This window comes from Diplotaxodon limnothrissa, linkage group LG4 (assembly GCF_057381915.1).
Source record: "Diplotaxodon limnothrissa isolate DT_005_m linkage group LG4, D_limnothrissa_male_GT1.1, whole genome shotgun sequence".
Classification (NCBI taxonomy): domain Eukaryota; kingdom Metazoa; phylum Chordata; class Actinopteri; order Cichliformes; family Cichlidae; genus Diplotaxodon; species Diplotaxodon limnothrissa.
Window position 1 is genome coordinate 22,070,237 of NC_140599.1, and position 60,948 is coordinate 22,131,184.

At 41.0% G+C, this 60,948-nt stretch overlaps 2 protein-coding genes across 2 annotated transcripts; both read right to left on the reverse strand.

Annotated features, from left to right (window-relative positions):
- Positions 1-19,336: 19,336 nt before the first annotated feature.
- LOC146633768 (transmembrane protein 235) lies at positions 19,337-24,305 on the reverse strand. The gene is made up of 4 exons (XM_085352484.1): positions 24,122-24,305; positions 23,144-23,221; positions 22,546-22,683; positions 19,337-19,581 (listed from the first exon to the last, which is right to left on the reverse strand). Exons 1-4 carry the CDS (start codon positions 24,303-24,305, stop codon positions 19,337-19,339), a joined length of 645 nt encoding a protein of 214 aa, XP_085208610.1.
- A 13,604-nt stretch (positions 24,306-37,909) lies between these two features.
- Positions 37,910-43,722, reverse strand: fscn2a (fascin actin-bundling protein 2a, retinal). The gene is made up of 5 exons (XM_085352485.1): positions 42,900-43,722; positions 39,314-39,470; positions 38,468-38,589; positions 38,220-38,387; positions 37,910-38,115 (listed from the first exon to the last, which is right to left on the reverse strand). The coding sequence occupies exons 1-5, from the start codon at positions 43,720-43,722 to the stop codon at positions 37,910-37,912; spliced, it is 1,476 nt and encodes a 491-aa protein (XP_085208611.1).
- Between the last annotated feature and the right edge of the window lie 17,226 nt (positions 43,723-60,948).

The window sequence follows — 60,948 nt, forward strand, 5'->3', positions numbered from 1 at the left end:
GGATGCATCATGTAGGTGGGAATGGTGCTATCCAATGCTACGTAACGCACAGGGGTCAGCGAGTTCTCGCTTTTATCTGCATAAACACATTCCAGTCGTACATTTCTAAACGTCTAGAGAGCGCATCCATGCACATCTGCAAAAGCACAGCAGCAAGACATCTGCACCCCTGTGCGCAAATTTGTCTCTTTTGATTTATGAATGTGAGGGGAGGCCAGATTAAATTTATAGTGTGCACATGTCTGTAGCTTGTTTGGAAATTTACCTCTGAATGTTCTTGATTGAGAACAGATCCAAGTTGCCTGTTTTAGAGTAATGAATTATGGAGAAGCGCCAGAAAATTCCCTCACAAGATGACGACTGGACTCGTGTTGTAAGAAAACCTGCACAGCATGAGCATTCTTTAAAAAGAATTAAATTTGCTGAATGTCTTGAAAATTAGAGAACTGAAAAACTTAGGGAAGGAGAAGGATATATGATGAATGATGATAAAACAGCTGAAGCATCTTTGGCTGTTTGCATATCATAGCAAGTTTCCATTAGCCTGAAGTGTGACGTCACATGGTGATAACACGGAATATATAAAAGCAGCTGCCAGTGCATTACAAAGCTATCATGAGGATTTTATTTTGCATTAAGTGATGTGTTGACTATTTGCCTTTTAATTTATTACAAGCACTAGTATGCCATTCTCTGGCAGCACGGTTGGATTTAGATAAATACATATCTTTTTTTCAGAAGGATTTCATCTAATTAAGGACAGCTAGCCCAGCCCAGCTCAGAAGTTATTTGGCCAGTATTCGTGATATAAAAGCTCATGCACGCAAACATTACATGTGTGCACTGGCTTTCACTTCATTATCATAAATCTCATCTTCTGTGGAACATAGAGTGTAGTGGCCAGTACTGTTTACTTGAGATTGTCTGTTATGAGGAACCTCTTATTACTGAGAAGTCGTAGTTGTTATCAGTTCCTTTGAAGTTTATTTGCTCGAGCTCAAAGTATTACTTCATGGTAAATGATAAGGCAGCAAAACAGGGTGGCTATGAGTTTTCTGATAAGGAAGTAAATGATCAGTATGCTAGTGTCTAAAAGAGAGACAAAAAAGTACATTTCACTTATCGGCAGACGAGTGAAAGCTTTATAGCGCATCTCAAAGTTCCATAAAAGGTACACTTTCTTCTTTTTCCACGTAAGCCTCACAGAAGTGTGAGGTATACAGATCATCAGGAAACAGATGTCACATGTGTAGACCTACCAAAAAGATCAACTGGCAAACTGTCACTTCAGTCTGTTAGGACAGCTTGTAGTCAAATTACTGCATAGAAATAAAAGTAAAATAGATGAATAGATGTGGAGAATAGAAGCACAAGGTAGACAAACTGCGACTGCGAGAGAAAACAGACAAAGAAGACAAAGCACATCAAGAGATTATTCTCAGCCAAACCCTCTAGGGCTTTTTTTGTTTTTTCTAATGCAGGATATGGATCTGCTGTTTCGCTCTTTACAGGAAAGAATGGCCACACCGTTGCCATAGCAACCAGGTGACATGGCATGCGGATTATCTGCTGAGCAAATAGGCCCAAAGTGGTCAGGCAGCCTGACAGGGTATAGAGACTGCAGCTCCCTAAACATGACCAAAACAGATGAGCGATGACAATTCTTTACTTGGCTGGTTGAAAGTGTCTTTCACCCAGAAAGCGTTATCTGGTTTTTAAGTGATGGCATGACGAATCCTGCTTTCGGGTGCAAACTACCCTGCATTTATTAGAGATGTTTTAATGAATTGTATCTTGCTCTGTTTAATCTCAACAAGCCCCTAAAAACAGTCAGTGATCACTGTCGGCCTCTTTCAGTTTTTATTACCGCTATTCATTTTAAAGCTCAGCTTTTAAAACCTTATGATGTAACTACAACCCAGCCCGCGCAGCAGTATATTAATGAGTAACCTCGTATTGTGGATGGATTATCTCAGTTGTTCTCTTGATTGAAGTTTGGCCAGTTTACAGCATCCTACCATGCGACTGCATTTGCCCCTAACTATTGAGAATCCTCACGTTAACTTTTATCGAGTGGAAAAAAGTTAGCGTTCGCCCTCCAGCTTCACTGTTTATATTATGCTAACATAGCTGTGTCGCTAGCAATCACGTAGCACATCATTATATACCAGCTAGCCCAACTTCAGTAACCCTACAAGCGTCACTGCTGTTTACTTTCCTGTCTTCATTTATGTCGGAAGTGATAGCAGAGCTGTACGTCTTAATTAGTTTTAAAAACAGAACATGTTTCAGAACATGGTATATTATATTTAGATGGAAACTAGCGAGCTAACTCCCTGCTAACTTCTAACTCCGTTAAATTTAATAAATTCTGTTTTCATGGATGCGTGGATGTTAAACTTAATTGTTACACCTTGTAGAGCAGAACGCTGATCATTTTATTACAGATGAAAGAATTTAGACAGTTTTACAACTCTAATTAATGCTGCAGTTTGACTTTGGGACCTGCAGCGGAGTTTGGGCCTAGAGATGGCCTAGAGATGACTTAAAGACCAGATTGAGTAATTTAAGAATTTTCAGTGAAATAAGCAAAATTATAAATGTCTCTCTATATATTTTTATACTAACGCAAACTCTTGCACACCAGCCGTTACGCACACAGATACATTTGGAAGTGAAGAGTAGTTTTGCATCCGGCAGTGAAAGTAAAGATCTGTGCCAGAGTTAGCTTGCAGAGAGTAATATGTGGGTCAGCAGGCAGTATTATTCATTTGAGAAATTATTCAAGTTTTGTTTTTTGCACTCAAAAGACCAATATTGCAACAGGCTGTGAAAATTTAGTTTTACTTGTTTGAGATGACAGCTTCCTCTTCCCGCAAAATAAGTCAGGCTGGTTTTTTATCTTGTAAAAACAAACCTCTATTGACTTTCATGCAGACTAAGAATGTAGCTGCAGAAACTTGCTGGCTGAGGTCAGTGACAATAGGTAAATTCCACAGCGGATGATGAGAGGATTTTATTTTATTTATTCCTGCTCACCTTTTGGCAACAAAAGAGAAAGTGTGATACCAAAGTGTTGGATAGTTGCCTGAAAACTCATCCAGAATTTTCCACTACTTTTCAGTATGTACAGGGTGGGCCATTTATATGGATAACATGGGAATGGTTGGTGATATTAAAGTCCTGTTTGTGGCACATTAGTATATGTGAGGGGGCAAACTCCTCAAGATGGTGGTGGTGGTGACCATGGTGGCCATTTAGAAGTCGGCCATCTTGGATACAACTTTTGTGTTTTCAATAGGAAGAGGGTCATGTGACACATCAAACTTATTGGTAATGTCACAAGAAAAACAATGGTGTGCTTGGTTTCAACGTAACTTTGAGTTATTCACAAGTTTCTCTTTGTTCACAGCCATTGACATGTCGAAGAGGTTAACACGTGAGGAGCGGATCGAAATTGTGTTGATATCTGGTGAACGCAATAACCGGGTCATTGCAGCAGATTTCAATGCAAGACACCCTACGAGACCACCCATCTCCCATGCTACAGTTAGCAAACTGCTTGCTAAGTTTCGTGAAACTGATTCAGTGTTGGATTTGCCAAAATGTGGATGCAAGAAAACTGTCACTAATGAAGAAACATCAGTGGCTGTCCTAGCTTCATTCAGCAAGAGCCGCATGTCACTGGAGAGTGGCATTAGTCGAACATCCCTCCGGCGGATATTAGCTACTCACAAATGCCACCCTTACAAACTCCAGCTACTGCAGCATCTCAACGAGAATGACCCAGACAGAATTTGCAGAATGGGCAAAACAAAAATTGGAACAGGACCCTCAGTTCACGCAGAAGATTTTGTTCAGTGATGAGGCAAACTTTTATGTGAATGGTGAAGTTAACATACAAAACCACCGCCACTGGTCTGACGCTAACCCACATTGGATGGATCCCTCCAAGACTGTTGGAACAACAAAAGTGATGGTTTGGTGTGGTATATGTTTGATGTGTCACATGTCCCTCTTCCTATTGAAAACACAAAAGTTGTATCCAAGATGGCCGACTTCTAAATGGCCACCATGGTCACCACCCATCTTGAGGAGTTTGCCCTCTCACATATACTAATGTGCCACAAACAGGACTTTAATATCACCAACCATTACCATTTTATTACGGTGTATCCATATAAATGGCCCACCCTGTAGTTAAAAAAAACAAAACTGTCTCATTAGTGCCACATACTATTCTTTAGTACAAGGTTATTAAAATTACTGTGTGGGGATGCAGTTGATAGAAAGCTCTGCTGTTGCAAAGTGACTGGGCAAGAGTCCATTTGCTCTGCCTAGAGAAATCCAAGATCCTCTGGTCTGAGGTAATGCCATCGAGTGTGCAGCTACCAGGCTGCACGAGTGGATCAGGTAACAGCCAGACAAGCAAGCAGGAGACAGTTCCATTTTTAATCAACTCACAGGAGGGTGTTAAATACTTTTTCTACTCTAAATGCTATATATAGAATCATTCATACCATTCATACCACTCAGTTTTTATTTAAAAACTGTAGATTTGGTTATACAAAAGGAGAAAAAGGGACAATGCAGCAACATTTTACATCTTTAAGTGTAAGACCACAGTCTGCTGTGGTAGTCTTTAAGTGTTTTCAGTTCTGGTCATCCTCTGTAGTGTGTTAGCTTTTATATCATGCTAATTATTCAAAATAACTGTTATTTATTTGTTGTATTTAACAATTTCTTTTTTACATTAATCATTTTTTTTTTTATCAACTAGCTGTTGTAATAAAATAAAATACATCTGGGTTAAATTAAATGGAGGTAACCACTATACAAGCTGTTTAAATAGCTACTTTATAACAATTTTGCATAGCTAAAAGTACAGGAGCATCTTTACCACAATGTAAGCTTAACCCCCCGTCCTGCAAAATTCCTACGTGAATAATATTGGGTATATACATAATGTATGACACTGTTATTAAGTTAAACATTGGACACTGTTTGCGGTCAACAGGGGCTGATGTAGCAGAAATAAACAATGCTCTTTTCTGAAAACTTCCTCAGAAACTCCTTTGATCGGGAACTGATATTAAACGGACATTTTATCAACCACATTTCTGCTTATTTCAAGATCAACAAGCCTGCACAGTTTCAGCTGTACTTTACATATTTTATTCTGAATTTCTGCTTTACAAGACCAACTAACATGGAATTTTGTCTGTGACACAATATTAAAGATTAGCTCAACTGCTTCCTCTTTCCCAGTAACCAGACAAGAACAGGTCTGGTGTTTCAGTATAAGCGCATGACAAGTTACCACCGTGTCAAAAATGAATTTAACAGAAAGCCAGCTGATTAATCATTAACTTTAAACAAATATCTGTGGGATCACTGCGATCTGAGAGTGAGTGGAATTTCTCCGAACTCTGACCTTTACCTATTGGACTTTTAGAGAGTTGTTAGACAGACTGCACCACACTCTGAAATAATTGCCGATAGCTATATCATTCAAATGCTCAAAAGAACAGACAGAACAAAGCCCTCCAAAAAAAAACAAGCAAATTATACGGCTCAGGTCAGATTTATGTGAAGAGAGAGGGAGAGTGGAAAAGAGAATGTAATATCAGTAGAGAGAAATAAAGAGCACACATGAAGTAAGAGCTGGTGGAAAAATGATTGCTTTAACACCTGGCTACTGCCCTTGAACAAAAACTGTGATCACATCCAAATTCCAGGTTGTGGTGTTACATTTAAAGATGAATGGCAGAGACAGAGGAAACGAGGAGAGCGAAAGGTTTCCATAGAACTCTGGTGTGTATGGAGGGCTATAGGGTTGGCAGCACACTAGCAGTGAGCTCATGTTGGTCCATCCGATTTTGGCTAGCCTTTTGCTTCATCTTTGAAAACAGTACAGCAAGCTTGAGCGAGAGCTGTAATGGCTTTTTTGTGGAATTACAGTGGGACCGTCTGGTCAAAGGAACAGGCAGATTGAAAGGCATGTTTTTCAGAATGTTATTGCTGAAGCATTTCTATGGGAACAAACACACATCTCAGCTGAGCCACAGTGAACTCAGCAGACAGAGAAGTGGACAGATGTTATACATGAGTGGACAGAAATAAGTTCTTGGAAACATTGCACCATTGTTTGTTTATTTATCATAAAGTAAGTGACTCAGAGCAGTTTGCAGAGGGAGACGCTGTTCTCTCTGCACACAGCAAAGAGACCATAATGTGAGCCTTTGTTCAGCCACAACACGAAGAGATTAAAAATGGGTCAAAAAGACATTCCATGAAACACTAAACAAAGGATTTTATTTTCTCTTACAAGACACAGGAATTAACATCATCCAAATGAAAACCCCCAGTACAATTTTTTCCCCTCCAAAGAAGCCCGGGTAAAATAGACCAGGATTAACCCCAACCTTGAAGCCAACAGTTTCCAATTCAAAACAGACCCATTTCCCTGTAATTCTCCAAAAAAAGCAGGAAGAGAAAATTTATGTAGGGTCATTTGAGTGCACTAAACATTTATTGCACTTGTTACTGCCATTACACTGCTGGATCAGGTGAACCTGAACTCATCGGTCTAGTACGGTGATGTTTTTTTTCTGAATGTGCATGCAAAATGCAAGGAAGTTGTTCATGCAAAGGAGTCGGGTTAAAAATGACAAGAAGTGTTTGCATAGATTTCAGTGGAGGAAGCTTTTTCCAAAGTGCTGATACCAGACTCTGCACAGAAGTTTTACTGTAATGGAGTAGAATAGCAGGAAACACTGCCAGGGCACACACCCTGCTGGGCCTTACTGGAAGCATGGTGCTATTTGAATAACATGACAAGCGTGACAGCGTATGCCAGCATGGAGTAATTGTGTCATTGGTATGCATGCAAACAATAGTTCGTAACAGATTCCCTTTCAGCTTGTACAGCCCATGCTAGAACAGTACATTGTAGTACATTGCAACACGTGGAAAGTTTGACTTAAGGCTTTCAGTATGAAAAGAAGGCGGTCATGTGTGAATGTGGTACATCCACCCACCAAGTATGAAGGAGCTTATTGATATGTGACAAAATTACAAACTTCGCATAAAGCATCGCAAAGAAAGAAAAGTGCAAAAACACTTAATTTTTATAATGCAACTTCACAAAATTATAAGAAATGTAATAAAATCATTGACGTAAAGCAATAAATAAATAAAGTCTGTATTGCTGCTGAATTTGAGTATACTGAAGGTCTGTTTGACTCTGCTTTTGTGTGGGTAGTGTTTGTACACTGTAACAAGCACAGAGAATGGGGAAATGCTGACACCTAGTGTATAAAAGGATGCTCTTCTACGACCCGGCTCAGTGTGACTGCTGCAGACAGTTTATGGGACCATCTGGATGATTAACTACTCGCCTACAGGCTTAGTGCATGCATAATGAGTTTGTGATAAAGCTTGAGCAAACTTGTGCTCATCACATTGAAGCAACAAGAGCACATCTATTACTACTATTGGGCTTTTTTGCTTCTGTGTTTATGAGCAATCAGTTTTTTTAAACACATTTATTTTTTCATTATTGGTATTATTGTTATTGTCTAATGTGCCCCCTCCGTTCTGAAGGGGACACAGCTACACATTTGTTAATTATTAGTTTGTTGGCCAAGCATTATGATACTCCCATTCCTTAGTTATGGCGCAGTAGGCTCAGGCTGCTGTTTGGCTTCCCATGATGCACTGAGCACTTCTTCTCCACCCCCTCTGTGCTTATCCACCACTATGTCATGTTATTAAACTGCACCTCGTCTTTCCTATATTGTATGATTTGTCCTGGTTTCCTAGTGCTAAACTTTTTCATCTCCTCTTTTCTTTTAATCCATCAAATGGTCGGAGCAAATTGATGCCCCTCACAGAACTTGGTTCACCCAGCAGTTTCTTCCGGTTTAACAGGAGTTTTTCCTTCCCACTGTTGCTGAGTGCTTGCTTGGTGTTTCTTTTCATGTTGTATTTTCTTTACTTTACAATGTAAAATACCTCGAGGTAACTGCTGTTGGGAATTGCTGCTATAAAAGTAAAATAAAAAAGGCGACAAACCAGCAGAAAAGTATTTTCCATTCATCAGTTCAGCTCAGTTCTCTGAATTTAAACCTGTTTCCGCTCATTGTTTTGGTTCCGCAACCTTTGACTTTGCTGCTTTAATTCAGTTTCACCCTGGTTTAACTGTACTACAAATACAGCAGAGAGACGTGGAACAGCACAAACAAAGTGGAGACTTTAAGCAATGATGACCTTAACACTCCAAGGTGGACCTCATGGACAGGATGTGCAAGATGCGCTGTTTGTCAGTTTCACAGTATATATGCACCTGTTTTATTATTATTATTATTATTATCATTATTATTATTATTATTATTATTTATTTTTACCTTGCTGTATTTCCAGAGAGAATAACTGTTGTGTTTACAGAAATTAGAGCTGCTAAATTATTTCATTGATATTAATATTATTAACTCATTCACTGCCATTGACGTCTATAGCCGTCAATGGCAGTGAATGAGTCAATGGGTTTAACTCATTCACTGCCAATGGCTGGCAGTGAATGAGTTAATATGTGGTGATTAGTGCATTTGACAAAGGATAGATTTTCTTATGATTGACTTGTATTTTTGCTAAAACTCTTTTCTGTTTTTTCAGTCTGGCCAAAAGCTATAATCTTCTATTCAGATTTGCTTTTATCTCTAACCTTTTGATTGCCTTGCACAGTTTTCTCTGTCACACAGTGGGATTTAATTACAGCATCTACTGGAGTGATTGCTGCTTATTCCAGTGTATATGTGGGTGTGGGTGTGTGTGTCTGTTTGTGTGTTTGCTTATTTCATTTATTTATTTAGTTAGTTACTTGCACAGACCAAAGCATTGTACATTTATATAAGCAGTGAAAGAAAATGTGGTCAGGAATCAGGTGGTGTCTAGAATCAAATTAAAGACCGCATGCATCATAGTTGATTGGGTTACCATGTCTCTGGCAGGCATGGCGCCATTACAGTGGCTGCAGCTACCCTGCATGATTTTCTAGTCAGCCATGAACATGCTGCCTGGCTCTTGCTGACAATTTACTTTTTGCCCATTTTGCATTATATGTTGGCTTCATTTAACCCCTGGAGGGTCTTAGAAAAATGCATACACTATCGGTCTTAGAGCCACAAATCGACCCTAAGACTCTCCAGGGGTTAACCTTATTAGCCTCCATTGGACTGTTGTTGTTGGCAGTGTGGAACGGCAGCTCCATTGAAGGAAGCTGCACTCTGGAGATAAGACTGTACTCGGCTTTGACAGGAACGATTTGTCTTTGTCCACTGAAGTAAATACTGCACGTTGGGAAATGCTGGGGAGATAGTGGTAAAGGCTGAAGAAAAATAAAGTCATTTGTGCCATGTTCTCCTTATTCCCTCTAAACTCTATTTTTCTCGGGTTGAGGCTGATGGTACTGAGCCGCTTTTTAACCGGGCAGATGCCATCTTACAACTCACTGCAATCATTGTATTCATTATAGAAATCATACTTTTAGAGTCTTCATCAGACAACTGCCAGTCTTATTACATGAGATTCAGGTCTCTGATGGTGGACCGTGACTTGATGTACCGTTTAAGCCTGATTCCTTTAGAGCTTTTCAACCATCTTTTATACAGCCTTTGATGACTTGTCAACGCATTTGAAGAAAACAATGCTATTAAATCAATTATATACGCTGTCCACTGTTATCATGTCATTTAACATGATGTGAACTGAGGGCTGTACACTATATGACAAATATGGAATAGGTTCAGAGCTGTTATTTAAACGAATCACAGCATGATGCTTGCTTAAATATTTCAGTCATCTCTTATTAACTTTGTACATTAACACTGTAATTAAGGTTAATCTTTCACTATAATATTTTGTCTTACATTCGTCTTCTTCTAGATCCACTAAACATACGGTCATGTGAAAAAGATGATTTTCATCAAGTGTGAGCACCTTTATGAAAGCAGAGGTTTACTGGTGCATTAAGATGTGTGTTAATACACTGCCACAGTCTTCCCAGGAGTGGATGTCCCAGCAAATGTTTATACTCTACAGGCCTCAGTTAGCATGTCAAATGTTAGCATTCATGACAGTACAAATAGAGGAACAGGGATTATTTGGAAGAATTGTCAGGAGAAAGCCTCTACTTTAGAAAAACCATAGCAGCACATCTTAGATTTGCATCTACAAGTTGCATCTGAACAAACAACAAAAGGAGATGTTGCGAAATAAGGCAAAGCACCACATGTGGTGAAAGGCAAAAGTTAGGCCTACCCAAAAGCCAAGTCTGCTTTATTGCAATCAGGATCAGCATTTACAGAAATGCAGTGGTCCAGTCAAGGCCCTCAATCCAAGTGAAATGCTGGGGTGGGGCTTTAAGAGAGCTGTGCATAAACAAATCCTCATAAGCCTCTGAAGCAACATCATAAAGAAGAGTGGGCCAAATTCCTCCACCGTGATGTGAGACACTGATAAAGTTGTGCAGAAAGCAATAACTTTAATTTCTTGCTATTAAAAGTGGGTCTACAAGTGAAGCATGGGGTACGCTTAGTTTTGTTCGTGACTTAAATGTGTATGTTGCATGTAGTAAATACACAAAGATAAAGTACATTTGTTTGATTTTACTGTTGATAGTAATTACAGTTACAGAGATACACCCCCAGGTTTAATAGAATGGGTGTTACATGAAATAAAATAGATCCTCACATCACAGAGCTTGTATATAAGAATTTTATTTCAAGCGCAGTAAACTGATATACCCATACTGGCCATTATAATGCAGTGAGCAGTTTAAATGTAGTGACAAAATACTGGAACAAGGAATCTTTGGGGAAAGGCTACAATTTTAAAGTCTGCCTCGTGTTGTGTAATTTTTATTGCTGGAGTTTTTAGTGCATTAAATTGAAAAAAGTCTCAGTCTTTATGACTATAGTTTGCATCAACTTGAGTCCCCAAACCAGTTTTTCAGTAGTAGCAATTCATCTTTTTCTTCATTTTTACTCTCTTTGTGCCAATGTGCCTTTATCCTAATCCCTCAAGTTTTATCACTTACCTGAGTAGAAGACGTTTTCTTTTTTTCCTAGGGAACAAATGAAAATGAGATCCATGTTTTTTTCAGTTTCTAAAATTATCCTATTACTTTTGGCGCTGACTGAACAAGGGACAGGTCTAATTAACTTTTCAAGTGGTTCCCTGGTAAGAGAAAACATTCCTCCAGGGATTGAGTCCCTCCTCAGTTTATGAGTCCACTCAATCCTGTGACATCTGCTACATACACCCACCCTCAGTGGCAGCATTAGAATGAAGCAATGCAATGTGGTTAAGGTGTCCAAGGAAGTTACGGATTTAAATTGCGGCCGCAGCAGATGGAGAAGAAAGATGAGGTGAATCAAAATGTGAAGAAAGAAGTGTTGGAGAATTAATCAGCCAGACCCTTTGCTGACCTGCAAACAGAATGCATAAAAAATATGAGGAAATGAGCAGAATCTGCAGCATGATTGATTTCAGCCTGGTTTCCCGGCCACATTATCAGGTACACCTGTGCAGCTCAGTGCATTTAGAACGTAAACATCGGAAAGACGACCTGTGAAGTTCAAACTGAGCATCACAATGGAGAAAAAGGGGGATTTAAGTGGCTTTGGATGCGCATGGTTGTTGATGGCAACAGAGTTTTTCAAAAAAGGTTTGATTTACTCGGATTTTCCTCTAAGATTTACAGAGAATAGTCTGAGAAAGAGAAAACGAGCAGCAGCGTTCTCGGTGAAAATGTCTTGTTGATGTCAGAAGTCAGAAGAGAAAGGCCAGGCTTTTTTGAGCTGAGTGGAAGGCAAGAGGAACTCAAATAACCACTTGTTACAATCAAGGTATGCAAAGCATTACTGAATGCACAACATATCAAACTAGTAAGCAGCTATAGCAGCACCACCAGACCATATCAGCTTTCAACTAAGAACAGGAAACTGAGGGAAGTCATTAAAACTAGACAATAGCAAATTGGAAAAAACGCTGCCTGGTCAGATGAGTCTTGATTTGTGCTTTGTACCAATTTCTTTAATCAGAATTAGAATCAAAATACTTTATTAATCCCCAAGGAAATGATATTTAAACACCACAGCCTACCTGAGTATTGTTGCTCACCATGTCCATCCCTCTTTTTTGCCACACCGTACCCATCTTCTGATGTGCTCCCAGCAGGATAACAGATCAAAAATCATGTTTCACTCTTATAAAAGCACCTCCACAGTCATGAGATCTTAAAACAACAGAGCACCTGGGATGTGGTGAAATGGGAGCTTCATATCATATATATGCGAGCTGGTGTACCTAACAAAGTGGCTGGTTTGTGTTGTATTATATAGCATAGCATACAACTAGTGCATTCCTAAGATTTGAAGGCTGGGCAGTGCCTCTCACTTGTCTCCTCTTCAGGGGTCTGCTATTTTCCCTTAAAATGCACCAAATCAGACTCCACAGTTTGGTGTCTGTGCTGGGGGCCTTTCACTTAACAGCTTGAGGCTGTATATCAAAGAGAGGTCTTTGTTTGGGCACATAAAACATTTTTCTTCCCCTTGTAATTACAGGGGACCCCTGAATGTGATCGATTGTGGTGGCTCAATATCTTTACTCCATGTGAAATGAAAAATAAATAAATAAATAAACACGGTCGTAGCTGCATAATGCCCTTCTTTTCCATCGCAACGGTCGTTTTTAATAGTATGTTATTTTATATTCTTTTTTCTTTGTTTAATGTGTTGACACTTAACAACAGCTGGCAAACCATGGAGGAACATTTACTAATAAAAACACTCTCCTCCAGTCTTGCACGTGTCACAAAAATGGCTTGATACATTTTAAATCTTCCACAGCTGGTTAATTGGACCTTTTTTCACTGTGCGGTTCTCGAATTTGCTTCGTTTCAAGGGCACTCCAGCAGTATGACAATACCCAGTGAGTAAGACTGTTGCTGTGCTTGACTCGTGATGTATTCGCTTTTCTGTAACATTAGAGTGGGTGGAAGATTCATTATAATGATAGACTACAGAAAGAAAGCAATGACTAGAGGCACAACACACTAGTTTCATACAGCATGGGAAATCGATGGATGAAACAGTTTAATTTATGTCTCACAGCTCCTGTCCCCTGTGTGCAACATGGTCTCCTATCTTTCTTTGAATTACTCTTTCTTTAAAATACAGAACTGTTATGGTTGGATTACATTATGTCTGAGTTCCATCCATCCTTTTGCTTCCACTTATCCTTTTCAGGGTCACGGGGGGCGCTGGAGCCTATCCCAGCTCTCATAGGGTGAGAGGCGGGGTACACCCTGGACAGGTCGCCAGTCTGTTGCAGGGCTAACACACAGGGACAGACAACCATTTGTGTTCGCATTTACTCCCATGGGCAACTGCACTCCCCACTAACTGCATGTCCTCCGGTGGGAGGAAGCCGGAGTACCTGGAGGGAACCCAAGCAAACACTGGGAGAACATGCAAACTCCACACAGAAAGACCCTGACCTGATGGTGGAATTGAACTCAGGACCTTCTTGTCACAGGTTGCTCTGAGGATCCACTCGCAGGACTCCGGAGTTGTGTTTTACAGAGACGGTTTATTCACAAAATCTTCACCAAGTGTATTTACAGACAGTGCGAGGACAGTGCTATATACAAGATGTGAGAGGCTCCAGGGAAAACAAGGGAATCACACACGCGCTCACGCCAACCTCTCTCCGCTAGTGACCAGTCACCTCTTACACACTCCACACGGGGAAACACGGGGACGGGTCCGGGGAATCTAGAACAGAGAGACAAATGTTAACTTTCTGAGACGGAAGAGTGGGAAACTAGGGCTCGACGTGTACTGACTAGGGTCTCACAACAATCCAGCGTTGAACAGCTGATCTCCTCCTTCTGATATACCAGCTGGTCTGATGAGGCCCAGGTGTGCATGATCCGGGAGGGCGTGGACCGAGGGCGTGAACCCGCCATGAGTTCCGCCCCGGCAAAACAGGGAAGGGGGAGAGAGATGCTGATCAGTGCCTTGCCGATCCCGCAGGCCGTGACACTTCTTGCTCCTTGCTGTGCAGCAACAGTGCTAACCACCGTGCCTGAGTTATCGTGCTATATTTGGGAAATATGTACTATATTATGGAAACTTCACTGTTCACAGCAACAGTAAATAAGGTGTCTTAGTAAGGTGCTGGGCTATCACCTGCTCCCCGATCTGTCTGTGTTTTGTTGACTAACACCTCAGTAGAAAACCTTCCATAGGTGTCAATTTAGGCTGAGATTTGGTGACTGTTTGTGAGGGTTGTAGCACATGATTCACATAATTTCATAAACCTCAAATCATTCAGTGATCTCTCGTGCCCTATAGACAGGTATTGTTAGACAAACCACTCGTATCTGTATAGAAGAGCCTCATTGTGAAATAAAGCTGATTATTCAGAACAATTTTGTGCAGATAGGTAGTGACCCTTACTTCTAATTGGATATGTGGACTGAAACCATCCCAGTAAAATACTTCCTGCATAAATAAGCCCCTGGATCCCCTGAGTAGTGGGTTCAGATGTTTATAATTTCTAAATAGTTGGAACTACGTCATATTAGCCAGAAACGTTTGCCAAACTGTGCAGGCATAAACAAAAACACAAGCCTGATTAAACTTGGAAACATGGCCAGAACAGAACTTCAATGACAAGACAAATGTTTACAAAGACACGGCAAATCAATCTCACACTAGGACTTCTTGAATGGGATCAATTTACTGATTGATAATATATTTGAAAGTTTTAGAAAACAGCCTCGCTTTTGATCAAAGAAAGCGTTTCTGTTAGAAAAAAAATGGATTCTTAAAACTCAATGCCTAAAGGTTGTCTAAGACAAAATTATTGCACTCTGTCTAGGACAAGGCCGCAACCTGAAGAGTAATGGATTCGCACCAGCTTTGGCGTTCTTCTGCCAGTGCGGATTGAATTATTATGTTCCATAAAAGTTTAATGGAATTTCAGCAGCCCTAATATATAAAAGAGGGTTGCAAGACTGAGCCACTGTGCTTTGGTCCCCCTTTTATAGCTTTCTGCTCTCTGTATCATCTGAAACTGGTCCAGTAGCTGCTAAACAAACAGCTGAGTGGACACAATGTTTCATGGTTTGGGTTTTGATTGACTCGCCGACGCACATGAGATCATGTTGCAAATCACATTTAGGCAAACGCAAGCACACATTTTAATGCTTAAGCATCTATCTCTGTCATGAGCACCCTTAGCGAAGCCTTCTGCCCTCCTTTACCCATTAGAGTGCTGAGCTGTATAATTTTGAAGTGTGTTTAATGCAGGTCCATATCCTGGGGTTGAAAATTCCACTTACAAAACTATTAGCCAAAATTGCATTTTATGTTATGGCCATCACTTTTTTTCCTTGTGCCACAGTTTATGAAAGCAACCAGTGGAAGACCCTTATTATCAGGTACCCTATAGTTATGTTGAAGGTAGGCTGCTAAAAGCTGAGGATGTGCAGTATAATGAATAGTCTTTAGAGTTTTCTTTCAGATAGTTCAGGTTGTTTTATGCATTCGATTTTTTACTGTAAACACATTTTCTCTTTGAACAAAAATGAAGCTTTTTAACCTGTATGGTTTATATTTCTTTGCAATGTATCAATACTGGGAACGTGTCTATAAAAAAATTAGCAGAGCAGCAGAAGGTCCTTAAGGTCCTCACCAGGATCAATATCTGTTTCAGGAGCACCAGAGCCCTGCAAAACAAGCTTCAGCAGGGCACTGGTGTGAATGTCTCTGACCAGTCAATCAAAAACTGACTTCACGAGGTTGGCCTGAGCGCCTGACATCACCTTGTGGGCCCTATACGCTGCCCAGTATCCCGGAGTCTATTTGGGCTTGCAGCAGAGGTTACCAGAATTTGCAGGTCCATCACTGGTACCCTATTCTTTTCACAGATGAGAGCAGGTTCGTCCTGAGCACATGTGACAGACGTGAATGGGTCCGAAGAAGCTGTGGAGAACATTGTGATCTTCTCCATGATACGTAACTTCAATAAGGAAGATCTGTAGTCACACATCTGTCTGTTTCCCAGGTGTTGGCGGCTAATCTAAGCTTTACATCCCTTCCACTTTCCCACGTTTCGAGCTGATTGTGACATCACTGGTCTAGTCCAATCAGCTTTCTGGTGGCCTCCTTCGGGCCAATCAGCCTTCATGCCGTGTACTTTAAATCTCACTGTGCATCTGTAATTCTTCCTTGCAGATGCCTTGATGAAACCAATCTTCTCCACATCACCCCCTCTCCCGTCACTCAGGCTCAATTCAAGTCTCCATCTTTATCTCCACCAGCATCTAGACTCTGTTGGTGGGAATGTCACAACTCCCATTCTGCTGTGACGGGCTCTGGGACTTTAACCGCAAACTGAATTCTGTAAACCATGTTCAATTCCTTCTAACAATCTCTTCTTATTGAACTGCCTGTAGCATTGTTCAGTGTGACCAGTTTGGTGGTGGATCAGTGATGGTCTGGCGAGGCACCTTGACCTCCATTAGGTACCAGAATGAAATCCTTAAACGTATTATCAGGCCCTGCGTTGGTGCAGTGGGTCCTTAGTTCTTCCTGGCCGCATGCGGCAGTTCCTTAAGGATGAAGGAATTGATACCCTTGACCGGCCTCCACGCTCACCTGAACTAAATCCAATATAACAACTTTGGACATTATGCTTCAGTCCATCCGACGCTGCCAGGTGGTACCTCAAACAGTGCAGGAGCTCAGTGATGCCCTGGTCCAGATTTTGGAGGAGACCACCCCTCTCCCAGGGCACCATCCGTTGTCTCATTAGGACTCATTGTCCGGCACATGGGGGCCACACAAACTACTGAGTACCATTTTGAGTTGCGAGCTTGGTGCATCTATTTTTTCTACTTTTCTTTTTTGGGATGTCTTTGCATTTAGCCCTGTGTAGGTTGAGAATAATCATTTTACATCAAAGTCAGTGGTATCCTTTTGTTGCTAACACAGTACTCGTGGCTCCAGATGATACATATCAGTATTGATATCCAGAATGATTTTTTTTTGTCTAGTGAGATCTGATGTGTTTGCATAATCGTCCTTTATTTCTTTTTTGAGCAGTGTATTATTTCTGCTGTTCCAGCAATTATCAAAGTAAATGTTAGTAAAGTACTAACTATCCTGAGTCTGTGTTATATAATCATAACCAATTACACAGATTTGACTCTGCAAGGATGCTTTGCATATGAATGAATGCATCTTTTATGGACAGCAGCGTTGCAGCATATTGTTCAGGCATCTCTGAATTCCTCTGAGGCCATCTCTATATCCAGTAGTTTTTTTTCCCTCTCCCCACACTCTTCCTTTTCTGTCTGGGGGCTTCATTTATATTCACAGACTCTACCAAAAGAAACCAGATGCCCACATTCTAGTAACTTCAAGACAAAAAAAAAAAAAAAAAAAAAAAAAAGACGTAAAATGCTTGAGAAGATTTTGAACTTTTTTGGAGAGTGTGTCCTCAGCAAAGATGGACAGCATTAATTATATTTAAACTATAGTGGTGAACGATTTGGCATATATAGATGTTTATTGTGCTTTTTTTGAAGGTACACTAACAGGAAAGTCAAGATTTTAAAGCTCACCTATAATCATGTCGCCTTTATGCCACCTGACATGCCAACAATAGTTTTGATTACACTGTATTTCTTTCCTTTGAAATAACCCATTGCAAAAGAGTCTAACAAAGCAGAGTCCAGCAAGCAGTCTTGCTGGTTCTGGTTGAGCATGAGCACTCTTTAGAAACAGGCCACATTTCATTCAGGATGGAAGTTTTTTTCCAAGATCAGCTTGGCTCCACCAACTCCTGACAGATGACATACTCAGGCTGAGGGGTGCCCTTCATCCCTGCTCCAGATGAAGCCATAAGGAGCCTCTACTGTGTTACTTACAGTTTTCTTTGGCCCTACTGGTGTTCAGTTGTGATTTACTCCGCACAAGAAAGTGATCAAATTTCCTCACAACAACAGTTGCGGCTTTAAATAATCAAACTGTCACAAATCGTCACACATTTGTGAAATTTTATTCAAATCACAGGTAATATTCTCCTTTTTAATTCTGTTTGCAAGTTATATGAAACATCAATCTGGCTTTTCTGCCACAGCTGCTCAGTTATGAAAACATAAGGTCTGTTATGAATGCTTTTTAAAAAAAAAAAAAAAAAAAAAAAAAAAAAAGGGGAAGACGACGACATCATAAAGTCTTACAGCAAATGCTTAATGTTGTGTTTTTCACAGTGTTCACTTTATTTGAATTACAGAGAAAAGTCTTTCCAGAACAGACAGAATCTCACAATATTGAGTCATTGGCGACAGTAAAGCAGGCAGCGACACATGCACATATTCTTTACTGCTGAAAATAACTTGCAGTTGCCCCAGGAGTGCATTTATCTTTAACCTCATTTCCATGATTAATGTAAGGACTGGTGGGTTAGCTACAGAAGTGTTTCACACAGACGCACAAACTAACATTTAGATGTTGCTGTAGTCAAACTCTCAGCACCAAATGACTTGACGTCTGCATCATTTCTTTGGAGGTTTTAAAAAGCTGTGCAATGCAAATTTCCCCTGGCATTTGGAGAAACGGTGTAGCAGTAATTCTTTTATAAAGTATTAGAAAGGATAGAAACTACAGTCTGATACCGTCTAGTCTCCCGGGTGGCTTTTTAATGCCTGGTGGTTTAGTTTTGCAGAATCAGCAGCGTTTCCACTTGAATGAAGTACTTAACATTACTGATGCACACATGCTTAAATACACTAAACCATATTCGAGTCCTCTCAAGTCTTATCGAGCATGCATCAAACCAATTAAACCATAAAATATAACTGGTCCTTTGCTTAAAGCTTTAACTTACCAAATTATACAGCACCGAGCCTGAAACATGTGAACACATTTAAAAAAAATAAATAAGAAAATAAAACTGCCAATCTTTACAGTAACTACTCGGAAGAGTAAGCTTAGTTTTCATGTCTGGGTTTGATTTACTCTACAACATCACGGTCTACAAGGACAGTATGTCACAGCTAGCCTCTGAAAACAATGATGAAGCAGATGTTCAAGAGCTTCTGTATCTACAGTTGCAGTTTTGTAAAGCCAGCTTGCAGAATGGTTTATCTTCTTGGCCCCTGGCCTGTGTGACCAACTGTTTTAGTCAAATAAATAAAATCAAGTCGATAAAAATTGAAGATTTCTGTAGTTTCACTCAGAAACCAGAATGTGCGACTCTATAACATGGCAATGGCTACACCAGAGTCATAATGTCCCTTCATTTGTGTTATTCTGGCAGCCAGCATGAGCAGCAGGCCTGTTGCCACCTCCAGGCTGTAGGAGAGCCAGGCTGTGGCTAATGACCAGCCAAACGACACGTTCACATAGACGAGATTCTCTGGGGGCACAGTTCGCTGGAACTCCTCCATGGCCTGATTGGAGTATTTGATGTAGACGCTAACCCCAGACAAGGTGAAAAGACCTGATGAAGCACAGACAGACAGCTCATCAACTCAAAGGCCTTATTAGACTTTAACACATTCCCTTTTTAGCTGCAACAGAGAAACAGATCTATCAGTGGGAAAGAAAATTACAAAGCGCTTGAGCACTATGATCACCTTTATGCATCACACTTAATCGGCTTTTACAGTTAGGTCATTACAGTAATGACACATTGATGAGCAAATAATACTTCCCCCAACGCATGCTTTGCTCAGTAGACCGTTTAAGATAATATAGACATAAACGCGCTCACGTGTACCAATTTAAAGCGCCGGCCAATTCAAATCAGTCTCAGGAAACGTGCCCACAAAGGCGGCTCCAAATTTAGTCTGGCCTTAAGTGTGCTTCTAATATTTTTTGATTTCTTGTGTTCCCAAACGGACAGATGAAATGTCCCACATAACAATTGCCACAGAGGCGAGCCGACAAGAATAACATCATTAAACGTCAACCTCAAAACATTGAGCCATTAAATAAGCAATTCAGGTCGACCTTTAGTCAGACTCATAGGGAGGAAAAACCAGTCTGAGCAGTCGTCAATTGCAATTAAATCTAGTTAATTACTGATGATTTAAATGCAGAAGAAAAAACCCCAAAACAAATAAAGAGTCACAGCTGTGGTCTTCCTTTGCATGTACTGTGGTTAATTTGCACATCAGCAAAAAGAAAGTGTGTGCATTTCCCAAGTACAGTACATTATCTGTGCAACACTTTATGTGAGACTCATGCTGTTACACCGCTGATGCCACGCTAGGAATTTACTAAACATCTGTTGAGCTTACTTGACAAAGCAATACTAATTAAAATACCACCATGTGAATGAAGTGAATGTATTTTTATTTTTTTTTTTTTTTTAAACCTTGAGCTGAACAGCTAAAGAAGGACATTATTACATATTTCCCGAGATAGAAATGTCAGCTTTGCTATAGCTCATATTTATAGCAGGTTGCCCCCCGCCGAAAAATCCAAAGAGATTCATCAGTGCTGCAGTATGTGGTGCGAGTGGGATTACGAAGACCTTCACCAAAATATCAAACTTAAAATACGTAGTTACTGCGAATGCACCGCATAAGGGGAGAAAGCACAATAACACAGACATCCATTATGCCCGCTTTCTTTTCTTTTATATGATCAGTGGTTTTGAAAGTGGCAGAGCTTAGTGCTTGCGGGTCTCCTGGAGTATACACGTGGACAGGACATTCGATAGAAAGCATTAAATTATCTCTGTTTCTATGCGACACTGGAGGTTGAGCATGTCAGCAGAGATGGCACACTGTATAATAAGTCCTATGTCTGTCACAGATTTGCGCATTTACCCTCAATTTCAACCAAATAGAGATTCAATCTCATTCCACTTGAGTTCAGACCTAATCAAATGGATTCTTTGATGGATATTTATGGCAGCTGCTCAACAGCTGAACCCTTCACTAGAGGGGGGAGAAAAAAAAAAAAAAAAAAAAAAAACCCAAAAAACCCCATTTGTGTTACAGTATTGATGACAAAAGCAGGCCCTTCCACTGCCATTTAAAGGAGGGGGGGAAAAAAAAAAAAAGCAGAGCACGTGTGATTTGTGCGTGATTATGACACATTTGCACTTACATTTTTAGGAGAGCGTTTCTGATTTGACTCTTAATAAGAGCAACTTTCTGCATAATAGAATTTATCGCAACCAATTCCTGCAAAAAAGGACAGATGGAAAATGACATCAGAAAGTGCCCACTGGTAATTCCAGGAGGAAGTCTGACTGCATCTTTCAATCAATGACAAGCTCTTCAGTAAATTTGAGCCACTTCATTGTGATCAACAATCAGCCTCCATGCTGCAATCAATTACGTCAGTCTCCATGCTGAGAATGTTTGGTGGTATGGTTTCTAAAATTATGTTCATGCTCACCAGGAACCAGCTTGCAATTCTGATTAATTTAATGCAAATGTGACAGGGAAACACTGAAGCTGTTTTCACACATCACCCCCCCCCCCCCCCACCTTTACAAACTGTGTTAGGAGAATCAAGTCGGTACGCCGCCCAAAGTTATAATTAATGCTCTTGCAACTGGGAGTTGTAGAGATGTGCTGTCTGGATAGAGCGGACAAGAAACAGGACTCACTAGCTATCAATCCACCAAACAATTACTCGTACTATTCTCGGGTGGGTTCAATTCGACATGCCAGACTTCACTGTCAGGGATGTCGAGTTAAAGAGCATTTAGCACCCGATTAAGTTGGGTTGGACATACTAGTTTTATTCCCACCAAACACTTCAACATGGTAGAGCTCAGTGAATATGTTCTTTTAGCACGTGGCGCCTCAAATGATGCCGTCATACCACCTCTCACTGTGCCATTATGTCTGCATCTGAATGGAGATAGTCACGCTGTTTATCGTTTATTCACAAAATCTAAGGAACAGACCGAAAGGAGAGAGAAGTGCTGCTCACAGCAGTCCAAAAGTGCTCTGTGCCTCGGATCCTTATTTTCACCATTAAATCCCCATCTTCACCACTCTAATAACAGTCTGTGTGAAAAGATCATTACCTAACTCAACTCAATTAAGCTGAATGGGATTTTTAATGTCCGCACAGAGATATTTAATACGTTGCTGCCGATTCGTCTTCTTCAAGATAAAATATTTACATAACTATAATCACCGTTTTCTCATTGGCCATCGGCCAGCTCAAGCACACAGTTTATGTCTATAAAGGCTGAAATTAGATACTACTGGAGCCTCTACTCACAACCAAATCCGATGTGAGAGAGAACAGCTGAAAACGCGCTTCTCAGGGTCTCTTAGATGCACGCGCAACGTACCTGTAAGACCACGATGTGTCGCCCACGTGCGTTTTCACGTTTGCTGTGCGTCTTGCACGCCGACATAAACAAGCAAGAGCACACGGTGTGAATCCGGGCTCAGAAAAAGAAAACAAAGGGAATTCTGTGGGGACTTACTGCAGAGGAGAAAGTAGGATGCTGACGCAGCCAGCAACTTTGGACTGGAGGCCAATGAGCTGACAAGTCCAAAGATCCAGCCAAACACCAGGAGGACGAGGCTGAGAGGCAACAAAATGACCACTACTTTGTGCAAGCCTGCAAACACACACATTTGAAAAAAATATAAATATATATATATTTTTTTTTAAATCAGCGATTTTCCAATTGACTCCCATCATCCAGGGTCCTGCTGATTTTTTGTTCCCATTGTCAGTACTGAAATCAACTAGCAGAGACTCCATTGAGTTCTTCTCCCACAGTGGACAGTTTATTACTGCATTTTATTTGTCAACGTTGCAAGCAGGAAGTGTTCCTGAAAACCCTAACAAAACTGATTTTATCTAGTAAGCGCAGTTACAAAAGCACACTTGGAGGGAAAAAACCCCCAATCTCGTCATGTTAATTTGCAGGATGTGATTAATTGCATAGCATATCTTGCAAATGCAGATGTTTTGGGCTTCCAATCAGACCTCTAATCCTTACTGCCAAGAACATACTCCCGTGTGGCTACCATTACCATTTTAAAATGCATCACTTGATCAAGGAACCCACTCACCGACAAGGTGCCTTTCTGCCTCTGTCAGGTTGGACATATTTGCTGTGAAAAAGGGGGTGACTGAACTCCAGTTTGCTCCTGAAAATGTCAAATGAAAAGGTTACACATGACAGGACCAGTGGCAGAGCCCTGGGGACTTTGCAAAATTGCTCTTAGATGTGAAAAAAATGTGGTATTAAGTGTGGGAATAGTAGACAATATTAGAAAATAAATAATAGTTTCCCTTTTTGCTAGGGAATCTCCAGGTGAGCACTGCCTGATTAGTTTCATGTTGGATCATTACTTGGCATTTATTGCATGAACTGTGGGTGCCGCCCGAAACAAATAGAACACATTTGGGACCTCAAGCTGGAAGCACAATATATTGCAGCTGTGCCAAAACCATCCTTCACAAGCTCTCCTTGGTCTCCTGTGTGTTCTCCTGCAGGTGGCTGCAGAAACTGGTATGTGTGGGGTAAAAGTTGCTACTGTTAAAAGCCATTTTCCTACCCAAACTGTATTCCACAATTAGAACATTTCAGGCTTCATTTCACTGCATGAGAATTGAATTTCTGTGGATTCAAGGTAATGTTGCAAGAATTTGAGTAGTCCGTCATTTAGAATATCCCCATGCTTCTCATTTCCAATATAAAGGCACTGGGATATCAGCTTCTCCGTGCATCAAGTTCACCTAAGATTAGACCAATGAGGATTAAATGAGGGACTGCTGTTGATCCATCAGAAACTAAAGACAATGTTAAACCTCTGCAGCACTGCATGTAACCAACTAGAGTGAAATCAAGGGATTTATTAGTGTGCCAATTTGAAATCTGCACAAATCAGAATGAACTTTTATAATTTTTTGAGGAGGCTTCTCAAAATTACCTCTGTGAGACGCAGGTCAAAAGTTATGCGAATATGATGGCTGATTTTTAACAAGTCGCACAGCTGTAAAGACCCCAATAACAGCTCATTAAAGATTAAGTTAAACTGACATACCTTCAATAATTCTCCACAGTCCAGAATGGGAACTCAGGTCATCTGAACCTGTGTAGTTGGGTTTGTTCACATCAATTATGTACCAATAATCAGTCCCAATCGCTACGGCGAGGAAGCAAAAACTGAGCAAACCTGTAAGCCCAGCCGATAGAACCACCGGTCCGTACTTCATCGTGCAGCCCATATAAAGCACAGTTTCTCGTCAACGGGAAGATTTTTCCTTTCTTTATTGTTGTAAAATGGGATCTTCAACGACACGCCAATATTTCAGATGCGTAAAAGCGCTCCAGCTAAATCCTTCTCCGCAAAGTGCCAGCTCCCCATCCACAAATATAGTTCTAGAGCAAAATAAACAAATTAATAAAAGAAATCCGGCTCGGCAATGTCAAACAAAAAATGCAAAGCGAGACAAATTAGACGAAAAAATATTTTTTGTCAGTGCCATCGCATAACACATCGCATAACAGGTAGGGATCCCGGGCGTGTGCATGGTGGCTGTAAGTGCTCCACGATCAATTTAAATTGTCAAAATGCGGGAATATAACAACGCACTTCCGGTGACGATCTCCAAAATAAAACTACATCCGTGGAACGTCGATCGGTAACATTTTGCAATTATATTTTGATTAATATAGATACATGTAATATAATAAAGACAGGACAAAAATATTAATAGAAATTAACGATTTAATAAACAAATAAAGGCTGTTTGAATAGCTGGAGCAACAATAGATGTGTCGAAAAAAAACCACGTGACACACACGTGAGTTTAAGTAGGAAAAAAGGTCTAGAAGGTAGGTGATTAAGCTTTTTTTCAGTGAGACAAAGAAAATGAATTAATGTAACGTCTTCACAACTTAATGACATGATACAAATTAAGCACAGCTGTAAAACAAAATTATGTAAACATGCTATTCACCACTTCAAAGTTTGAATTCACTGCAGCTAGAGGGTTTGGACAAGCATTTCACCCCATTCGTCCTTGTAAAACTGCTCTGGAGCTGTCAGCTTGCACTGGGGATGGTGAATAAAAGGCAATTTTCAAGTCCTGCCACTGTTCTTAATTGGAGTGAGGTTTGGACTCCGACTTGGCCACTGCAGGATGTTTTGAGGCAATGCCCGTGTAGTAGTGATGGCCAAATGAAGCTTTCCGAAGCACTGAAGCTTGTATTGAAAAACGGTTCATTACTCGAAGCTTTTCAACACAGTCCTCTCCGGTGACATCTGGTGGTGAAAATTTTGAAGAGCAGCTTGAATCTGCAAAATAAAACGGACTGCTCAATCATCACTGCTCACTCAAGAGTGGAGTTCTCTCTGATATTGGGCCACCGTTCCGTTGCTTTGAACATGTAATTGGTTTTGTTTTCTCGATTGGGGGGCTGAAAAAAATGTAATGCGTATTTGCGTAATACATTTTGATCAATAAACTTTCCCTATTTAAACATGCACTATGGTGGCCTTTCTTTGCTCATAACTCCTTGATGTTGGTAAATACAATAAGTGAGCAATATATATAATATACATATGAGAATGCACAGCACATTATGGAGTATGCCCCTGCTGTGAAGTCCTGCCTCCATCTACTTGTTGTTTAATCACTGGACAGCTGGACAGGTTCATACAAAATATTAGATTAGGCCAATTGTCCTATACATATTTTTGACCTAGGGGTGGGATTGATTGTGAACTGGAAAGGGAAAATGCTTAGGAAGCTGAGTACGGCTGCATCGTCACTGATTTGTAGAATCATTTTGATTCGATACAGGATCCGATTCAATTTGATTGGAATCTGGAAAGTTTTGCCTCAGTCAGAAATATTACAATTCTGATCATTTAACAGTATATATCCATAATTTCGTATCTATTAAAAGAAAGCTGACACATGTGAGACTTAATTAGAGATGTAAACAGAGAGTTATGAAACCTGCAGCTGCAGAAGCCAGCGGGAAAAAAAAGAGGCAAACACAGCGCGGACCCGCCGACACATCAAAATCTGACTCTGACGCGTCGGGTCCGCGCTCTGTGTTCACGTTTGTATGCAGAATCCGTAAACCTGCTCCCAGTTACTGTTTTAGCTGTATGGTGTTTGACGACATGTTGTGAGGTTTAACCTGAGATGCTGGCGTTTCAGGCATAATAACGTTAATTTACAAATCGACACGGGATTTTAATGAATCAATATCACTTTATTCAATTTAGCATGGATTGTAATCAGAAAGGCGATAATCAAAACCCACCCCTAATCAAGAACTTGCAAAGTAAAAACATGATCAATGTAAGGTAGCCCTTTTGTTATTTACATTTAAAAAGAGGATTAGTGTTACTGTGCGCTGGCTGAGTCTGTTTCTTTTCTTAGAAATAGTTTCTCCTGCCCTGGAGAAAATCCACTTGCATGGAACAGAAGAGGCTGTGGAGTGCAGGAACTACACTGCAAGCTGGTAGATATGCAGGTATTCCTGGGTCCTGCAGACTATCACCTAAAAACAATAAACAAAATGATTTTCTAAACTGTAGCAATGTAATGTACGTATAGTGTCAAATACATTTTTGTAGTCTTCATTAGCTTTAATTCACATGGAAGTGTTCCTAAAGTCATATGCTGTAATGATATTTCCATTATGAAAACATGATTTTGGACATTTCAAGTTTTTCACTTCGGCAGATAAAATGAATTGAGCAAAATCAACTCAAAATATTCCCACACGCCAGAACGTCCTCTCTTCCTCGCTGGCTCCATATCTGTCAGTGGAATGATCACCTCTTCGCTCTCTGTCACCATCAACACACTCCACGAATCCCGTGGATGATTCACTTCCTTATATCCGTTTGAATCAGGTACCGAAGCAGTTACGTGCGTAATGAAGCTTCGGACGTCACTGGTCACGTGACTTTTGCCAAACGAAGCAAGCCTCGACACAGTGCTTCTGAACCAGTGTGTTGTTTTTTTCGACACACGCTCCGGAGCGTCAGCTTCAAGCGGGCCATCACTACCGTGTAGCTTTATTGCTTTATGTTGGGCTATCTCACCGGGAAATTCTCTTGTTGTCTGCTGGATTTCCCCCGTTTTCCACCAGAAAACAAAAGAAAATCAGACTTCTTTGCTCTTGCTTTTCGTGCTCATTGCACACCCACGGCTGCAGTCTCATGTCATCCAAATAGTGGTGTAACATATACACTTTCTAATGACCCGGTCGAGTGTAATTGCACACTTCAGGGTAATAGTGTTTCATGGTTAATAAGTGATCCAAGCAAACTGCTTCTTTAAAAAAAAAAAAAAAATCTACTCTCTAATTAAGAAGACTGAAATGTGAAGTCTGTTCTTATGGCTTAAGGGAGGCTGTGGACGGCATTTTTTTAAAAGGCACTTTTCTAACAAGGACTTTCATCCTATTAATTCTAAGATTATTAGTCACATTGAATACTCCCTTGTCTTTAGTTAGAACAGCTAAGGAAAGGTAGAAGTACTCATATGGCATGTTTTTCTCAATTTTGGAAATTGGTTTAAAATCTTTAGTTTTTGCATTTACACCCAGGCAGTTAAGGGAAAGATAGATTTGTGTGGGCTGGGAAATAAATCTTAATCAGTGCAGTTTTCAAAGACATCGAACCTTGTCCGGCCTCTTTGTAGTTTAACTGGTTTTCAGCTGTGTCTCCTTGAATGCACCAACTCCAACACGTAGGGGAGTCAGAAGGGTACATCTCAATAAAAAAACACTATGCAGTGAAACAGAATTAATTTTAGTTATGCGTTTAGCCCAGAGCACACAGACAAATTTCTGCGTGAGCCACAAATAAAAATCAATGTCAGCGTCTTTATTAAAAAACTAATACATCAATTGTGTTTAAGGCAGCTGAGCTCTCTGCGACACGCCAAATCTATCTTTAATAGATTTTTCACTCATCACGATTATTATTGAGTGGGTGGACTTTAATTAGAGAAATATTGTCATTTCTGTTATAGGATGGGTTTTTGTTGGAGAACACTCCTAATGAGCTAATTTGTCTTAAATATAAATATATTTTTTAAAAGTGAAATTCCATTTAATTGACATTCCAACTAGTTTGTGTTTAACCTGATTTATTGACTTTTGTTCCCTTCTTCTTTTAACTATTGTTTTTATTTGCTGCACCACTTTTTTGCACAATGTCTGAGTCTTTACTGGGTGGAATAAAAAAAAAAAAGGTTGTCCATACTTGTAGCCTAGCCTTACTCCAGAACTGATCAATAAGTCAACTTTGATCCCTGGCATCTCTTAAAACTTCCAAGTCCAGGCACGCTGCACGCACTGTTCAAGCAGGGCTGCTCTGCACATGCTTTGTACTGGGTTGAAGATATTTTGCTAAAGTACTTTACAAATGCATTTCCAAACAAACAGAACACAGAGACCTCATGTGCACCTGTAAACCTAAGATAACTTTTTTAGTTCTTTTCCTGAGAATAATGCAAATGCCATCCTGGGTGAAAAGCGGGAATGAAATGTCATGATGTGTCAGAGTTCCTGAGACTCAGTAATTATGCAATCATTTGAAGGAGTCTTGAGCAGCGGTTGACACAGTCGCGCACAGGTTGGCCTCTTATTCTGGAGACTTGTCAGTTATTTGCTCAAAACCTCTGCAAGCACTTATTTCGAGAAGCTATTAAGAGTTTTAATTTGAAAAAAAATAAACTTTTGTTTTAAAATGAACAAACATCCACCGACAGAATATTCTAGGTGAAACTCTTCATGCTTCATTTAACCCTTGTGTGGTGTTCGTATTTTTGTTACTCAGCCAGTGTTCATGGGTCTGGTGGACCCGCTAGAGTTTTGGCTTTCCAAATTAACACTATCAAACAATTTTATGTTAAATTACTCAACAGATGTTTACTTCATCCCAATTACAAGACATATGAACAGCAAACATGGTTAATTTTTTCCCTTTACCTTTGTTAGATCACATTTATGAATTAATGTGCTTCTCGTTTTTCTTTTATATAAAATGTTATAAATAAATCAGTTATAATCAAGTGGAGTGAGTGGAAAGACACAACACATTTACACGTGAAAAAATAATTCATTGTTTAATTTTTCTTTTGAAAAAAACTGAACACGGGTCTCACAGACCCGAACACCATACAAGGGTTAAGTAGTACAACACCACTACTAAATGACTGAAGTATTTTCATCCAGAAGAACAAAAATTGCTCTGTGTTGAGTGCAGAGTAAGAGCAAATCATGTTTTCACTTTTATAACAACCATTTCAAATATTCTTTATGCTCTTTTCCTGATGTACTCCATTCCATTTCACAACTGTGGACAACTGTGTTTCATTTTCAACTTGCAGAAATTGTTCCTAGCTTTTATTTTGGTATGCATGCCTTGCTATATAAGCTTTGATACAACCCAACAGAAAATCACAGATGCCCAGTCGAATGATTTTGGGCTGCTGTCGTGCATATTTTAAGCCTGCTATTGCTAATCTGTCTTTACAGATTCATAAAAACAGCGTTTGTGAAATTGACTAAACCACATGTAATCGACTGTAAAGACTTCGAGGGCAGTGTAATGTAGCAACAGAGCTTCAAAAGGTAAGCAGAAAAATTCACACCTCCTTGTTTTTAATAAGAGAAGCACCTCTTTCTCCTGTCCAGTTTCTTCTCTCTTCACAAATAAACCAATATGCCCTCTGCCTCTTTCTCTTTCTCTGCCTTAGATCTTGTCTGTCTCTCTTGTTGTTCTGAGAACTGACCCTGCCAGGTCTTTTGTGTTTACCACTCTCAATTTAAGGTTGTTGTCACTCTTATCCTTCTCAGTTCTTCAAGTTGTTTTCAGTTTCTGGTATCCTAATAATCCAATAATCTGACGCTCAGCTTTTTCTGTTTCAGGCTAAATAGCATTGATTCTGGTTTTAATGACATTTTTATTTATTTAAATGAATATCCAATAGTTTATGTGTTTGTTTCTTGTCTTTGCCTTAAATTTGCTCGGTCTAGTTTTTGTAGGGTCTGTGTTAAAACTGTCTTTTATTTAGCTTGCCTCTGTCAGCCTTTCAGCTTAAGGTCACAGGGCTCCTTTCCACCTTTTCCTCTTTGAAGCTTTTCCATTGATTGGAGTTGGGCTTACTGGCTCTAAGATGCTTATAGAATGTCTTTGTTTTATGGCTTTATAGCAAAAGTGAAATCGGTCCATTCATAATGACGGATAAACTGTGTTTTGCTTCATGGTGGATTATTATGACAAGCAACTGTTATCTCGTAACTTTGCACTGCAAGCAACAATGTTATAGAAAGTGAAACTGGTCCATTAAGAATACATTTGTACACTGTACACATTCGTACAGCCCGATCCGATGGGGAGGTGTGGGAAGCCAGATCGGGCGCCCCCCTTTCGGCTCTCCTCTCTGCTCTCTCCTATCTTATCTTACTTACTTGTCTTACTTCTCTCTATCACCTTTTCTGTCCCTTTGAAGAAATGAGGCTCCATAAATGTTAAAGAGGTAAGTATTTCTCAGTTGCAGTGAATAGATAGAATAAACTGTAGAAAACTAAACAGCAGAAAGAAGAAGAGAAATAACAATTTTAACATAAACCAGTGACACACTCCAGGGCCTGATCAACCCTGGGAGGGCCTCCTTGGATGAGGGTGTCCAGTGACAAATGGCCGAAACACACAATGAATCCAAGGTCCACTACTGACGATGTGTCCCAAATTTCAGTATAATAATTTTTATCAGATCTCTAATCCCTAAACCTAGCCAAGGAAAAATGGCAGATTAGTTTTGGTAAAAGAACAAAAGTTGAGGCACACAACGATAACGATATGTGCCGCTGGTAATGTTTCTGGGCTGCTTTTCCTCATAACAGCCATCCCTCAAGATTTTCTCCATTTAAAGCCATGCATTGTCAGGGATTGTAACATCTAGTCCTTTTACTGAATCTGTGTGTCTGAATTTGTAACCCTCACATTTAAACCCTCAACACCGGTCATCTCTGACCTCTTCCCCTCCAAGATGACATCCAATTCAAAGAAACAAAAAGACATTCAGCTGCACAGCGTGTCTGCCCTAAAGCCACTGTGTGTATTTGCGTGTTGTGTGTGTTCTACTGGAAAGCTGCTGCCAATCCAAGGAATTAGCTGAACTTTCTTTAAACTTCATTTGCATAAAGGCTTAGAGAGTCTCGACCATCTGCTTAAAACGACCACTTTGTTTTCTTGTCTAAGGTGTATACTTTTGAGATACTCTAGCAGATCTAATTAAAAAAAGAAGCAAGCCAAGCGCGTGGTAATCTAGCACAAATAAGTTTACCGTAGTGTTGCCGTTTCTTTCCTCCAGAACACCGACACGCATCTAGAACAAACACAATTGTTGTGAAAGCCTTTCTTTTAGAATAGAATAGAATAGAATTCAACTTTATTGTCATTGCACATCCACAGGTACAGGGCAACGAAATGCAGTTTGCATCCATCCAGAAGTGCTTTAGTGATATAGATATATTACAATATGTATTAGCAATAATATAGATATGTGAGTATATTACAGAAATGGGTCTATTATGGTATGTTATAATGTACACGGTATGAAGTATGTTGTGAATATTCTATAACTATAAGTATGTACAGGCTGTAGTGAGTACAAGCTATGTACAGGATATGAACAGGATATAAATATGAAAAACTATACAGAATATGAAATGAAATAAATAACTTTACAGAATCTGGGATATACAGCTATACAGAAATGGGAACTATGCAAGTTGTAAACAGTTGTAGGATTAAAGATTATCGAATGTACAGAATGATTATTTACACAGAGCTATACAGTAGTGCAGTTAAGATAAGTGAGGGTGTAGATAGTTTCTACAGAGGCTATATAAAGTGCTAGTGGTTGTGAGTGGTGGTTCAGTCCATGTTATTATTGTGTTTGAGGGTACAGTTGTCCATTGTGGGTGTGTGTATGTTCAGTCCATGAGTTTAACGTGGGTCAGATGTCAGGAGGCAGAGTTCAGGAGTCTGACAGCTGTGGGGAAGAAGCTGTTCCGGTACCTGGTGGTCTTAGTCCGGAGGCTCCTGTGGCACCTCCCAGAGGGCAGGAGGGTGAAGAGTCCATGTGATGGGTGACTGGGGTCTTTGATGATTTTCCCAGCCCTTTTCAGACACCGCTTCCTGTAGATGTCTTTTATGGCAGGAAGTGGTGCTCCGGCGATGCGCTGGGCAGTTTTCACGACCCTCTGCAACGCCTTCCGGTCCGAGGCAGAGCAGTTCCCGTACCAGACTGTTATACAGTTGGTCAGGATGCTCTCGATGGTGCAGCGATAGAAGTTCACCAGGATGTCTGAGGACAGGTGGTTCTTCCTCAGAGTCCTCAAGAAGAAGAGGCGCTGGTGAGCCTTCTTGACCAGCTTGGAGCAGTTGGTCGTCCAGGTGAGATCCTCGGAGATGTGGACTCCCAGGAACTTGAAGCTGCTCACACGCTCCACAGCCGTCCCCTTAATGTGGATGGGTGGATGTGGGTCAGCATTCCTCCTGTAGTCCACGATGAGCTCCTTGGTCTTCTCGGTGTTAAGCAGCAGGTTGTTTCTGTCGCACCACTCAGCCAGACGATCCACCTCCTCCCTGTAGGCGGCCTCATCGTTGTCACTGATGAGGCCAATCACCGTGGTGTCATCTGCAAACTTAATGATGGTGTTGGAACCATCAGCAGGTCTGCAGTCGTGGGTGAAGAGGGAGTAGAGGAAAGGGCTCATCACACAGCCTTGTGGTACACTGGTGTTCATTGTGATGGTAGATGAGCAGCGGTTATCCAGCCGGACATGTTGGGGGCGGTTGGTCAGGAAGTCCAGTAACCATTTGCAGATGAGGGAACTGATACCCAGGTCTGTCAGTTTCCTGATGAGTTGTGAGGGGTGGATTGTATTGAATGCTGAACTGAAGTCTATAAACAGCATTCTGGCGTAGGTGTTGTTGTTGTCCAGGTGTGAGAGGACAGAGTGCATTGCGATGGAGACTGCATCCTCTGTGCTCCTGTTCCGGCGGTATGCGAATTGGTGGGGGTCCAGGGTGGGGGGGAGACAGGATTTGAAGTGTGCTAGGACCAGTCGCTCTAAGCACTTAGTGATGATGGGGGTGAGTGCTACTGGGCGGTAATCATTGAGGCAAGATGGGTTGGAGTTTTTGGGTATCGGGACGATGGAGGTGGATTTGAAGCAGGCCGGTACCACAGCGTGGGCCAAGGACAGATTGAATATGTCTGTGAGCACTCCTGCAAGCTCCCCAGAACACGCTCTGAGAACACGCCCGGGGATGCCATCAGGGCCTGCAGCCTTGTGGACATTGATCCTGCTCAGCACCGCTCCTACATCGGTAGGGGAGAGAGTCATAGGTTGGTGGTCTGGCGTCATGTCTGCTTTGGTTGTGGTTGTGGGGTTCCCTCGCTCAAAACGAGCATAAAAGTTGTTGAGCTCGTTGAGGAAGGAGACATCAGAGGATGCGGGGGAGGGTTTGGTGGTCCTGTAGTCTGTGATGGTCTGGAGTCCTTGCCACATGCGTCGGGGGTTGGAGTTGGAGAAGTGTTCTTCTACCTTCTTTTTGTAATGGTGTTTGGCTTTTTTGATGCCCTTCTTTAGATTAGCCCTGGCTGTACTGTAGGCGTGTGCATCTCCTGACCTAAAGGCAGTGTTGCGGGCCTTCAGGAGGAGACGAACATCCCGGTTCATCCAAGGCTTCTGGTTGGGGTACATGGTGATCCGTTTCTGGGTGGTGACACTGTCTGTGGTTTTGGAGATGTAATCCAGTACAGATGAGGCGTACTGGTCCAGGTCTGTGTGGGTGAACATATTCCAGTCTGTGTTTTTAAATCTGTCCTGGAGCACTGCGTCTGTCCCCTCTGGCCACACTTTAATTGTCCTCACAGCAGGTTTCACACGTTGGATGAGTGGTGAATACCGAGGTGTGAGGAACAGGGAGAGATGGTCCGATTGTCCAATGTGGGGGAGGGGTGTGGCTTTGTAGGCTCCAGCCAGGTTGGAATACACATGGTCTAAAGTCTTGTCTCCTCTGGTGTGGCAGGAGACATGTTGGTGGAATCTGGGGAGGACTGTCTTTAAGTTGGTGTGGTTGAAGTCGCCAGCAACAATAAAAGCAGCCTCGGGGTGTTTATTCTGGTGTTTGTTAATGGCTGCAGAAAGTTCTTTCATGGCCAACCTAGCATTAGCGTCGGGGGGTATATACACGGCAGTGAGTATGATCGAAGTGAATTCTCTGGGGAGATAATAAGGTCTGCATTTGACCATTAAAAACTCCGCATTAGGTGAGCAGTGACTCTCAGTAGTAGTGGAGTTCATGCACCAAGCATTGTTAATATAAATGCACAAACCTCCACCTCTGGTCTTGCCGGAGTCATCTGCTAGCCTGTCGGCTCGGTGTGTGTGGCGTCCTGCTAACTCGATAGCATTGTCCGGGCAGCTGTTGTTCAGCCATGTTTCGGTGAAAAACATGACATTTGAGTCCATAATCCGTCTGTTGTTAGTGATGGAGAGCCGTATCTCATCCATTTTGTTTGCCAGAGAACGGACATTGGCGAGAAAAATACTGGGTAAAGGCAGCCGGTGTGGTGTTAGCTTTAGCTTAGCCCGTAGCCCTCCGCGCTCCAGTGTTACTTAAAATTTTCCTTGCAAATGCTTTCAGAGATCTTTGGCACTTTCACTGAAATGTCAGACACAGTGCACAGTTAATATGCTTTGTAGAGATGCGGCTGTATGTGTGTTTGCCTTTGTGTGTTTCTCGGTGCCGTTTCTGTCTGTGCAATTTTCTTCCTCGAGTCAGACCAGGAGAGAACTGAAATTCTCAGGAAAAAATTATTTTGCTGTGGACCATAAATATTTGAAATCGCTAAGAGATGACAGAAGGATGGCAACTAGTAACCTGAAAATGTGGCTGTGGCGAAAACACGCCTTTTTCTTGAGAATGATCTGTAAATGCCAGCTGAGCCCACTCTAAAACCCGTGTTTCTTAAAATGATTAATGAAGGTCATGTCAGAGTGCTGTTTTACTACCAGGTGTTTGTGCTTGTTGCAGCAGGATATGGTATTTTCACTGATTATTGCTGCATAGAAAGGACTAAGTGAGGTACACAGTGCCATCCAGTGTGGTGAATGGGAAAATCCTCTTCTTATTAGAAAAATGACTTATTACGGCAGGATCAAGGAGATATTGCACGTAAATTAAGTATAGCAATTAGCAAACTTAATACAACTGTATTTAAACTGTAACGCTTTTCATTTGAAAGTAATATTTGCTGAAATATTATTTAGCCCTAACAATCAGACACAGGCAGCTGGCATCACTGCAACATCTGGGCTTCCAGATGTAACAAATATTGACAGTGCCAGCGGCACTGGTTATCCCTCTACTTCATGCTACTGGAAGCAGATCTGAAATCATCACTGATGGTAAATGTTAAACTGAAGTCATTTCACGTTTTAATCACAGCTCACCACACTTCTTTGTTGGAGTTCCCCGCACAATGAATTAGTAGTCATAAAAGTCAGATGGCATAATGTTGGCTTCTGATACATTACAATGATGTGGCAGATTTTTACCATTAGGATTAGGACTCAGGAGCTCTACGCCAACCGATGATCAGCTCACAAAAATTTCACACACGTCCTCTAAGCCTGACCCACAGCTGTAAATCTCAAAGACAACAGTGATATTATAAGTTTTTATTGTCAACATTTGTCAAAAATCATCATCATAAAGCAAAGATCGTAAAACGATGTCTATATATACATATATTAGATACATTCTAAAATATGGCCAGAGGTTCTCTATAGAGCTGTTACAGGATGTATAGGTAACCAAACTTTTTTATAACTAAAACTAATCCAGATTGCACACAACACAAAACCACTCGTTTAGACATTCTGCTGAAACTATGGTAGATTTTATTACCTTCTGGGAAATATCCAACAAAAATCTACAGAATTAATTGTTTACATTTTTTGGTTGTCCTCTTTAGTGCACAACAACATCTGTTCTAATTAACTCTGGGCAGCTTGTACCCTTAGCGATTTGTTGTAATCATTTTAGTGAGTCCTGTGAGAGATTTTAGTCATAATATGAAGAGTTTCCCAAAAAAAGAAAAGGATTTTGCAGCTAAGGGTCAACTTCAAGCCAATTATTAGTGCTTCATAAGCAGCACCGGGTAGGTAGGTTTTAGGAAGATTCTACTGATTTATTAAACGTACTAACTTGCTGTTGTATCCAAAGTTAATTAAGAAGATCAATCGGTTTCAGTGGGGTGTTGCTGGCCTTTCTATACACAATGACTGGACGCAAAGGTGGAACAACATGTTTTCCAACAACTATAAAGATTTCTGAAGGAGTTTGCAGGAGCTGGGTCTAACCAGCAACCACTAGGCAAGCAAAGTGCATGCACCTTTACTCTAGATGATTAAATATTCTCATCTAAGTTTGAGCAAATGGATGGAAAACAAGCATCCTGGAAATCAATCTTTGCAGTGTTTTTCAAAAACATCTGTTGTCAAAATCCATTATATTTTCTTATGTGGCTACCAGCCTCTCAACATGAAAACAGGACATAACTGGATATACAGTGCAGTGTAGATTAAGGCCCCTAGGCAGATCACCAGAGAAGCACTTCTGAGTTTACATCAGATACATTAGAAAGATCCATCCGATACTTTAAATCTCCTCCGACTTCTTTCTCACTATTCCCTGATGTGAATAAATCATAAATAATTTTTCTGCCGACATTCTTTATTCCTAAAGATGTCTGAACTTCTTCTTTGTGTAGCACATATTGTATATGTCTCAATGTTTGCAGTGAGCCTGGTTTTGGTGTTCTTTGCATTTCCATTTTCAGCCTGTCCACTTATTTTAAGGTCTATCATTTTTTAAAAATAAAGTCAATAAATGTTTCATTAAGACAAATGAAAGCGATAGTGGTACCAACTATGTGCTGTTTTTAAAGTCAGTGGTGCATCACCTTTCATTAGAATGATTCAATCAATGAACTATTCTTGATGAATGTGTTAAAGTCAGAGCCTAACTCGAAATCATTTAAAAGCTCTACGCAAATGCCGAGAGGTTTTACAAGTCAGGCTTTCATAAACATGGACAATGCTAGCTGTATAGCACTGTACATAAACCAAACCAAATGTGTTTCTATACATAGGTAAATGTTTTTTTTAATTAAGCCTAAGGATCCAGGGATAATGACACTGACTTGTCACTATCTGTGTTTTTTTTTTTTTAAACTTTTGGAGATGTAACCTATTAAACTTCAGCTTCAACAGAAGATGATTTTTGTTGCTATCTATTAACAAACTCTCTGGGTAGGTTAAGCAGAAAATCTGTCAAAGTAACAGCAAACAGTGAGAGGTGCTTACATTCTTGGCAGTAACACCCTGTGTTGTGACCGGTTGGTATGGCTGTCCTCAAAGATATAAGGTTGCATATTGAACAAAGCCTGACTGAAAGAACCGTGATAACATCTCTTGTCTCCCCATTTGTGAAATTACAAAAAATGACACATTTTTCACACAGTATGTGTCGTTTGATGTTGGCATTTTTGAAAGATAAAACATCAAAGAAACATATCTTTCTAAAGTGTTCACTTCTTCCCAATTTCAAAAGAAAAAAATCAAGCCAAAAAAAAAAAAAAGGAAAACAAAACAAAACAAAAAAGGCAGGAAAATATTTTCCAGTCAGTCTGCTTCATATGACCTGGTAAAAGCACATCCTGCCCTTGCATTATAGGCCATCACTGAAGACCCACATTGAAGGGAATCAGTACTCCCAGAGAGAAGATGCATCGACAGATTTGCCATCACACATAAGTGTGCCTCCCTGGTCTCCACGAAGGTACTTGTCATTGGAGCCCTTGATGGCGACACGTCCATGCTCCAGGAACTCAAGGAAAAAATTCTCTGACTTTTCTCCATCTGAGCACACCAGGCCACTGCTAGAGACATACCAGAACTTTCCATTCACACCTACAGAAGAATACACATCCATTAATAATACAATTAATAGCTATTACATGGCAACAAAATGCAAGTGTACTCATTAAAATGTAATATGTTGTGGACACACTGACTTTTTATATTGTAGGCGCCGTCGTTGAAAATCAGTGTGAAGATGTCATAGACTGATCGATTCGCATCTAGAGTGTTGGAGTTCTTGTGGTGACACACAAAGCCATTTTCTCCACGAAGGATCAGCATAGGGCGGTTGATGAGTTTCATCAGGAGCAACTCATCATCAGCTGAAACGAAGGATAAATACGTGGTGGGAATTTCAAACAGACACAGCTGACTCTCCAGCATCTTGCTTAAAGGCACGTACCCACTGTATCGCTGACTGCGGAGAGCTGCCCGTTCTTCTTTGTACACACGTACTTTCCATTGCTTGCTTTGAGCGCTACTCTTTGTCCCCTCCATTCAATATCAAACATTGTGTTGACCTCACTGGGTAAAGACATAGACAGGCAGAAGGAGAATCAGACGTGAGATATAGACTTACCAGGATTTCGACATTGATTACCTATGAAATGCCTTTTGAAAACCACAAGAAGTTCTGAAATGACACACTGGAGTGTTTTCCACAACTAGAGGCAAATCTTCCTTGGAGCAGTTAAGTTTCACCGTTAACTGTGATTTTCATGTGCTTAGATTTAAGGACAAAAACCACTTGGTCAGGATTTATAAAAGGCAACAGTTTGGATTGATAATACCAATAATAACAACTGCACTAACAACCAAACCAGTGGGAGGATAACCTGTGTCTACAACTAAGTTACAATTGTGAACAAACCCAATCTAATTAAAATAACAACTCATCAGGAATGGTAACATTTTAGAGTTAAATTCAATTCTTAAACACACAAAGTGCACACTTGAGAACTCTTGAATTTAGTAACTCGAAGAACACACTTTAGTTGTGACTTGCACAACAACTGTGTTTCTGTATCCTTTTTTCCTCCACTCAACCCCAGCCAGTTACAGCCACAGTGGCCTGTGAGGCTATGATTTAATTGGATGAAACAGTGTAGTTAGCATGCTAATTTCAGTAGATATGTCTGCAGCACACAGTGCAAAGACGTGTCTAGCGTAACATGCATACTGTTTATTGTTTCTTCACGTTAGTATACAGGTTATACATAGCTCCTGCACAGCTTTAATAGCTACTTACACCTCTGTGGCAGTGGATTGGATCTCTCCATGAGTCACTAATGTCCAGTAGGATCCGCCATTGGTTCTGAACATAGACTTTTTGCTTTCCTTATCTATCTCCATCTGAAAGGTCTCCATGTCTGTCTCCACGTCCTGATTGGCTGAAATACTCACTCCTAGTAATAAAGGGAGGAAGAGATAACATTGATAAGTGTGTCTTGGTTAAATGGATTTTTTATTATCATTTTTTTTATTGGTTTATATGGTTTACTGGTCGGAATGCCCTTTGCTTTTTATTGAGTGATAGATACTCAAGCTATAGCATTGCCAAACAGATTGTTTGTGCATAACGGTAATCCACAATCGTTTTAGTTGCTCCAAAGGTTTTAGCAACAAAAGTGTTTCTGTTGCTGTTGACTCCAGTGCATGCTACCATCTGCTTCAAGACTCCAGCTTGCTCTAGTCTGTTATATATCAGCTCTGCTAACCAAGGTATGTGTGATAACAGGACAAGTTGAATAATATGTGCTAAAATGAATATTACATTTGCATTTACCCTATTCTAAATGTTACACTCACAACAAGTCTCAAGTATGAATCTTATGTGCCTTGTAGTCTTTTTGATGCCTGGTTGGTTTTGAGTAATAGGTACACTGCAGAATTATTTTTTTTAATTAATTTTTTTCCCTGTCCCGTTTGGATCTTTAGCCATCAGAATTGTTGTCTGCAGGCCAAGAAACATGCCAAGCGGATTCCCTTTACCAATTGGATCATCATGGCCTTGCCATATTGGTCCATTTGATTGACCTTTATTATAATTATGTATTTATTTGATTTGATTTTCGGTTGTTACAGAGGGGACAGACATGACTGGGGGATAGGACAGGGAGAAAGAATGAAAGAAAGAGAGACAAAGAAAAATAGAGGGGAGAAGAGATGGTGAGAAAGGGGGGAAGAAAAAAAAAAGAAAAACAAACAAAACACCTGGATCACCTGTATGGAGATAAGAAAACACAGAAGGGAAAACAAACAAAAAAGAGCAACATAATAAATACAACACCATCACAATAAACTAGCTAACAGTAGATAACAGTACATACTAAGTATTACATGTTATTGTGCAGTATGCAAGATTGACAGCGCACAATGTGCTTTGAGGTAGCAGCCAAGAAAGATGTAGAGCCCCAAACGAGAGGTCACCCAGTAGCCACGGAGCAGAGGCCAGAGGGGGTTGCAGTGATGTGCCTGCAGGCTCTGCCGGCAGCCAGCTGTGCCAGAGAGGACCGGGCCTCAGGCCCAGAGGCCTGAGGGCACCCCACCCTCCGGAAGGGGCCCAGCTGGGCCACAGGTGCCAGGCCCCGCCAATCGGCCACCAGGAGTGAGTCGGCACATACATGAGCACCCAGCCCCAGACACCAAGAACCACCAACACACCAGCGTCTGAGGGCATCAGCCACTGGCAGGGAGTGTGGTGAGGGGAGATAGGCCTCCATACCTCGGAGAGCCTGAGATGTTCCCAGAGAGGTAGAGTCTAAGACCCAAGCTGACATATAGACACAGACGAACAGGCGCACGCAGACGCAAACGTGCATGCCCACCCCCATATACATAAATAAATACTCAGCACTCACCCAACATGGAGACAGACACAAATAGACACTGTACACACATTCACACTCCCCAAACATACTCTATATCCCAGGTCCGGGTACCCCTGCCACTGCAGAATTTTTAAGATTTGCATTTGTTGAATTTCTAAGGTAAGTTGCATGCTTTTGCCTTTCTTCCCTACCAGTGAACCATATAATCCATCTATCAGTCTTTCAGACCCTAAGGTCTCAATACGGTTTGACTAAGAAATCAGTTTCCCGGCACTGCAGCTATTCAGCCAATATCCAGCATTTGCTTTCTTAAACAAATTTCATGACCTCATCTCACGTGACCTGTTTTTCTCCTGTTCTCTAACCACAGGCGCCTCACTTGCAGTGAGTCTATTGTTTCAGCCCCTAATCCGCATGTCACATAAACTCTGGTGGTAACACAGACAGGTATAACTGAACTGTGTATGCTGTAGTTCAAATTAGATGCCACAGAAATATCCTTTAACCTCTCTCTTAATCCCGTTACAACCCTAATCCCCCTCAGTCACCCCTCCACCCTTCCTGTTCATTCGCTTGCTGTAATTCCCTGAGTGGTGAAATGCAAATCTGCACGGCAGGGTCCAGTAAGCAGCTTTCAGAGCCTTGTTCCTTAAAGAAACGTGGAGCTGCCACAAGGCAAACCAGTACTGGCGAAAATTAGTCTTAACCTTCTGTTATGTAGATGAACTGTCAGATTGCTGAAAGATTTCCCTCATAGTAATCTCTTTTAATGCAGAATATTATTCTTGCATAATGTCTGCAGCCCAACATTAGTCTGAGAATCCCCTTCCCACTTTTCACTATAGAGGTAATTTAACAACAGAGTTGTCCTACAGTGATAGTTGTTTGAATTATTGTTTTAATTGACTCTTAAAGCTTGAGAAAAACTTGGAAGAAGAAAAAACTATCTTCTCCTTGTCCTGCTTCATCTGCATAATATTACTGGGCAGAGCAGATCACATCAACCAACCTGAAAGAAGATCATGTGCTTGAGCTGTCTGCTAAGGCCTGGCTATAGCTGCTAACACCTCACTGTCACAGTAGTTAACTATAGATCCACATAATGTGGAGAAAGGTAAAAGGTAAAGAGCGTGTAGCTGTAAGGCTTAAAGTCCATTGATGGTAATTGACACCACTGGGGCACAGATCTCTCCTGGAGTCATTTGCACACTACTTAATCTTCAATGGAAACAGTGGAAATGACAAAGCCCATTACTGCAACTGCCTTCACAGTTGCCATCAACCATTCCAACATCCAGGCAAAAGTGGCAGAGCTTTATATTCCTAACTGATAAAAGATAACTCATTGCTTTTTTTCTGGTTACTACAATATAGCTATAAAGATGTATTTTTGTAAACCTAGACCATGTGAAGTTCATTATCATAGACAGAGGCAATGTTCTACTCAGAAGACAAGTCATGACCTCAATTCTGCTGGTTTGAACTGTTTTGCTTTGGCTGAACTCTCAGATAACCCCAATAGCTACACCTAGAAAACAATCAACGTAGCCATTATAGCTCAGTTCTTGAATTACTTTGCAAAGTCCCTGCTGATTTAAAGAGAGGCATAATGCTGCAAAGAGACTACTTATCAGAAATCAAATGTACTTGGATAAAAATATTATTGCATATAATCAGAAATAGAACTTGTTCTTTCCTTTGGCGTGTAGTTATTCTAGCTGTTTATCTCACATGTTTATGCTCTTTTTGGTGTCTGCTTGTTACAATTAATGCATGAATGTTTACCTAAAGATTTTATGTCTTTGCAAATGCTTAAATCGAATTGTTTACCCTCTCAGACTGTCGCTCATTAAAGCTATCCCCTCTTTAATGATTTTGAATCTGATACTCAGTTAAGAATAGTATACTGTAAGTATAGCCTTCCGTTCATCATTTAAAAAAGCAGAGCTGTAATGACACGAAGAACATACTTATTTGTATTACACTGCATTGGATCCAAATTACCTTGCTTGACTGAAACAAATCTTTTATTTGCAGCTTGAAAAACTACTTGTGGATGACTCTCTTCCAGATCGAACAGCTCGTCTTTTCCAGGCTTGGAGCATCGGCCTGACCGCAACGTTCCTGTGGGTCCCACCGGGGCCAGGTATTTCCCGTCACAGTCCTTAAAGGCCAGCTTGCCAGATTTTAGCTCTAGAGTGAAGCTAGTTGCATTGGTATTCTCCTTCACAAGTTTGCCGTCGTTGCTGAGGAAACGGCTGTCACAGGTCTTCAGGCTGTACTTGCCATCGAGGTATACCAAGGTGACGAGGGAGTCCACTCCCCAGGGAATGTTGCTGTCCACAGATATCTCTCCATCTGAAGCAGAGAGATGAGCATAGCGCTTACGTGCCACACTGAGAAGGCTGGCCTGTGGATGTAAAGCCAAATGGACGGCCCACAGCTCTTGTTCCCCAATGATTTGGGCAAAGCAGGACAAATAGTCTGCCGAGCCTCCAAAGTAACGTTGAAAAGGTTCTGATTGCAGAGCCCAGCGTCCGTCAGCTTGGGGCACGATAAGAAAACGGCATTCAGGATCACGCATCTCTGCCCCACATATGATCTTACCATCTTTATCAGAGGCCAGATAGCGTCCCAGGTGGCTGCGGAGGAAGACTACTTGCCCATCTTGCTCATCCTGCTCTAAGGTCCAGATCTGTTTCTTCTTCATGCTAGTAGCCGAGGCGTTTACCTTGAATCCAAAAGCCTCAGCCGTCAGGTAGCGGTTCTCATAGTTGATGAGGCCAAACTGCAGCTTCAAAGCTTTGTTAATTCCGTTTGTAGACATGCTTGGACAGGACGCACGTTACAGATTGCGTGTGGAGAAGGTTAGGACAGACAGAGTAATGAGAAATGAAGAAACTCAGGCATGAGACTGAGCAGTAACAAGTAAAATACTTGATTTCTCTCCTCTTCTGTCTCTCAAGCTGTGAAGTAGCTCCACTTATCTCCCTTGATGGAAGTCCTTGCTTCTCTTGTCACTTTCTCTGTTTCCCCAGAGGGCTTGCTCAGGCACTTGCTCTTGGTTCCCTAATGAGTTAGGATTAAAATCAGCAGGACACAGCTCCTCAATCCAACAAGCTGCTGACGTCACAAACCAGTGCACCAACCACAAGCCACCCCTCCTCCCTATTCTTCTCCAGCATGTTGTCTGCGCAGCTTCGTTCCCCCTCTCTTCTGTATCTCCTGTTCTGCCATCTCCTCCTTCTTTTCCTTCTTGTCTTGCTTCCCTGTAACTCACATTGACACACTCATTTGTCAGCCTGACTCCTATTGGTTCTTACCTCTCCTTGTTTAGGTCCATATACTAGTAGCCACGCTATCCAGTCCCAGGATTATCCTAGCGTTGATCTGCTGGCGAACCTCAGTCTAATTGCAAAATGTCCAGAGAGTAAAGGTGCTTTTGGATGTTCCCCACTTTTTCCTTCTCCTTTGAGTCCCCTTACAAATAGATTTTTTTCAATGATTAAGCAGGTTTTAAAAGTGCAACTTTTGCATTGACAGTTTTAAAAACACTACTTATCTATGAGGAGCATTCTCCTCATGAAGCGTCTCTTTTCCATTGCAATGGGCCAGCATTTATGTATATGGCTAATTTAGAATCCCAATGCCTAGAGAACTATAATGAAAGTAAAGTTGTAAATGTTATCTTTATAGCAACAGTTTGCTACACACAGGTCCCTAGAGACTTTCTTGGAACCTTTGTTTCCTTCACAAATTCAAATATCTGAGTCAAAGTCTGTAAGCTCACCCAAGAGGGATTTGAATAGCACACATTTGAATGCACATTTGCCTTTTTCTTCACTCTCATATTGGCTGTGTTTTAACCTTCTTCTTTTTGATCCTGCTGAACCCTTCGCTGTTATCCCGCCAGACAATTAATAATAGAGGACGCAGCTCAATATACTGGCACGCACTGTGACCTTTGTAACAGTGCGTGCTAATATCTACTTTAGTAAGAGCATTACCGCCCTCTTTTACCCTCTTTTAAGGATGTTGTGGGTAATACCAAAAAGAACTGTAATATTGCAAATCCACAAAACTATGTGATTAGGATTGTTTTGCAAAGCTAAATTCTGAGGGTATTATTTCGACTTAATAACCTTTAATGGTAATTGCTCTCATCTATTATTAAGAGTGATTAGCATGGTGATCCCAGACCACCTTAGGGAGTTACCAGTATAATGTTAATCTAGGACAAAGGTTGGCAATAGCCCAAACCTAGACAGAAACTGCACCTAGAGAGCAAACAAATATGCTACGGTGATTCCAGTAATAATTTTTTATTGCTGGAGCTAAATTCTCGGCAATTAAATCAGTGTCACACAGGGTTACAGTAATTGAATCACTGAGAAGATGAGTGGTAGGAATGATCCTGAGTGCAACACTATGAAAACATTCTCAGAAACAGAGTGTAAAAAATGTACACATTATCTATATGTAAATCATACTGTCTTTCCCCTCTCTGCCTTTTTACTCTCCCTTCCAGTGTAGGCATTTTGGAAAAATATATAAACTATGTAGAATTTGTGAAAGGTTGTCTTTAAAACATTTAGGTTTACAGTCATGTGAAAATGATTGATTTACAGGGCTCTATGCTGTCCTGTCAAAACATGCTGAGAATCAAACATCTTGGTTAACTGATCATCAACAATTGTAATCATCTCTATAAAAGCAAAGGTTTTGGTAGTTCGCTCCTTTGGACGGTTCGGTGTGTGTTAACACAATGACACAATCTTCCCAGGAGCGGATGTCTCAGCAAATACATGCCAGGAGAAATCCTCTTCCCTCGGTAAAAAACATGGCAGCATGGCTTAGGTTTTCCAAATTGCACCTGAGCTAACCACAAAGCCTCTGAACAAAGTGCCGTGGACAGATGTGACCAAAGTAAGGATATTTGGTTATAATGCACAGCACAAACGGCGTATACCAACTGTCAAGCGGTGGTGGAGCGGGTGATGATTTGGGTTTGTTTTACAGCCAGACGAACAAGGCACCTTGCAGTCATTGAGTCTGCCATGAACTCATCTGGTAGACTCTAATGTGAGACCACTTGTCCAACAGTTAAAGCTTGGCCAAAACTGGGTCATGCCACAAGACGATGACCCAAACACAGCAGGAAATTGATAACAGAATGACTGAAAAACAAAACAATCAAGGTATTGCATTGACCTCAGTCAAAGTCCAGGCCTCAACCTGCCTTAAATGCTGCAGTGGGACCTTAAAAGACTTGTGAAAAAAAAAACAGTGTCCACAAACTTTAATAAACTGAAGCAGTATTGTAAAGAAGAGTGGGACAGAATGTCTTCACAATGACGTGAGAGACTGGCAGAGTCATACAGAGGCTGCATTTCAGTTTTTGGGGTGCACACTTGCACATTGCCAATGGTATGCTAAGACCAGACAGTCTACAGCTAACCATGTTAGAGTCGTGTCAAATGCATGGATTCTGAGCCACTCCATGCTCACTGCATGCTCACATGGTCATTGTCAAAAGGTATGTACACCCAAAAATAAAGCCTTTCCTATTATTTGTCTTGGATTGTGATCAGGATCACAATTTCCAAATAAACTAGTGATTGAGACTGTAAACTTATCAGGAAATTGCTTTCCCGTAGACAACTGGACTTAATTTTTACCTCCTGGTGGCTGTTAGAAGCAAGGCTATGCTTTCACTGAATGTTACGCCTATTTGTTGAAAGGACAATATTCCCTGTGGAACCACAAAGGAGCAATTATTACTGATTGATAATTAATTATTTTAATTATTTGATGAGTTTTCTGGAAAAGTCCTATCTCTACACACACACACACACACACACACACACACACACACACACACACACACACACACACACACACACACACACACACACAGAACAACAACCAAACAGTTGTCTGTATTGAGAATTTCATTCTTCAGACTTGACAAAATATTGACTGCTCTGCTCTCAGTTGCCTTGAACTGTGCAGTCACACATTCACACTCAGTCTATCCCCATATTCACACACATGTATTCACTGTACATAATTTTCCATGTGTTTTTGCCCTCTGGTCACTGGGTGGCAGCATAACCTCACCCGGCACATAGTTGTTTACTTTTTAACAATAGATTACATATTAATAGCATCAGAGGAGATGCAATTGCAGAGTTTATTTTAAAGGAGAGACGCAGACAAAGCACAAATTTCTCATGTCAAAATCTGTTTACTGGTCGTGGAGTAAAGATGCTAGAAAGTGAAAACAGCTGTTTAATTCAGTGACTCTACAGCTTTACATTTAGGAAAATCCCCACAGTCATGTCGCTTGAGTAAACGTCTTTTAAATTAATGGGGTTTTTTTGTTTGTTACTTTGTTTTTAATTTACATTGTACATGTCATTGTTTTTTTTTTCCTTTTCGTTAAGTTAACAGACACCACAATGTAGCCTCTTGTGTGTATTTCATTGATGTTTAATATTTATGAAACAATAAATGATTCAAATGAAAATAGGCTAAAATTTTTCAAACTTCATAAAAGGCCGGCGAGGGTCAAAAGCACACCGGTTTGTTGATATTGATTTTATTTATTTATATCAACCTGCATTGTCCCATTTGTGTGATGATATGATATCAAATGTAAATGAATGCAGTAACACAACAAACTCAGTCTGGCTATTAGGAAAAAATATTTTAACACTAAACCTTTGATTTTAGATAATCTGAAAAATATGGTTGAAAAATATGCTTAAAAATAGGTATATTATCTTCACACGCTGGCTAGAGAAGTTCAATTGATCGATGCCCAGTAGATGGCAGTGTTGGCTAGATGTTTCCCATGCCTTCCAAATTTGGATTCTAGTGCTCACTTGGTTATACTGTGAAATAGAAATGAGTCGCTTGGCTGGTTGAACACAAAGCAGAAGCTGAATTAATTCATGGCAAAGTGCCTCAAATTGATTTTAGGTATAAGAAGTGATGAACTGAGGTTTTTAAGCTGTCCGCTCCTGTTTCCGCTTGCACACAAGAATCCAGAAAAGCAGTGTGCTATGAAGCAATGCTGTCAGTGATGTGCCGTGAGTCTCTGATGATAGGAATAATGTTTAACTAATGAGGACTGTCTGTCTCCTGCCCTTCAAATGCCCCTACCCCCTGGCAAGTCGTGGTTGCCTGGTATTCAAGGAAACTTATGAGCCATAACTGTACATCATTTAAATTGTGGTGGTGTGGTGGACATCCCCAATAAGAGACAAAAATGTCTCTTTTAGTTGTCTTTGACTTCTCCTTTAACCATAACATGTGTTCGAATTTGCAATTAAACGTTAGTGAGAAAGAAATATTAATCAAACAAGGGGGTGAATGAAAGCAGCTGGCTAGTGCAAACATCCACAAATATACATATATGCAGCTCACACACATCAAATGAGGAGTTGAGGTCTGGCCCTGGGGCATGAACATGGATTAATGTGGCCAGCATGATTATTTAATTTATAACTGTCCTGGACCTTTTCAGATAAGACCATTTTTCAGGTTGCCATCCATTAGCACCTTAAGACTGCATCTATTAGCCTGCCAAGCACTCAGAGCTCCATTTAAAGGGCCAGAACCCTGCCTGTTTAGCTTGCACTGTAAAGCGCTATGAGTCGAGCTTTCCTTGTGGCAAATTTAGACATGTCACATCCCAAAATACTAAAGTGCAAAATGTTTCAAATTATCTGAAAAACTACACTTTGGATGTTAAGACAGGATATAACTTTAAAGTTAAATGTCACGAGGAAGGTTCTTTCACCAATTCATCTGAATCAGCTGGTGATCGTCAAATCTATCACTGGTAATTTCCTTTACAGTGTAGTCGTTGAAGTGGCTGAGAGTTCATAAAATCATAACCGTATAACTTGTAGCCCCACTTTTTATGTCCTATATACAAGCAGTCAAAAATGTCCTCTCTTTTTTCTCCCGCGCTCCCTTTGGACCCTCCTCCGGCCTTCTGTAAAACCAGCAGAGGAAAATGGTCCACATGCAGTAAAAGTAAAATGTAAAATGGCTGCCTTGGCTGGGATTCTCCTTTCTCAGCAGCTTGGTACTCACTGACCCCATTAATCCATTCATTCATCTACAGGAAGATCCTTCCAAAGGCCGTTACGGCTCACCCTACTGTGTTTGCCCAGCCCAAACCAGCCCTGTCATGGGCTTCTCACTCACACTGCTGCCCGCTGTAAGAGGTTCTGGTCCTAGATCAGTGTAATTGGGACTGCCTTTTAAATTTAATACGAACAGCCATATAAATGAGACTTGAATTTAAAGCCTTTTACTACTTAGCTGTAACTCCGCACTTGTTTTGAAAGCTGTCATTTTCTTTTATGGTGACACCTCCCCATCCCCCAAACACACGCACCCAATCTCCTACCCCTTACCGCAAATCTCAAAGTAGAAGCCTAAAGACAGAGAAGCAGCCTATAGCTTTAAGAATAGGTGGTAAAATGAAAACTTGAGCTTACTTTACTGTCAGCGTGTACCATCATTGGCAAAGATGGCTCATCTTTCAGCCAGAGCAGCCTGTAAATAGGTAAACAATAAATGAAGTTTCTGATTAATTAAACTGTTGGACTTTGTTCAGCTGTGCGCAGACTTGGCTCTCGCTGCGACGCAGGCTGGGTGCGCTTTAAGGGACAGGAGTGGGCTCGTGTTAATGTTATCCTTGGCTCACTGGCTTTGACATCAGGTCGAATATGAGGCCACAGCTGCTGCCATTCTGACAATTCAATGTGTCTTTCATAGAACGTGAGTGATCGTGTGAATTAGAAAGGCAGGTATGCGTGTCTGTCTGTAAAAACATGCCTGTGTGTGTGAATCAGTCTAGGTGGATGTGAGCTTGCATGCGTAGTGAATGCTGTTCATTTTGCTTGTGTGCATTTTTTGTTTATGCCTGCATATGCATGCTCATGCATACGCTGTAATTTATGTGCAAACACATATGTTTCAGCGTCCCCACATGCTGGTCGGTTCACTCGCACGTTTATAAACAAGCTCTGCCTTTCACAAGACCCAGACATACATTGTACTTGTCATTTTCCCTCATTTTTTTTTTTTTTACTGCATTCTCGCATGCATAGACTGTAAAAGAGAGGGTTTTATACAAGAGTGAATGCCATGACTTGGTGATACCATGCGCTATACCCCTCCTGTGCTGATTTGAAAGCTTTAGTTAGTCCTACGTTAAGCAGGTCAGAGGAGCCCGTTTGTTTAGATTCCCAGCATACACCAGTGTGCATACAAATTACAGGTGTAGATTTAAAAAAATGCTGCAATGGCTAGTCATGGTGACATGTGACGTGAGTATTGGCCCTAGTAGCCAGTCAAACTGGCTAAAATATAGCAGTTTAGGTCAGCAGTGGGAATAGATGTGACAACGTGGGAGGAGAGAGGTTGATAAAGAAAGGAGAGAGAGCCCTTATTATGTAGCGTGAACTCAGCCAAGCTGTATATCCAACGTCTGTCTCCGTAAGCCCTGAGCACTTGCTATGTGTTCATCTGCACACAGCGATGCCATTTGTCCCTAGCAGACACACACGCAAACACACACGTTCCCCCTCAAACAGACTTCCGTAGCTTGTCTGACAAATTGAGCACATTTGTTCACTGGAGAAATTTTCATTGAGCAACTGGGTCTTCTCTGTGTCTCCTGTTGTTTCTCATTCAGAGGTTTCCTCCCCTCTTTCTCAGTCTGCGGGTAGATTGTTTACAGCAGGAAGTGCCTGGCATCCTCTCACTTGGCATTGGGAGACAGCGACTTGGCTGCTGCTGGTAACCCAACATCATTCACAGCCCCAAAGCCTGCTTCAGTGTAATTCATGTGCTTTTGGGAGACATCTTTACCGGAATAGAGAGCATTTTTGTTGATTATTCCGTCTGTTTTTGATTACATCCTGGCCTTCCTCTGACAGCTACTGGACAATTTAGCTATCATTCCTAGATGGGTTAATGGCTGAAGGCTTATGTTGTGGTTCAAAACAGTAGGTTGGCACAGATTTTCACTTGTTACAGCGATGCGGTTAGTGTGTGAAAGTGTTAGTTTGTGTGGCAGTACACATGTGTATCTAGCTAAGCTAGCAACATGGCTTAAGAATGGGAATGTCAGCTAGTCAGTCCACTGATTTCCTCCAAATTTTCCAACGTTTTGTAAAGACATTAAGTCTGTTGATCCCTGGACTTAAGGGGCATTTGGCTTTAACTTTAAATTTGCTTTTTGACTATTTCACTAACAAAGACTTCTTGCAGTGAATCTGCTGAAATCCAGCTTGGGGAGGGACCAAGAAAACATTCTACTTCGTGATATGAGGTCTCTACTACAAAGAAGGCTTTGAACTTATCCAGGTTAACCCTCAGTTTTCTGTGCTATGAAGGTGCTTCACTTCTTACCCAAGTGTATCAACATGATGACTTCTGCTGGAATCCTAACCTGCTTCAGATTAGAGATCAACAGGGATGAAATGACCGCCTGCTGACCAATCAATTCTCCAGAAAATAGTGTAACTATTGCTGGAAGAGCCTTCAGGCATCTGTGCGCAGTTTGTTGGAGGGTTTGAAGGATAAAAAGAATAAAAACTATAACGTTCTGAGTCAAACTTAAGCATTAATGTTGCTATTCGCCCAGATGTGTTAATGGAATACTTTAATTCATCTGATTCTCATGTGTCTTAATGATAGAACTGTGATATTAATGAGTCTTACACTTACACTGTTGGCTTTTTTGCTGGTTTTCCTTCACACTATTAAATAAGCAATACCTACTACATTTACTGTATAAATATAGTAGCTTTTTTCCAGTCTTACTGACACAAAAGCTTTAAAGCACACACATATTCATGCTGACTTTCAACAGCAGAACTACTGTACAGAGTTTTTCCTCTCTCAGGGCTGATTTATTTAAATGTATGTAACCTTTTTCAAAATTTTCTGATATTCCGTCTTTTATCTTCCTTTGTAAAATCAAACCCTCTGCTGCCAGTAGACTTATCTAAGTGTGTGATTGGTCATTGCCACAAATGCTGTGCAGAGGAAACCCCGAGTTAACTTGCAGAGTTGATAGCTCCATGTGATTGCTTAACCTGATTGTGGATGTTAGGATGAGTGAATCCAGGTAATGAAAAGATGGTATGCTGAACTTGCTTTGTGGTACAAGGCCATGGTCTGTCCCTCTCGGCTACAAAACATGATGTAAAGTATTTTGGCTCAGATTGTGAGAGCAGTGTGGCACAAAAGCAAAATTTCCCTTCATGTTTCTTCTTTTTTTAATTTTGTAAAAAAAAACAAACCCCAGCATAATTGATGTGCAGAAATTCTACTTCAGTATATTGCACAATCAATTAACCTGGCAGTACAGATCACATGTTTCACGTGGTGTCCAAAGAGTCGCAGTGATGCTCAGTACTATATGTTAGCAGTTTTTATATTAACAAATATTTGCTCAAACATCAGTAAATTATTTGCCAATAGATATAATACAATTTAAAAAAATTTTTTATTTAAATTGACAAACTTCTTTTTGCACTTGTGATGTCATTACTTTAAAATATGAGAAGGTGTGTGGACAGTTAAGTCTCCCCTGTGAGGCAGTCATAAGTCTTACTTGCCAACGACATAGCTATTGATTGTGCCGCTTGTGACATTTGCATTTTAAGTTCATTCTCAGAGAACTAAAAAGCATTACTTCAGGCTCTTGGCTATAAGTCACCAGATGTTTAATCCATCTCATGACTGTTTGACAAGCCCAGTCCCTGTTGTTTATCCAGCTGTGATATTAAACACTATAAAAGACAGGATATTGGTGTCTTGGAGGTGTAAACAGAATTTGTGCCGTTTGACCCTTGAGATGGATGTGCATGCTCTGAATAGCACGAGCTTCTGCGTAAGTCCTTTAGCTGCTCTCTGTCGGAGCTGTGTGTGCTGGGTAAGCTTGAATTTCCTCAAGTGTGGACCACCTATAAGCAAGCACCACCATCGTATCTGTTTGGTTTGGTTTTTTCTGTGCATTTATATGTTCATAAACCATTTAGCGCGCCCAAACTGGTAGCACAAGTTTAATTCATGTGTTGTTTTAACTTTTCAGAAGGAATAAGCTACTAACAGTGAGAGGTTAGCAGTCTCTTATTAGGGAGCTTTTAGACGGTGTAATTATATTCCTAAAGCGTTTTCTGCTAGTGCATTCTTATGTCAGTGCAAGAGTGTACATGCAACTTTCCCAGGGGGGGCTACCTGATCCAACTACATTATCCACCGCACATCAAAGGGTTAAGAGCTGTCTGCCTCTATAGTCATTAAGCCCTCTCTTAGCCACAGTAAATCAACGCTGTGCCAGCAACAGCTGCGCTGATCACCTATTAAAACTTCCATAATGTGCGGTGTGTACAGAGTGGGGCCTGTAAGCTGACACTGGCCAACAGACCCAAGATAAAGGCCATATTGAACCTCTGATCTGCTTCGCATCTCGATGGCAAACGAAGGAAAGCTGGGTGGGGATGACAGAAAAAGCTTTGTTATTAAAGCTCCAGTTGGCAGAAAAATAAAGGGCGTAGCCTGAAAAGAGACTGACAGACCTCCACCTGGATTCAGATCCCACTTTTACAAGTTACAGTGCTCCGCTTAACCGATTGTGCCACTGCAGCTTACTTCCTAGGAGGATTTTTTTGCTCATTATTCAATACACCTGATATGCTCTTAAAGGATCATGTGATTGGCCAAAGTCTCCCAACAGGGGTTTGGATTCTCTAAGGTCTGAAAGCAGAGCCCAGAGGAGGTACAGGAGTCTAGCTCCCTCTCAACTAAATTGAAATATGCTGAAAGGTTTTTGTGGCATTTTTGTCCAGTGCTTTATGACCTCTTAGAGCCTGTAACTATACAGGAGAAGAAATGGATATGTCATATATTATAAATGGATTTATATCTTAAGGCACCAGAATATAAGATGATAAAGGACTTTGAACCCTATATCCAAAGCTGTAGATTTCACAGGCCAGAAAAAATAGTGCATTGTTTGTTTGTTTTTATGTAGTGGCACTGGAGGAAATCTTTATATTTGATTTTTCAATTAAGAATCCTACATTAAAAAATGTTATGAAGTAAAAATATGCAAACTTTAGGTAAGGTTTCTTTGAGTTTCCTTGGTTCAACGCAGACGGTGATCTTCAAAGAATACTCTCAAATGACTGCCTAGGTATGGAGCATATGACGCATGCTAGCTTTAGCTGGTACAGTTTGCTCTGGATCTTTTAATCTTTTAAATAGAGCGACTCAGATGCTCTGACCTCTGGTAGCAAGTGGCGCTTCTTCTTCTATGGTTGTTTATTAGTAGTTGGCAAACCCTAACCCTTGTCGTTGCGTTACCGCCTCCTTCTTCCTTCTTTAAGTATTTGCATTCTACCAGTGAGTGGTTTATTACACAAAAAAGAAAAATCTGTGTTTCACACCAATGACTTCATCCACATTTTTATGACTTAATGACTACTAAAATGTTGTAATCGCACCGTCATGCTTAACAGTTGGTCTGAGGCGTTTGTGCTGTGTTTGGTTTTCGCCAAACATGGTATTGTGCACTGTGGCCAATCATCTCCTCTTCGGTCTTTGTTCTCCGTCATGTAGCACTTAGCATGCTAACTTAGGCCTAACTGAGGTTACGTCCACACATACATGGGTATTTTTGTAAATGGAGATTTTCCATTTTTGTTTAAAGAAAAATCCCGTCCACATGTAACCGCAAAAACGAAGTAAAACGCTGTCAAGAACATGCCAAAGTAACAGGTGGCGATATAATCCTAACCGTGTAGAAATGTCGGCCAATCAGAAGTCTAGAAGCCTGGGAGGGAAAGAGTAAACAAAATAACTGCGTGTGTATATGTAAGACTGCAGAGAGCAAGATTAACAGCAACAGTATTTTGTCTATATGTGCCATTGTAGAAATTCATCTCATGTAAACAATAATGCGTGAGGTCAAAAAAGGCGCACACCTTTGATGTTTTTGAACATCTCCACCTTGGCAGGAGTTTTTAAAAATCTCACTACTCAAAACTGAGTTTACGTGTGGACGAAAGGCCCAAACGCATAGAAAAAGCTGCGTTTTCAAAAATACCCATGTACGTGTGGATGTAACCTGAGTCTGAAATCAAGCTGATGGTTTTTGCTTTACTTGTTTGATTTTTGCAGTTTCTCTGAGCAATGCTTGGTTTGACATTCGGACGAATTTGCTGGGACGTCCATTCCTGGGAAAATTGGCAGCTGTCTTCAGTGTTTTCCACTTGCGAATAATCTTTCTTACTATAGAATGATGGACTTAAAACTGTTTGGAAATGGCCTCATAACCCTTCGCAGATTGATAGGCAGCAAGAATTGCTTCTTTTACATCATTGCTCTGGGTTTCCTTGTTGACAGCGCGTTAACACACATGATTGCTCCAAGCCAGCGACTGCCAAAACTTCTACTTTTATAGTCGTGCTTATTCGTTGAGTTCATCATAAAGTTTTAATTAATAAATCACTTAGACCTGAAAAGTTCAAATCAATATAAATAAGTAAATATTTCCCTCTTAGATGGTGTAGAACAGAAGTAGAAAGTGACATGGAGAAAAGACTCAGTGCAAGTACCTCACAAGTGCACATAGTTACATTTCACCACTGTTTATATGATCAGAGCTACCCACACCCATATATAATGGCTCTTACAAAACACACACACACACAAACAAAGAAAAAAAGCAAGTTTGCTTCTAATGATCAATGCAAAATACATAAAGAAATTAATCTCAACATTGAAGCAAACTCACAGCTGTTCTCCGCAGTTATCAAAACCAGCCCCACGTGCAGAAGACTTGAAGATAGGCTAGCTTTTTTTTGTCACTGATTTTAATGAGGAAATTGTGTGGAAATACTGTCAGTCTGTACAGAAGCACACACTCAGGAGGGCTGTCTCCATGGAGACACAAACAGGGCATGAGACTACCCTCAGGTGAATTCTCTGTGTGGCTCCGCCAGCTGAATTGGTCCATTTAGGTTTCATTTTCTTTCTTGTCCACATCTTTCTTTTTCTCCCTTTCTTTCACCTTCACTCCCACCGTTCAGCCGCGGACCCTAACCCGACTTCACTGCCGTCTTCTTTCATTCACCCACTTTCTGTGTCTCTCCCACTGACATGCAGCGTGGCTAAAATTCAAGAAAAAAGATAAAATTGAGTCTTTATACATAACAACTGTCTCAGGTCATTCAGGTGATAGATGCTGATTTGCCCCTGCTAAGGTTGCAGAGATGTTTGTCAGCTGATCTCATATTGCGGTCCATGCATGCTGTGTTCTTCTCTCTTTTCTTTCTGACAGAATTTCTTTTCACCCTTTTTTTTGTTCTTACCTCTCTTTGACACATTTTCTTTTCCTGATTTTCATTCCTCACTCACGCATGTGCATACTGATTGTTTTTGCTCTTCATTAAACAGACCATATATGGCTTATGTCTCTGTTTCCTCCATCGCAAGGTACATTTAGTGCTTAGGGTTTGTTTCGAATTTAGCACATCAACCCCGCTGGATTTGTTTGAAGAAAACGAGAGATGTCTCCAAAATGTCTGATCAAAGCCTGGCTTAGTTGCCCAGGGGCTTCAACTCATGTTGAGAAGATGTCCAAGTGCCAGTCATGGAGCTTATGAGTGCGTAGTATCTAAGCAGATTGTATATTTTTAAAGTGCTAGATATAAACGAGGAGGAGAGAGGAGCAGAGCCATCCAGTGAAGGACATGGATGTGTTTAAGGGCTCTGGCAATCGGCACTGGAGGCCTGGCAGCTGGGCAGAATTCTTTTATATCCTGCTATGACAGGCATTTTTATACATACACATAGGCATGCATGCAAGGCTCTCTTTCTCTTTAATATGCTCACTCACCACTTGTGCTATTATACACACTGATATCCCTTTTCATCGTAGTAGAGGCTATTATCGAGCTGGACTAGGTGGGAGAAAAGGGGAGTGTGTGTTCAGCAGCTTAAACTGATGCACCCATGTGTCATCGTCACCCTGAGAAATCTGTGGTGAATGTGGAGGAGGGTAAGAGTTGCCGTGACCACCTGCATCCCAGTATAGGGGAGGTTTTCCTTTCTGTTTTGCCTTCTTTCCTATTTCGTCTCCATTTTTTTTTGTACCCCCAGAAAACATAAACGCAACATGAGAAGATGAGATCAACACACCCACTGCCTTACTGTACATGTGATGGTATATACTAGACTTGCTAGACTAGGTAAGCTCGTATTCCCCTGGACAGATGCTATTGTATTGTGATGAATGGAGTGTCTCCTGTCGCTGCAGCCACGGGGCACTGCAGTGGTCCACTGGGATCCTGTGGGTGCTTGGTGGCCTTTCTCCTAGGTTTCCTGTCTCCTGATTCAGCACCAGCTGTGCACATCAGCAGGAAAACGAACATGCGAAGGGTAAAAATAATTCACTTGAGATTCCTGTTATAATGACCCTAAGGCAGTCAGATAGACAATGGTCTTCCTTTTTACCTGATAGCAAGCCAGGCAAAGTGTACAGAGGGAAGGATTGTTGTCCACTATATGGGAGAATGGTCACTATAGATAATGTGGATCATGTAGGAATATGCTATATTTAGGTTATCTGAAGAAAATGTGCCAAAATTATGAAAATGCAGAGGAGTTATCTTATTGTAATGTCACGCTAATAAAACCCCCTGTTTCATTTTGGAGGTGCCTGTGCCAGTTTATTCTAGATCATCTGGATATGATTTCTGCTTGTTTGAACCACCACAGAACTGCATCCATACGGAGACACTTAATCAAGAGCTGAACTTGGCAAATTTTGTCTTGCGGTTTGAAGACAATCTCTGACAGTTGCCCCGCCTGACTCTATGCCCAGAAGCCACTCTGGCATTGAGGGAGACTGAGCTTTATGGCAACAATGGCGGGCGTGCCAGCGGAGCCAGGCAGTCATCGTGGTAGCGACCAGGGTGGGCTGTCAAAGAGAGCTGTGTGGCAGCACTGTGCGGTTGAAGCGCCTGCTCTCTCCATAATGGAACAGCTGTTTGGAGCGCGGTGCGCCAGGGCGCTGGAGCACAGAGTAAATAGAGGAGAAGAGCAAAGTAAACAGAGGAGGGATGGTGGGAGCTGCTTCTCTGCTACCGTGAAAGAGGGTAAACACCCAAGAGAACTAGATGGAGGGGTTGTCATCACAGGAATGCACAAACACCACTACACAAGAAGGTGTGGAAAGAGAGGAGGCGTGTATTGTGAAAGAAGTAAACCATAATGCTCTATTGTGGCCTCAGGTCCCATACCATTTCTGACCTGTATGTTTTCATTTTGATGGAAAGGATTAATTATAAGAGTTTAAGGCAAGACATACATTCACCAACCACTTATTTAGGGACACCGTGACCATTTGCCTTAAAACTGCTTTGTTTCTTCATGGCACAGATTCAGCGACGTGCTGGAAACATTCCTGGTTCATATTGACATGATAGCATCACACAGTTGCTGCAGATTTGTCGGCTGCACAACTGTGATATGAATCTCCTGTTCCACCGCATTCCAAAGGTGCTCTTTTGGATTGAGCTCTGATGACTGTGAAAGGTAGGTAGGTGTGGTCTTCTGCTGTTGTAGCTCATCTGCTTCAAGGTTTGATGTATCTGTGTTCAGAGATGCTCTTCTACATACCTTGGTTGTAACAAGTGGTTATTTGACTTACCGTTACCTTTCTAACATCTCAAAGTAATTTGTTCATTCACTCCAAACCTCTGGCATTTTCACCCAGACAACTGCTGCTCACTGGATATTTTCTCAATTTAGGACCATTCTTTGTAAATCCAAAAGAGGGTTGCGTGGGAAAATCCCAGCAGATCAGCAGTTTCAGAAATACTTGGACCGGCCTATCTGGCACCAACAACCATGTCATCTTCAAAGTCATTTAAATCACCTTTCACCCCCGTTCTGAGGCTTGGTTTGAACTTCAGCAGGTCATCTTGACCATGTCTGCATACCTAAATGCATTCAGTTGCTGGTCTGTGATCTTCCCAAATCTGAACTCTAAACACTAACAACCTGTGGGCTGAATATGCAGCTCATTAAATGTATATCTCTTTTCCCTCTTAAGGTGGTCAAAGGCCTTCCTTTGTTATTTATGGGATATAGAGCTTTTCCAGCTGTCCTGCATTTGCAAGTAGGATAGCACAAGAAGGCGCCTGGCCCCTTTTTTCATGACAGGCTGTAATTTTTCCTGTTATTGTTAGGTCAGCAGAGCACTGCGGACAGTGAGAGAACAACTGCGGCTCTTGGCACAGTATTGTTTCATAATGTGACAAAAGGGACACTCTAAGGCAATCTATACATGTGAGAGAGCTGATTCTGGTGCGGAGGTTGACTTAGGGGTGACAAGTGACCACTGTTGTAGTTCCTGTGACTATGCAGGGGAGCTCAGCCGAAAGCAGAATTACTGACATATTTTTTTACATCTTTTTTTCATAGCTCGGTCATGTGCAAAAAAACAGAGTCAGAAAAAGATTTGGTATTTTAGATTCAGACACACATTTAAAATCCGCAACAATTGCTGCCACGCTGGGTTACTGCACTATGATTGAGCAGTTTGAAACGCATGATGGTGTTTCGTACCATGTAGTTAAGCATTTGCTTTTTTTTCTTAACCCCGTGAGACAGCCATCATATACTTATACTTTTCCTGAGATTTGTTCTCTTTTCATTACCATCGTTCACTTCGTTATGAACACGCAAACGTATGCTGCAGAAGAAAAGAAAAGGAAGAGAGAGATGAATGTGAGATAAAACACAGCCCAAATCAGAAACGAAAAGAGGGGGAGACCCTGGGAATGAGTCAAGCAGTTATTTTGTCTCTACCATGTAAACATGTTGGTAATATTACAGCAGAGTTTGTACACAACATATTTGGTGAGGAGACACAGTAATCCCATGTAATACTGTGAAAAGCTCTTTTAGCATAGCTGATACAGAATCTTTACAAGCCACTAATAATGAGCAACAGAGAAATGGATTAGGGGCGGCGAGGCTGGAACTGAGCCACAGGAGGCAATACACAGCACAGCTAGTGAGTTTACTGCATGTTGGCATACAGACAGGTGACAAAATAAAGGAAAAACTCTGAACTCTTGACCCTTCCAGGAGGAGCCCCTGGATCTCCTCCAGGATACCTACTTGCATTTTGCATGGTTGCATGACCTGGATTGAGTTCATTTGCCCCTTTTTTAGATGAAAGGAAATCAATACAAAGGTGTTCTTTGTGATCACCTTTATCCCATGATGAAATATTTTTCTGCTCGTGGGAGGGAGTCTTTTCAAGGATGACAAATTCCCCACGTGTAGGGACAGAGAGGTCACTGAGTGGTTTGATGGATTTTGAAATTATATGAATCACGTTCTTTGGCCTTCACATGCAATTACTGAACAACAACTGAGGGGAAAGCTTTAGAAGAAATGGGGTTCTTCCCTCCTTTAGACTTTTATAAAAGACTTTTATAATCAATGCTAAGGTGCTCTGAAGGTGTTGTGATAGCACATAGTGACGTAGTCGCTTATTTGGAAACTTTTTACTGTTCTTTTCTTTAGTTTGTCACTCGTCTGTATATGCTAATATCTTTATTCCAGCATATCCCTTTGAAGAACTATGGACATTTGCTAAAAGCATTCAGATCCCCACTGATATTTAAACTTTATCTGCTAACATATTAACAGTTTCTTTGCGATTAGACACCAAAACACTCATTTTATTGAGCATTTACATTTTTATATATCCGGCACCCTGCAACATGAGTCATTTGATATCAAATATGTTTTTTATTTCTCACACTGTGGCTGGACTTTTGCTTCTCACCATTGACGAATGTAATTTATGGTAATTCCCCAGTACAATATGGTCGAGGTTTTTCCACGATGGCTTTAGCTGCTCCATAACCGATTTGCTCTAGAAGAATGATCAGGGTGTCGTTTAAAAATAAGCAGTTAGAGCCCGAGTGATCTG

Coding starts and splice junctions, on each gene's coding strand:
- LOC146633768 (XM_085352484.1), bottom strand. CDS start 24,305: ATGGGCTGCACGATGAAGTACGGACCGGTGGTTCTATCGGCTGGGCTT. Junction 22,684..23,143: donor GGCAGAAAGGCACCTTGTCG/GTGAGTGGGTTC, acceptor GTGTGTTTGCAG/GCTTGCACAAAGTAGTGGTC. Junction 19,582..22,545: donor ATCCTACTTTCTCCTCTGCA/GTAAGTCCCCAC, acceptor GTGCTTCATCAG/GTCTTTTCACCTTGTCTGGG.
- fscn2a (XM_085352485.1), bottom strand. CDS start 43,722: ATGTCTACAAACGGAATTAACAAAGCTTTGAAGCTGCAGTTTGGCCTC. Junction 39,471..42,899: donor ATTTGTTTCAGTCAAGCAAG/GTAATTTGGATC, acceptor CTTTATTACTAG/GAGTGAGTATTTCAGCCAAT. Junction 38,388..38,467: donor CGCAGTCAGCGATACAGTGG/GTACGTGCCTTT, acceptor CCTTCGTTTCAG/CTGATGATGAGTTGCTCCTG.